Raw genomic sequence first — 72,089 nt, 5'->3', positions numbered from 1 at the left:
TCAGCATCTCCGCTATAAGGTGAGTAACAACTTTCCTTCTCGTAATATTTTTAATTCCATCCTGGATTTGCCATTGTTTGACATACAAACATCACTTTAAGATAACACAGAAATTTTTCTCAACAAAATAATCAAACATCTGCGTCACGACATCCTTACATAACCTAAAAAAAATCATAAAAATAGTCATCACCCATCACATTCATAAGATAAATCATTGTAACTCGCCACTTCTGAAAATCTGGCTAAAACAGATGGAAAAGTAGTTTTGAATATTGTAGTGCCTGTGTTGTCAGGAATATTGGTGCAATGTTCCTTCGGACAGGCATTCAATGTTCCTTCGGACTTGCAGTGGTACTTCTACGACTGCAGCCGTTATGAAATACATGAAAAGTACTCGCACTTGCGAATACGTACAACTGTCAGCAGCATAATGAAATGACGACAACGGAAATTTGTGCTGCACCGGGACTCGAAACCGGATTTCCCACTTTACGCTAGTGGTCCCCTTAACCGCTTTGGCTATCCATTCACCACTACAGTAGAACTATACTGCCCTATGCCGTCGTTCCTACGTCACAGCCTGTACTCGTACGAACATCATGGAATTCCCGTACAGTGGAGGAGATTTTAACTGAAAGTCGTTGCCCATTACAGACGAATAAATTAGATATTACAGCGCCTGCTTTGTTGAGGGACAATGATGCAGGTTCCTCTGGACACGCATCGTTTTTCATAATAACAGAGGCACTGCAATATCGCCTTTATCCTCCAATTCTAGGCAGCGACTCCTGTACAGGAATATACATAATGGACGTACATGTACAGGTCGTAAGCACATAGTTGACGAGATGTGGAAGTTTGGGTTTGGCGGTGACTCGTGCGCGGACAGCCAGTACGATTCACGCGGCCGCTCGCGTAACTTCGGAAATCCGTATTCGATTACCGGACCGGGACGAATTTTCGTTGTCTCATTCCATTACACAGCTGAGAATACATTTCATGTAAAGTTGTTTTCAATAAAATATCTCAAAAATACACGGACCCTGACGTGACATCTTTGTCGTGTATTTTCTTTTGGTCAGACTTTCGGGGAAAATAAAATGAAATCAAACAAACACAAGGGTTTTGATAATTGGTGGCAGCACTGTCAGAAAATAGTTTAATATTAATCACGATGATTCAGATTTAACACGACATTTCGACATACCTGATTACATATTTTTTTCTGACTTCTTTTTTAATGGTCAACTTATTATTGAAACTTCAAGTAGCCTACATTCTCGAATATAGGTATGAACTGTTTTGTGTTTATAAGGATTACCCAAATATAAAATATTCGTACATATATTTGAGTTGAATCAGTTTACTGGTAAAAGATATATTTCAGTCATGACCTGTTTTACCGCAACATGCGAGTATAACAACGGCTGCGCCCTCGTGTGCATCGCGCCGTTTGTGATATTAATTTGGAAACCACTGAAGCCAAATTTGCAAATATTTGAAACTGTGGTACCGAATTGGGGTAACGAGGACTGATTGCGAGAGAATCTCAGAAAGAACTGCGCTCGTCCCAATTGCATCGGTAATGGCGTTTAAACCGCAGCGGAACTCACAAAGGGTGTGCCGTAATTTTGGGAAATAAAGTTGGCCGCGTCTAGTAATGACGTGCCCGGCTGCGAATTATACCTGTCTGCCGCGGCTAGCTGATCCTAGACCACTAAAACATCACCGGAAAATGGTGTTACGCGCCCTAATTGGATGAGATTAGCGGCATAAATTGCCGGCTCGCCGCTCCGAATATTAACCACGTGGCAGCTATTACTGGCCGCGGACGCCAAGTCTGCCCGTTGCCGTGGAAACGCGTTGGAAACCGGGCGCGGTAATCCATTAGGCTGGCGGACAGCCCACACGGTAATTGGTAGCGTTCTGTGCGTTTATCGCGGTGGGAAAGGTGTTTGACGGCGCGGGTACGGCCGAAGCGCTGCAGCTCGGGGCACACACGGGGGAAGCTGTTTTCCTGGTACTGTCGGAGAGAGATTAAATCCGTAGAAGGAAAATTGCACCTCCCCGATTCATTCGATCTATTTTTCTGTGTGTGTTGGGTTAACCAGAGAGCGACAACTAAAGGTAGACCAGCTAGAATGTTGTGAACAAAAATGGAGGATATGAATCCTGAATTTTTCCATGGTTGGTTAATATACGGCGATGTGGGTCGTCGTTTACCTGCAAACACGACTTTGCAACTGGGCACCTGCCAGGCATCGATAGGCGGAGATTTACAAAGGTTTTTTCTTCCCTTTGTAGTTCATTTCTTTCCTCCCACATGGGGGGTGGGAGCTGCGTGGCAGGAGCCATATTGCTGCTACTCAATAGGGATGGTGGTTATCACACAAAATCCCGCTTTAGGTTATACTGTATTTCTTCCCCAACGCCAGTTTAACCGGAATTTTAAAACCGCTCAAAGTAACCGGGTCCTGAAATAACCGAGTTTCGGTGTTTTTATTCTTTTTATTTCTCGTAATACAAGCAGAAATCGAAAAAAGATACATCGACCCCAATATTAATTTAAACATTCATATAAAAAAATTTGCTCGTCCACCATTTACTAATGAGTGGTTTACCACTATAAAAACTCGCGATTATTCTTGTAGGCGTATTAGTTGTAATTTTTTGAAACTATGCTAAAAAATCATGATGTAATCGGGGATCTTATAACTATTTGGACATCACGAAAAGTCAGTGCTAAAGGGGAGAACTAGGGTTTATTTTTCGTATTAATTTGTCCCTTTTCAAGACAAAAACAGATGAGGCACGTTATGCTGACACAGGCAGCAGCTTTTTCTTTCTATTCTTTTTTTGTGAATAATTGAGTTTCGATTCCCCCCGAAGGGGGAAGGCTGGCAATAGCTTAGTAAGCAGCTCTTCAACCTACAGACTTTGTTTTAAAAAGATGAAGATAATAAATAATAAAAACAGGCGATAAAATCGGAGACTTGAATGGTAACATGGCGAAAAGAATCGTGGAACTTAAAACATAGAACTAAGGGGTGACGATGCTAATAAAAATACATATGAAGCAGACAGGTAAAATAATAGACAGACAATTAAAAAACACGGCGACAGTCTGGTTTCTGTTCGCAAAAGACATAAAATTCACACCCAGCGACAACATTGTTTCTGTTCGCAACACTTTGAAAACGAACAACACTGAACATTCACTCGAACACTGCACTAAAAGGTTGGGAAATATGACATACCACAACCGACAGCAGGTGGTGGGAAACTGGGCAGATGATGGGAAAATAAGAGGGGGCGAAGGAGAGGAAGGCAGCAGCAGTTCACCTGCTTTCTACTTTTGTTACAAACTGTGAATCAACTGTCAAGGCTTAAATTTGTTGTGGCTCCTCCCGTTTTTAATCTTTTAAAGCAAATGGAGCATTGTTCTTTATTTATACTACGCTTCGTAAAACACTTCCGGTCTAGGGATGGGGCAATTCTGTAATACAACTGATGTCTGACGACGGCAGTGAGAAACTACCATATAGTCCAGATGAGGCAAGTCTTGCACACTGCATGCACACGCGTATATTCTGAAAGGCCACGCCAGATGGCAACACGTAAATTATTGTCTCGGCAGTGCTGTGACAATTCCTAATTCCATGTGTATGTTGCTCGTTTCCGTCGGCATTGTCCTTAAAATAGCACTGACCGCTTGTCCCATTTTCTATAATAACGCAGTTTTTCAAAGAAATGCATATTTACAAATAAAAGTAACTCGCTCCTTAAAAAAGTTTATTTAAAACCGAAAAAAATTAGCTCTCTTGCTACGACTAACAGCTATTTCGGTTTCTTGCCCTCTTATTGGCAAAAAAATTAAAACTCTTGTTATAACAGGTACCAAACAAGTACCGAAAAATATCGATTATTCAGAATTAAGGTACCGGTATTGGTTTCAACCGGTGGGTTTTCCTATCCGTACTGCTCGGCCGAATGATGCAAAAATATATTCATACATCGTTTAATTACAATTAATGTTCTAAAAAATAATTGCCTTATATACCTTAAAATGATTACTTCAGACAAAGTAGATAATAAGTGTTGATCTGGTGACATTACCTCCGTGTCTCTCACTGAGATTTTTCAATCAAAAGTTTCTCAAAGGCGCGACAGAAATTCATTTCATAAGTGATCATTACCTACATTAACTGTCAGGACATGGAAGGAATCCACATTGCTGAGGGATAGTCAACTTTCTAAAAGCACTCTATGGTGCGATTCACAAAAACTTGTGTTACACTGACTTAAACATCACCTTCATGGGTCCATCATCATATCGTGGCTTTACAATACGGACTGGTTGTCTGGCGTTATTGTTCGAAGGCCGAGACCGACCGAACAGGCAAAATTGTCACGATAGAACGTTACGTACAACAAGAGAAATGATTGGATAAAACTACCTACAGAGAAGCAGTTAACGAAAGAACGCGAATAGTGTTCGTCCGTTGTCCCCCGAGTAATCCGCCTCCTACCTCTCCTACTTTTCAGCTGAAAAACACAAAAAATACGAGAAATTCAACAAAAACTCTCTCGAACGAAAGACAAGGTGGTAGGTCGACGACAAATGAGTTAGCTCCTATCATTTTTTCTCATCTACATTACTTTGGCCTATATTATTTTTTCTCATCTACATTCCTTTAATATGTTTCGCAACTTCTAAAAGCTTCGATGTATCTAATACAGTTACAAAAGTTCTTTTCGGTTCGTTCAGAAATAATAATTTTCATCATATAATTGTCTATGAATAATTTGTGCTATAATCATTGCCAAACATTAGTTAAATGAGCAGAAACTAGAGAAGAAGTAAAATGACACTCTTCAGCCGAAGCTGCCGGCTACTGCTTGAGAATAAAGTGACTTCTGAAAGCGAATAAAACATAAAATAAAATCCCCTACTATCGGGCTACTATCTGGCTCATCCTTACAGTTTGCTGTGTAGTTGGACAAAACTGGAGGTGCATCTGTTAACTTCCTGTCAGATTATCGTTTACATGAGGATAGAAGGGCTAAAAGGAATGTAAAAACAATTCTCGCTACAAAATTTTTGGAATTTCAGTGGAACAGATTGTTGTTATTATTTATATGAAATCATATATTTGATCCTTGGCCTACAAATCGGTAATCAGAACAACATATTTTCAAAGCATCCGTGGCCTGCAAATCGGTAATCAGAACAATATATTTTCAAAGCTATTGATGTGTTATAATGGATGTATTAATTAATAAATATTAATATAATTAAGCTTCTTATCTGGACCCATGTATCCCTAGCAACTGCTTCTACTGAGACAATTCAGTTGCTTCCAGAGGAAGGCTTTCAGAAGTGTAAAAGTGTAATTTGATTCGTGCTATTGGTGAGATTAACTTACAAACACGATCCTCCACGATACTCACTGTATCGGAGGGAATTTGGTGGCTATTTCGATAAATATTAGTACTTTTAGGCAATATTTTCTAAAAGTAAAAGTAAAAGTGAAAACATGAATTACGTTATCACAACTTTTAAAGTAAATAAGAGCAAAATGACTGGTATTAAAGCGGTGTATGATTTTAACTAAGTTTATATCGTACTAGCATTTTCCGCTCCCTCACACAAGTAACCTGACGCGTTAAAGTACGGTATGCAAACGGCTTTCCGTTCTAAGGAATGGATTAGATATCGACTGAGCCATACAACAGATCTTCCATTGATAAAAAGAGCGACTAATTCAATAGATTTAACAAAAATAAATTTTGCTTCATGAGGTTATTCGGTTTCATGCCACTCACCTCTGAAAAAGATGATAAACACAGACCGGAACGTTGTCAGAACATATCTTTAAATGTCTTAAATCTATGTTCAGTTTTGCCGGCCGCGGTGGCCGTGCGGTTCTAGGCGCTGCAGTCCGGAACCGCGGGACTGCTACGGTCGCAGGTTCGAATCCTGCCACGGGCATGGATGTGTGTGATGTCCTTAGGTTAGTTAGGTTTGAGTAGTTCTAAGTTCTAGGGGACTGATGACCTAAGATGTTAAGTCCCATAGTGCTCAGAGCCATTTTTTTTTATGTTCAGTTTGAACATGAATCTGTATTACTCTTATCTTTGTGACTGAAATAACGCAGTTTTATGTTTGCCTTTTTTAATATAAATGTCCAGTTTCCGAAACATGTACCTTTTGGTCGTGTTTGATTATCATTCATTTCTTCACTCTCTGACAAACTCGGCATTTGACGGGCAAAACAAAAACTGAACTGTGTTTGAAGTATTAAAAAGTTCCATTCCCATGTATTCATAAACTCCAATGAAATTACGAAAATTTTGAAAAGAAAAGTGCGTTGTGTAAAAACGTACAAGTACAATTTCCAAATTAAGACGCATAATCCCAGACAATTTTTGTACGCTGGGTGCAGCTGCTTCGCTTGTCTACAAAGCAGGTTTTGAAAACGACTCGGTCGCAAAGCCTCTTCACAGCTCTATAGACGGCTTTCATTTCTGCCCACAGCCGTTTGCACTTTTCAGTTGGAAGATGTCAAAAGCGCTGCCATGTCAGGGATTTCCGTAAGTTGACTCGACTATAGGAGTGCTGACCGTAACGAGTAAGTGTATTACAACTTCATGCATGATGCGGTAGTTTTTTACTCATCTCGGTGTTTAAGACGTCATATTTCCTGACTTGTGAGTCATATAATGATAAAATTTTGTAGGTACAATTACGAATACAGCTACTAGCAAAGAGGTAGTAGATTTAAACGCTGTGCACATTGCAACAGTTTTTCAAACTTCTCATTGTTTACGACGTCATATTCGCTGAATTATTTGTGATACCATATACAATTTTGTAGGTACATTTTACCGTCATCTGTGGGAACCGTGCCGGCCGCGGTGGTCTCGCGGTTAAGGCGCTCAGTCAGGAACCGCGCAACTGCTACGGTCGCAGGTTCGAATCCTGCCTCGGGCATGGATGTGTGTGATGTCCTTAGGTTAGTTAGGTTTAAGTAGTTCTAAGTTCTAGGGGACTGATGACCACAGAAGTTAAGTCCCATAGTGCTCAGAGCCATTTGTCGGAACCGTCTGCGAAATTTCACTGTGATAATCGCTGTAAAAACAGGTAATAGCGGATAGCGGGGGAACCTGCTTCAAAAGCATCAATGAGTGCTAGAGCTAAAGCGTGTTTTTTTTTTTTTTGTTATTCTACACTGATGTTTTCTTCCGTTTTCATAGCGACGGTGATGCGCAGAATTCAGTGTTCCTTTACACAGTAAACTGATGAGTTACGTTAGTACTTTCGGATCCGAAGTATTGTCTACTAAGGATAAATTACTTTAGCGTGAAGTATGTTATCAGTCAGTGAATTATGTCTCTCGACATAACGGTGCAACTAAAGACACAAATGATGTTTGGACGACTACTGGGAAGACGAGTTTGGTATTGTTGCAAAGGCAGTTGCAGTATCGAGTAAAAAATCGCGGTAGTCATTCTACTTACGTAAAACTTTTATTTGTGGGGTAATTACTTCAAAAAATGGTTCTGAGCACTATGCGACTTAACTTATGAGGTCATCAGTCGCCTAGAACTTACAACTAATTAAACCTAACTAACCTAAGGACATCACACACATCCATGCCCGAGGCAGGATTCGAACCTGTGACCGTAGAGATCGCTCGGCTCCAGACCGTGGAAACTACAGAACCTACACGAAGACGGTTGTTGGGGAAGTATGCGCACGAATGTGTGCCCAATGAGTCAAGTTTGCGAAAATGAAATTAGAGTGAATGTTACGATGAAGTAACAAAAATTAGTAAAGAAGAAGTAAAAAATAAAAAGTTTTGGATTTCTGTCGACGTGTCCACTGATCCTAAGAGTCAATTTACTGCTAATGTCATTGTTGGACTGTTACTTCCTTCACAAGCTCTATCAATAAAAGCATTTCCGCTTACAACAGAATGTCTCGATAAAGTTAACAATTCAAATATAGCACAGCTATTCATAGCAGGTATTGTGGCATGAAGAAATTGAGTATGACAACATATTACTGTTCATCTCATAGGCTACAACATACGTAGAAAAGACTGACACAGCTTCAGAAATGCTAGTTTCAAACGTGCTTCACGTGACCTGCGCAGCACGTGGTTTTCACAGGAGGCCAGAAGGGATATGAAGATTGTTTCCGAATGCCGACAAATTGATTTCCAGCATTGAGAAGATCTTTGTGAAAGCCCCGTCAAGGATTCAGACATTGAAGAACGTTCAACCAGATATACCTCTGCCCCCTCAACCTATCATAACCAGATGGGGGACGTAGATCTCAGCAGAAATTTACTACGCTTCAGAATTTCCGAGTGTAACTAAGAAAGTAAATGCTCTAGAGAAGCATCTTCAACCGTAACAATAAAGAAACCTCTCTAATCTTCAGAAGTGAGAAATGGCGTGTACCTTCATTGGGGCCACAACTGGCCTGCCATATTCAAGAAACTGGGCAGCCTGTGACGAATTAAGTGAAAATTGTGGATGATAGCGTGTAAAGACTGGAGAGTGTGCCAGAGAAACGGAGTTCATTACTTAGGGCAAAGTGTAAAGTGTTGGTTTCAAAAATCTGATCCTTACAGACTTAGAAACATTTCAAAAGTTCTAGAAGATGACAGTTGTATTGCAGTATTGATGGACCCAACAATAGTTAATTTTTGTAGAGTTGTTCCAGTTACGACTATAGATGTTGAGAAGTCATTGTCATATGAAAAATGTGATCTCTGTCAGAAGAACAGAACCCTAGAAAATTTAAAAAAGCATATTGTTGTCACGTACAAGCAATAATGCGATAATGCACTGTAATGTACAGGCTTTCAAGAAACATTTTCATTTTATATCAAGTAAAATCAGCATTTTGTTTGAAACTTCGAAGTTACTTCAAAAATATAATACAACATGATGGTCACATAAATATGCTGATTGTATGATAGCTTGAATAGTGCAGTCTAGTAAATAAATAGTCATAGTGCATAATAATTTATTGCCTACTTTAATTATTTCAGATGCTTTGTGGCCTTCATATTTTAATGACTAGTAACGTCTATACTTCCGACCTCTGTTGATCTACTGTAAGTCTTATGTACATATTTTGTGGCATATATTTATGGTCCTATATCCCAGTAACAAAACGAAAGTGTCTGTAACTATCAAATACCATCACCACTCTACTTGTTCTTCCTATAGTTGTATCTCATGTGATGATGCACATGTATGCTTAAGTGATGAAATATACATACGTTTTTGAGACAAAATACTCATACAATCTACAGTATTGCTTATTGATACTAGATATTGATCTTGAATCATCAGATGATGGCATAATGCTGCCAAAATCCATTGTACTAGTTAAATATTAGTAAAAAACTGACTGAAGCATCAGGAATTATATCATAATTTACATTATAGTCGCAGACCTAAAAACATTCCATAAAACATGGATTAAAAAAGGTTTGATGCAGCTCTTTTTTATCTTGAGGAAGTCTGGTCATTTCTGCATAACTACTAAAATTTACGTTCAGTTGACCCTCCATCTACATCTACATCTACATCTACATTTATACTCCGCAAGCCACCCAACGGTGTGTGGCGGAGGGCACTTTACGTGCCACTGTCATTACCTCCCTTTTCTGTTCCAGTCGCGTATGGTTCGCGGGAAGAACGACTGTCTGAAAGCCTCCGTGCGCGCTCGAATCTCTCTAATTTTACATTCGTGATCTCCTCGGGAGGTATAAGTAGGGGGAAGCAATATATTCGATAACTCATCCAGAAACGCACCCTCTCGAAACCTGGCGAGCAAGCTACACCGCGATGCAGAGCGCCTCTCTTGCAGAGTCTGCCACTTGAGTTTATTAAACATCTCCGTAACGCTATCACGGTTACCAAATAACCCTGTGATGAAACGCGCCGCTCTTCTTTGGATCTTCTCTATCTCCTCCGTCAACCCGATCTGGTACGGAGCCCACACTGATGAGCAATACTCAAGTATAGGTCGAACAAGTGTTTTGTAAGCCACCTCCTTTGTTGATGGACTACATTTTCTAAGCACTCTCCCAATGAATCTCAACCTGGTACCCGCCTTACCAACAATTAATTTTATATGATCATTCCACTTGAAATCGTTCCGCACGCATACTCCCAGATATTTTACAGAAGTAACTGCCACCAGTGTTTGTTCCGGAATCATATAATCATAAAATAAATGATCCTTCTTTCTATGTATTCGCAATACATTACATTTGTCTATGTTAAGGGACAGTTGCCACTCCCTGCACCAAGTGCCTATCCGCTGCAGATCTTCCTGCATTTCGCTACAATTTTCTAACGGTGCAACTTCTCTGTATACTACAGCATCATCCGCGAAAAGCCGCATGGAACTTCCGACACTATCTACATAGACAAATGTAATGTATTGCGAATACAAAGAAAGAAGGATCCTTTATTGTATGATTATATGATAGCGGAACAAACACTGGTAGCAGTTACTTCTGTAAAATATCTGTGAGTAAGCGTGCGGAACGATTTCAAGTGGAATGATCATATAAAATTTATTGTTGGTAAGGCGGGTACCAGGTTGAGATTCATTGGGAGAGTGCTTAGAAAATGTAGTCCAGCAACAAAGGAGGTGGCTTACAAAACACTCGTTCGACCTATACTTGAGTATTGCTCATCAGTGTGGGATCCGTACCAGATCGGGTTGACGGAGGAGATAGAGAAGATCCAAAGAAGAGCGGCGCGTTTCGTCACAGGGTTATTTGGTAACCGTGATAGCGTTACGGAGATGTTTAATAAACTCAAGTGGCAGACTCTGCAAGAGAGGCGCTCTGCATCGCGGTGTAGCTTGCTCGCCAGGTTTCGAGAGGGTGCGTTTCTGGATGAGTTATCGAATATATTGCTTCCCCCTACTTATACCTCCCGAGGAGATCACGAATGTAAAATTAGAGAGATTCGAGCGCGCACGGAGGCTTTCAGACAGTCGTTCTTCCCGCGAACCATACGCGACTGGAACAGGAAAGGGAGGTAATGACAGTGGCACGTAAGGTGCCCTCCGCCACACACCGTTGGGTGGCTTCCGGAGTATGGATGTAGATGTAGATGTAGATGTAGGTCATTTACATATATTGTGAAAAGCAATGGTCCCATAACACTCCCCTGTGGCACGCCAGAGGTTACTTTAACGTCTGTAGACGTCCCTCCATTGATAACAACATGCTGTGTTCTGTTTGCTAAAAACTCTTCAATCCAGCCACACAGCTGGTCTGATATTCCGTAGGGTCTTACTTTGTTTATCAGGCGACAGTGCGGAACTGTATCGAACGCCTTCCGGAAGTCAAGAAAAATAGCATCTACCTGGGAGCCTGTATATAATATTTTCTGGGTCTCATGAACAAATAACGCGAGTTGGGTCTCACACGATCGCTGTTTCCGGAATCCACGTTGATTCCTACATAGTAGATTCTGGGTTTCCAAAAACGACATGATACTCGAGCAAAAAACATGTTCTAAAATTCTACAACAGATCGACGTCAGAGATATAGGTCTATAGTTTTGCGCATCTGCTCGACGACCCTTCTAGAAGACTGGGACTACCTGTGCTCTTTTCCAATCATTTGGAACCCTCCGTTCCTCTAGAGACTCGCGGTACACGGCTGTTAGAAGGGGGGCAAGTTCTTTCGCGTACTCTGTGTAGAATCGAATTGGTATCCCGTCAGGTCCAGTGGACTTTCCTCTGTTGAGTGATTCCAGTTGCTTTTCTATTCCTTGGACACTTATTTCGATGTCAGCCATTTTTTCGTTTGTGCGAGGATTTAGAGAAGGAACTGCAGTGCGGTCTTCCTCTGTGAAACAGCTTTGGAAAAAGGTGTTTAGTATTTCAGCCTTACGCGTGTCATCCTCTGTTTCAATGCCATCATCATCCCGGAGTGTCTGGATATGCTGTTTCGAGCCACTTACTGATTTAACGTAAGACCAGAACTTCCTAGGATTTTCTGTCAAGTCGGTACATAGAATTTTACTTTCGAATTCACTGAACGCTTCTCGCATAGCCCTCCTTACGCCAACTTTGACATCGCTTAGCTTCTGTTTGTCTGAGAGTATTTGGCTGCGTTTAAACTTGCAGTGAAGCTCTCTTTGCTTTCGCAGTAGTTTCCTAACTTTGTTGTTGTACCACGGTGGGTTTTTCCCGTCCCTCACAGTTTTACTCGGCACGTGCCTGTCGAAAACGCATTTTACGATTGCCTTGAAATTTTTCCATAAACACTCAACATTATCAGTGTCGGAACAGAAATTTTCGTTTTGATCTGTTAGGTAGTCTGAAATCTGCCTTCTATTACTCTTGCTAAACAGATAAACCTTCCTCCCTTTTTTTTTATATTCCTATTAACTTCCATATTCAGGGATGCTGCAACGGCCTTATGATCACTGATTCCCTGTTCTGCACTTACAGAGTCGAAAAGTTCGGGTCTGTTTGTTATCAGTAGGTCCAAGATGTTATCTCCACGAGTCGGTTCTCTGTTTAATTGCTCGAGGTAATTTTCGGATAGTGCACTCAGTATAATGTCACTCGATGCTCTGTCCCTACCACCCGTCCTAAACATCTGAGTGTCCCAGTCTATATCTGGTAAATTGAAATCTCCACCTAAGACTATAACATGCTGAGGAAATTTATGTGAAATGTATTCCAAATTTTCTCTCAGTTGTTCTCCCACTAACGCTGCTGAGTCGGGAGGTCAGTAAAAGGAGCCAATTATTAACCTAGCTCGGTTGTTGAGTGTAACCTCCACCCATAATAATTCACAGGAACTATCCACTTCTACTTCACTACAGGATAAACTACTACTAACAGCGACGAACACTCCACCACCGGTTGCATGCAATCTATCCTTCCTAAACACCGTCTGTACCTTTGTAAAAATTTCGGCAGAATTTATCTCTGGCTTAAGCCAGCTTTCTGTACCTATAACGATTTCAGCTTCGGTGCTTTCTATCAGCGCTTGAAATTCCGGTACTTTACCAACGCAGCTTCGACAGTTGACAATTACAATACCGATTGCTGCTTGGTCCCCGCATGTCCTGACTTCGCCCCGCACCCGTTGAGGCTGATGCCCTTTCTGTATTTGCCCAAGGCCATCTAACCTAAAAAACCGCCCAGCCCACGCCACACAACCCCTGCTACCCGTGTAGACACTTGTTGCGTGTAGTGGACTCCTGACCTATCCAGCGGAACCCGAAACCCCACCACCCTATGGCGCAAGTCGAGGAATCTGCCGCCCACATGGTCGCAGAACCGTCTCAGTCTCTGATTCAGACCCTCCACTCGGCTCTGTACCAAAGGTCCGCAGTCAGTCCTGTCGACGATGCTGCAGATGGTGAGCTCTGCTTTCATCCCGCTAGCGAGACTCGCAGTCTTCACCAAATCAGATAGCCGCCGGAAGCCAGAGAGGATTTCCTCCGATCCATAGCGACACACATCATTGGTGCCGACATAAGCGACCACCTGCAGATGGGTGCACCCTGTACCCTTCATGGCATCCGGAAGAACCCTTTCCACATCTGGAATGACTCCCCCCGGTATGCACACGGAGTGCACATTGGTTTTCTTCCCCTCTCTTGCTATAGGTAGCGTAATCATACCTTTAAACGTCTTCTGAGTCACTGACGTTCTTTATCTTCGTTTGGAAAGAAAGACACGTAAGGAGTATCCAACGTTGCTGATGGTAGCAAAACATTAAAGGGACAGACAGGTTCCGAATTTTAAAGTCTATACTACCAATTTTTAAATTTATAGTACGCATCATCCACCTTTCCCAGCTTTCTACATACTAAAAACGCATTTTCTGCTTTACTGTAGTAAAGCCTAGTTCTTCGTCTCATATTTGTAACTTCCATGTTTTCTTCTATTGCCGTGTTGACTGTTGATTTTTGACTCAGGTTGTGTCCTGTCAACCGATCCATTATTTTCATAAAGTTGTGGCATATACTTCTTTCCTCGGCTAATCGGTTCAGTTCTTCCTCATTAGGTTTCCAATATAACCACGAAGTCTTCAGAATTCTCCTATAGAAACCTCAATTTAAAAAAAAAAGTTCTAATCGCTTCTTGTTTCAACTGTTTATCGCACATGTCTCACTTCCGTACAACTAGCAGAGAAATACCTTCAACAAATATTTTCTGATATTTGCACTCTACAGTTATTGTGTTCATTCTTATGATTATAATCAGTCAAAGGTCAAGTAAGGTGAAGCAACTCTTAATTCGAGTGTTCGTTATAGTTCCACAAACCCTTACGGGGCGTTGTCCTTTTGGTGGAATGACTGTGCCTCCCTGGAAGATCTGAACAGACTCACACAGCCAATATTGGTGGACCAACACTTGAATTCTGACGACATAGCACTGTTTATGTAAATGTAAATTCCCTTTAGAGGAAGAACAACGACATTTCGCCGAAAAAGTCTTACACCGATTGAGGAGCGTGCCGAAGACTTCGGAAAATGTAGGTTCTCACTCAAGCAGCCAGCAAACCACATTACCAATAACATTTTACAACCTTGTTTTGATTAACGATGAACAAACTCGTGTTTCAGTATAGAAAATTTATATGTTCTGTGGAACGGTTTAATACTAGATTATTTTTATATTTGCTCAACACATGCGTCTTACTATTCGAATGATTCACTCAGTTCGTTCACTATAGGTAGCATAATCATACCTTTAAACGTCTTCTGAGTCACTTACGTTCTTTATCTTTTTTTTAATATTTTTTTTAATCTTTTTTTCTTTATCTTCGTTTGGAAAGAAAGACACATAAGGAGTATCCAACGTTGCTGATGGTAGCAAAACATTAAAGGGACAGACAGGTTCCGAATTTTAAAGTCTATACTACCATTTTTTAAATTTATAGTACGCATCATCCACCTTTTCCAGCTTTCTACATACTAAAAACGCTTTTTCTACTTTAAATCTTTTATTTTTATGCTCAGCTGGACAGACAGGGTGGTTGTACAAATTTGTTTTGATCAGATCCCAGCAAGGCAGAAGTGTGTGAAAGGGGTTCCAAACTGCGAATATCTGAGATACGCTTATTAAATATTGTTTTATTCTGCATTGACAATGTTAAGAGAGTGGCTTAACACTTCTATCTCGGTTCCAACTTCACTGAATCAGAAATAGTGGACATGCACATACTGTATGTTGACAATGCAGTATGTTCTCTGAGTGAAAACGTCGTCTACAAAATGACCGGCTGATTGCAGACTACGATGGTTGCGATTTCTCTTATCCTCAACGAAATTTCCCAATTTGAACTTCTTGTAATAGAGATGATACCCTGGGAAAGTCAGAAGTGTTCCGTTAAAAGTCCATTCTAGTGGCGTTGATCATGTCGCATTGGTATGATTTCCGACGACATGTAATCAAATTTACTGTCGTATACCACATGCTACTTAATTTAGAGCATTCGCATCAGTTCATTAAATAATGTGGTATTTTAAACTCCACCTTATTCCTTAGCACACTGTCCCAGAAGGCGAGTGATTACACTTGGTGCTGAATGTAAATGTTAGAGAACTGTAGGAACGGACTTAGAAGTTTTGAAAATGCGTCATAGCGAAAACCACTGCCACCTGAGACAAGACGATAAACATAGAATCTAAATATAATGAAAAATCAAATACCCCATTCTTTTCTTCTCGCGAAATAGAAGGAAGGAAGACTAATGGTCAACGGCCGGTCGTGTGTTTGTTGGAGCAGAATCTCACATTAGGGAATGGCGGGGAACAAGAAGTGCGGTGCCTTTCCAAACGGATCATCCTAGCATCGCCTTAAGACATTTAGTTGAACCACGTTTAAACTCAATCAGGATGGTCGTGAGCGAATTCGAAAATGCTCCTTACGATACAAGTCCAGTGTCATACCACCCCGGAATCCCACTCAGTATTTCGGCAAACAATCAGTGTATAATCCATTACTGTAATTATTCGGCTCGTCCATCGTTTTCATTATCGGTCTATGTAAATTGGGAATATTAAATGAGCTAAATAGCTTAATTCCTAATTGCAATAAACGATGTTCATAATAATTACTCATTCCTCACTAAATCACCCTGAAGATTAACACTTTAACATGGATGATACGGAAACGACTGCTGTCAAGCGTCATTTCCCCTTGCAAGCTCCAGAAGAATTTTCCGTTATTTACTGCTGCAGTTCATTTATCGCCTAACTTACGACAGCTGCGACATTAAAATGCTAACGTTTTTACCCACCGACTCCTTACTGTACCCAGAAAGCACTTATGTTAGTATATTGCAATATTCCTCAGTGTGATTATTATTATGTTATAAAATGATTAAACAGCAAGCAGATTTTTAGGACGATGTTGTCGTTAACGAGAGACAGATAAAACATTCTGCATAACTTGGCACTTTATTTACTATACGCTAAATGCGAACGGTGAAAGTAGGAACAATTATATAGTACAGGCACGTTAATTACCTTATCTCTTGTAGTAGTATTAGGTAAATGCATTGTTTAATATTTATAGCCCCATTTCAGAGCATAGGAGGACCAAGTACTTGACCACCTGCATGGAAGCGCGAATCGCTCTCCTTCTAGAAACAGTCTTTTCTTGTCATCAGTCTTCAGACTGGTTTGATGCGGCCCGCCACGAATTCCTCTCCTTTCCCAACCTCTTCATCTCAGAGAAGCACTTCCAACATACGTCCTCAATTATCTGCTGGATGAATTCCAATCTCTGTCTTCCTCTACAGTTTTTGCTCTCTACAGATCCCTCTAGTACCATGGAAGTCATCTCTTAACAAATGTCTTTCCCTTATCAGTGTTTTCCACTTATTCCTTTCCTCTCCGATTCTGCGCAGAACCTCCTCATTACTTACCTTCTCAGTCCACATAACTTTCAACATTCGTCTGTAACACCACATCTCAAATCCTTCGATTCTCTTATGTTCCGGTTTCCCCACAGTCCATATATCGCTACCGTATAATGCTGTACTCCAGACGTACATTCTCAGAAATTTCTTCCTCAAACTGACGCTTCTCTTGGCCGGGAATGCAATTTTTGCCATTGCTAATATGCTTTTGATTTCCTCCTTGCTCCGTCCGTCATTGGTTATTTTACTGTCTAGGTAGCAGACTTCCTTAACTTCATCTACTTCGCGACCATCAATCCTGATGTTAAGTTTATCACTTTCCTCATTTCTACTACATCTCATAACCATCGTCTTTCTTCGAGTTACTCTCAATCCATACTGTGCAGTCATTGGACTGTTCATTCCGTTCAGCTGATCATGTAATAATTCTTCACTTTCACTCAGGATATCAAGGTCATCAGCGAATCGTATTATTGACATCCTTCCACATTAAACTTTAATTAAATTTCTGAACGTTTCTTTCATTTCCATCATTGCATCCTCGATGTACAGATTAAACAGTAGGGGTGAAGGGCTACATTCTTGTCTTACATCCATTTTCTTGGTCTTCCACACTTATTACACCCTCTTGGCTGTTGTACATATTATATATGACCCGTGTCTCCCTATAGCTTACCCCAACTTTTTTCAAAATTTCGAACATCTTGCACCATTTTACATTGTCGAACGCTTTTTTCAGGTCGACAAATCCAAAGAACGTGTCTTGCTTCCATTATTAACGTCAGAATTTCCCTCTCGGTCTTTACCTTTTCTAAAGCCAAACTGATCGTCATCTAGCGCATTCTCAATTTTCTTTTCTATTCTTCTGCATATTATTCTTGTAAGCTACTTGGCTGAATGAACTGTTAAGCTGATTGAGCGATAATTCTCGTACTTGTCAGCTCTTGCCGTGTTCGGAAAAGTGTGGATGATATTTTTTCCGAAAGTCAGATGGTATGTCGCTAGACTCATACATTCTACACACCAACGTGAATAGTCGTCTTGTTGCCACTTCCCACGATCATTTTAGAAATTCTGATGGAATGTTATCTATCCCTTCTGCCTTATTTGATTTCAAGTGCTCTAAATCTTTTCTAAATTCTGATTCCAATACCGAATCTAAATCGACTCCTCTTTCTTCTTCTATCACATCAGACAAATCTTCCCCCCTCATAGAGTTTTCAATGTATTTTTTCCACCTATACATTCTCTCCTCTGAATTTAACAGTAGAGTTACCATTGCACTCTTAATGTTACCACCATTTCTTTTAATGTCACCGGAGGTTGTTTTGACTTTCCTGTATGCTGAGTCTGTCCTTCTGACAATCAATTCTTTTTCGATGTCTTCACATTTTTCTTGCAGCCATGTCATCTTAGCTTCCCTGAACTTCATATTTATTTCATTCCTCAGCGACTTGTATTTCTCTATTCCTGAGTCTCTCGGAACATTTTTGTACTTTCTCCTTTCATCGATCAGTTGAAGTAGTTCTTGTGTTACGCATGGTTTCTTCGCAGTTACCCTCTTTGTACCTATGTTTTCTTTCCCAACGTCTGTGATGGCCCTTTTTAGAGATGTCCATTCCTCTTCAACAGCACTGCCTACTGAGATATTCCTTATTGCTGTGTGTAAAGCCTTAGAGAACTTCAAGCGTATCTCGTCATTCCTTAGTACTTCTGTATCCCAATTCTTTGCGTATTGATTCTTCCTAACAAATGTCTTAAACTTCAGCCTACTCTTCTTCAGTGCAATATTCTTATCTGAATCTATGTCTGCTCCTGGGTACAGTCCAGTAACTGTTTCGGAATCTCTGTGAGCCATGATTTATTCTAACTGAAACCTTCCCGTATCACCAGGCTTTTCCCAACTACACTTCCTCCTCTTGTGATTCTTGAACAGCGTATTCACTATTACTAGCTGAAACTAGTTACGGAACTCAGTTAGTATTTCTCATTCCTTGTCCCAAGCCCATATTCTCCTATAACCTGTTCTACTCCCTCCCCTACAACTGAATTCTAGTCTCCCGTGACTATTAGATTTTCATAACCCTTTACGTACTGTATTACCCTTTCAATATCCTTATACACTTTCATTATCCCTTCATGTTCAGCTTGCTACGTCGGCATATATACCTGAGCTGTCGTTGTCGGTGTTGGTTTGCTGTCGATTCTGATAAGAACAACCCTATCACTGAACTGTTCATTGTAACACACTCTTTGCCCTAGCTTTCTGTTCATAACCTTATACACATCTGACCAGAAATCCTGGTCTTGTTTCCATTTCACCTCACTGACCCTAATGTATCTACGAGGGTGAGTCAAATGAAAACCTTGAATTTGTAATAACAAATCGAAATTTCGCGCCGTTATACTGTAAGCTGGTGAGCGTGCTGCAAACAGAGTCCAGAATGACCTGTAGGGGGCAGCATAGTGCAGATGCACACATACCGCCGCAGTATCAGTAGAAAGATGGCTGCCCCACTTGCGACTTGCACTGGGGAAGAACAGCATTCTGTTATTCGGTTTTTGCGTAGTGAAGGTGTGAAACCTACTGAAATTCATCGCTGAACGAATGTTCAGTACGGTGATGCATGTTTGTCACAGCAGCAAGTCTACGAATGGAGTAGGAAGTTCGCAAATGGTGTGACTTCAGTGGAAGATGCTCCTCGTCCAGGTCAGGCACAACGAGTTGTGACCCCACAGATCACTGCAGCAGTTGAAGCCATAGTGAAGTAAAACCGGCGAGTGGCACTGAATGACATTGCAGCATGTTTAAAGATTAGTCATGAGTCAGCATACCACATTGTGCATGATGTGCTCCACTTTCACAAAGTGTTTGCAAGATGGGTGCCACGGCAGCTGACTCCTGAAATGAGAGAACGATGTGTTGATGCTTGTGAAGAACTTCTTTGGCGCTTTGAACGAGAAGGTGATGGCTTCCTTGCAAGAATCATTACTGGTGACGAAACCTGGGTTCACTTGCACCTACCGGAAACGAAGAGTGCGAGCAAGGAATGGCGGTATTCCTCGTCACTGAAACCAAAGAAGTTTCGAACAGAACCATCGGCAGGGAAGTTTATGCTGACTCTCTATTGGGACGAAGAAGGCGTCATTTTGGAGCGTTACATGCCTAGAGGGACCACTGTCACCAGTGCATCATACAAAAATCTCCTAAAAAATCATCTGCGGCCTGCAGTCAAATCAAAGCGACGTGGGTTGCTGTCAGCAGGTGTCCTTTTGCAACATGATAATGCAACACTGTCTGTACAACAGTTGCAACAATCACAGACCTGCCTTTTGACTGTCTTACTCATGCACCATGTCACCAGACCTTGCCCGAAGTGATTTCCATATGTTTGGACCACTCAAAGACGAAGAAGTTCCGTTCTGATAAAGAGGTACGCAACGCGGTGCACGAGTGGTTGTGTGGACTACCAAAAGAATATTTTTCTAAAGGAATTTATGCACTTTGTAAGCGCTGGAAGACTTGCATTGAGCGTGGGGGAGATTATGTTGAAAAGTGATACAGCTTTGTACCACTTCTGCACAATAAATAATAGTTAAAAGTATGTAAGATTTTCATTTGACTCACCCTCGTAGATTGAGCCATTGCATTTGCATTTTCGGATTTTCTAGTTTCCCTACAACTTTCAAGCTTCTGACACTCTACGCCCCGACTCCCACCCCTTCCGTTGATTATTCAATATTTTTCTCACGGTAACCTCCCCTTGGCAGTCCCCTACAGGAGATCCGAATGGGGGACTATTCCAGAATTTTCAGTCAATGGAGAGATCATCATGACACTTCTTCACGTACAGGCCACATGTTCTGTGGATACACGTTATGTGTCTTTAATGCTGTGGTTTCCTTTGCATTCTGCATCGTCATGCCGTTGATCATTGTTGATTCTTCTGCCTTTAGTGGCAATTTCCCACCCCCAGGACAACGGAGTGCCTTGAACCTTTATCCACCCCTCCACCCTGTTTGACAAGGCCGTTGGCACAGTGAGGGATGACTTCTTATGCTGTAAGTGTTCGGCCACCAATGCTGATTATTAATAAAAATTTAAGCAACATTCGAACCTGGGACCGAAAACGTTTTGATTATGAATCAAAGACGCTACCCCTACACGACAGGTATGTATTTTACAAACAACAAATATGTACTGTTGTACTGTAACTCTCTCCTCATAACATTACACCAGCATTGGCTCATGAGTAACTATACATGGCCGTATGTTTCAAAAAAATTTTGTTCATAGAAACTTGAACCAGACTGTTCACTGCTTTCGTATCAAAAGTTTGGCGAAATAAATTCACATTTGTTGCCCCCTTTAACCTACCAGATCAAGGTAAAGAAATGCGGTTTTGTCTGTTAATGTGTTTCATCTATCTTAGTCACAGTGTCATAAAAGGAAACATAATTCGAGAATTGCCTTCATATGCAGATATCTATAGGATTAAATATGTACAATATCGTTATTATTAAAGGTATCATGTAGTTAGAAGTAATATTACAGTAAAAAGTATTGTTAAGCTTCATGCAAACCAACTTGTATTTCGTGTTAATTTATAACTCGCAAGTGCTTTCAATGGCGAAAATTACAGTTCATCTGGTAACTAAATTTTGTACTGAGTAGTTTGTAATTACAAAGTATAATAACATAACTGTATATAAATACAGTACTTATATATATCTCAGTACCATACTTTCAGTTTGAAGACACTATCGTGCAAGTAAGTTTGCTTGATTTAGAACGTCTATTAATATATTTACAGAATGTGAACGAACCTCGACAATAAGCAACTGCAAATATTTTTAGACAATAGATAGCAAAGATTATTTTGTTAGGAAAACGTTGACAATGTATTTTAGTTAAGTAACATACACTGAGTGTGTGTCTAATAAATTCGATGCCATCAGAATATTCGTCATATGCCTCAGCGTGACACGCTTTCTACTGTAACATCAAATCGCTTTGAATTTCCTCTTTCTGTTAGTACCAAACATATACTTGTGCTTACTCAATTAACTGTTGTAAGATGGCAGCTTGAAGGAATGTCAATTTAACACCTTACATGAGAGATTTTATATGTCGTAACATGTAGATGAATATGTCACCTGGCTTACTTTGGCGATATTGAGCAGATTTACCTATCAAAATGTACTGTATGTAATGCAAAAGAATGACACTCAGTTCAACAGTATTAACATACCGAACCCAAATCCTGCATGTCAATGAGCAAAAGGTGAATAAAGCTGCTGGAGGAAACGTTTTAGTTTGGGGGGCAAACGCGAGATGTGCTGGCAGGGCCTGAGCACAACAGAACGCTTCTAAAAAGGGACTGGTGACCTGTAGCAAGAGTGACATTGAATGCGCTAGTCGATACACTGAGGGGAGTAGGTAGCGCCGCAGTGCTGCTTGCTATGGAGAAATGCTTCAGAAAACTGCGTTGGAGAATTTCCAGATGGATACAAACAGACCAGCGACACAGTTAATCATGTGAAATGCTTATGGTATGTTTCTATGGTGCACGTGTAACTTTTAAGCGTCAGGAGCCGGCACAACTTGTCCTATTGGCTGAAAGAAAACTCGGAAGGAGTATAAAGGGGCGACATTTCGACACAGTTTAAAGGTAGGTCCTTTGTGATTGGCAGAGGTAGTTTCCACAAGATGAAAGGAACACTTCCATTGTTTTGAATAAGCTGTGACGGAAAGAATGAAAGGACACATTTGGGGGACACTGCTATGAAAGACACAAAACCGAAAACTTCGAAGGCTCTTCTCTGAACCGGCATCAAGCGTAGAACAGGGCACATCATGCTCTGATGCCAAACGATTAATTTTGGGTGAACATTGGGTTCACTTTCGCTCACATTCGGCTAGAAATTAGCTGAAGGGACGCTGGGCTCTGATAGCGGAGAAACGAAACAGCCACACAGTTAAGTGTTCTTGTGAGAACTGTGAGCGCATTGAAGTATACACGCTGCAACATCTATGCGTGTGTATATCGGCATATTTTCCAGACTTGGGAAGAGTGCATGTTTTCTCGCCTAGCGAGAAACATAGGACAGTTTCAGCTGATAAAATCCGTAAAGATTTTGATTAGCTTTGAATAGAACTTTCAGAGGGTGAGAGCAGCCATGCAGCCACCAGAAAATCGCAGCTAAAAGGTAATTGCCGCTGGCAGAAGTGTAAACTTGTTGGTTCACCCACTTGTGTCCACTGTGAACTCGAGAAACCTTGAGTAATCTTTGGCTCATCTTGTTACAAAAGCTAACTATCCTCTGTAGACTAGATTGACATCCTAAATAGTATCAAACTTAAAACCGGAATCAGATGATTTGTTGTAATATTGGCCAACTTCACAGTGTAGTTGTAAGAATCTTGTAGAGAACCTTCTACTTAAATTTGATATTGTTGTGTTCAGTCTTATGTCTTCTAAACATGATGTAATGAGTTATCTTTACAACTGTCCTGACATTGTCTTGTCACAATCTATGTAAATTCCTGTACTTCTTTGACAATAATCCTGAAATTATACAAATTGTGTGCATCTAAACACCGAAGTGCTCTGTCATAGAATAAGGCTCCACTCCTAACCCCAGCAATTTATTCTATTGATGCTAACACACTCACAGGAGGTTTTTGGTGACTTCCGGTGAATGTGGAAAGCAGTGGAATGTCAGATAATGGCGACCCTGCCAGGATGGTATTTGGTCGTCCAGGATGAAATTAGTCAAATTTGAAAAAAGTGATTATTATTTGGTATTGAAATAAATAAAAAAAGCGACAAGGTTACTTAATGTATGTGTCTGCATTGTAGTCAGATTAATGTAAATGTGTGATTCACAGAGTAGAAAATGTTGTATTAACGAGTAAAGGAAAATATTTGTGTTTTGGGTAAAAATAGCTTGTTTATGATCTTACTGCAGCGCACGGAGCTATTCACGGCGTTTAGGAGTTGGTTTGAATACCCACTATCAGCGAACGGAGTTTCTAATGATGTGTTAATGGCATAAGAGACTTTCTATGATATTTGTGTCAGGTCATATAGGTTCATGTTGACCACAGCTCAGGCTCGCGCAAATCGTGAAGGACAGAGGTTAGTTAGACTGTCTGAGATAGCAGAGGGACGTAAATCATCGCATACAGGGCAAACTGAAGATCTTGATAGGATAGAAAGTGAAGTACAACAAAATTTATCGAATGCAAGTCACGAAACTTAAGGAAGTGACAATGCAAAGGGAATGGTGGCAGTTTCACCATCGGCATCTCAGGTTACGACCACACAAAACCGAACAGATGACGGATCTAGTGGTTCAGAAACAGAATCAGAGGACGTGCAACTTTGGTACGTTGAAACAAATGTTGTAATTCTGAAACTTTTCAATAAAAAGGGACAGTTTCCTACGGAAAGAATGTGTGTAAGTGCGTCAGTACTATGCACAGAGGTCGGTGAGACGTCACATGAAAGACACGAACGGCAAAATTTACACCAAATGGTGACAAATGACGAGGGCGAAGAGTCTGATAACATATTCGCTATGCTGAAGCAACTCAGTATAGCTGTCAAGCAAACTAATGCAGGGTTAGCAGACTTAAAATCAGAAACAAACGCAGGGTTATCGGCCATAAATGCAAAAGTTTCGATACACGAATTGTAAACATCGTCTCGAAAAATAAGCAGCAGTATGAACAGCTTCGTACAGAACTGAAGCAGCGTATTGAGAACCGTACAGAAAGCAGCAGTGAGGAGACGGAATCGGTAGTATCTGCTGACATAGTAGTGGAAAAAAGTCCGTTATGCAATCTTCCGTGTCAGTTACGGAAACACAAAAAGTCATGAGATTCCACTTGCATGTCCCCGACACGTTGCGTCAGTATTTTCCGATCCGTAACAGAAACACATGGTAGGAGTTATGCTGAGACAGGTGAGCGAAGTAGGTAATGTGCGTTCATGCAGGTAATGGTGCGTGAAGCGGTAACTGCGCCCATACCAACAGAGTGGCAGCCGACCCTACAAACGTACACGAATGACGCGGTAATAGAGCAGTTTACTGCACCACACGTACCAAATTCTCAGTTTACTAGTTACAGTATAGCAGGTCATATACCGCAGGGCAATATGAAGCAATTACATAGACAAAATACTGATCCAGTAACGAGAAATTTAAACGTATGTTCCAGTCCGATACATGAGGTAGATGCGATGCTAAATGGGACACAAATATGTCGTCTCAGGGTGCAAATGCGGTAAGACGCATAATGGAAAACACAACGCAATGGAAGAAAACGCAAAATGTTGCGAAAACACAAACGCCATATAGTGCAACAGAAAAAATTTACTGTGATCATTTTTTGACAGTCAGGAAATTCCAACATTACAAACGTTTATACATCAATTCCAAATCGGTTAACCAAAACATTGGCCACTTAGCCATAAACTTGAAATCATTTGTGGTCACATGCAAGGCGCATTCGCGAAAACGGTGCAAAGAGTCGCTGCAGCTGTCAGAGTTTTCGAAGAAATGGCGAAAAGAAATCCATTTTTAGACAGTCCATACAGTGATGGGGAACTGATATGTATTTGCACAATGAAGTTGCCCCTGCGTTATCAGCAATCGTTGGTTGTCAGAGCTGGAAATAATATACAGACATTTAAAGGGATGTTAAGAAAACTTGAATTCATCTTTTACTGAAGATGACGCAACGAAACAACTTGCAGTGAGAGAAATCAATGGTAGGGGGAATAATATAAACCTATTGGACTTTAATAATGTTTACAATGACAACAGTAATGTTCTGAAAGGTAATCGTTTTGGGAAGAATAATAATCGACCATGGGATAGTAAAAGCTACGGTTTAGGCAACTCACACAGTTCAAACAATAGTTATGGTTTTGGTGCAACGGGGAATTACAAAAATGGCTTTGGTTCCAGAAATGACGGTGGTAACAATAATTCGCGATATGATCACCCTGCAAACGAAGGAGGAAGGTTTAGAGGTTTCCCACCGCAAAACACAAATTATTCGGGTGGAACTGGAAAGCCTAGAACGCAGAAGGTTGGATGAATCAGACTTCAACAGGAAAACCTATGCGATATGAACCGGTACAGGAAGTCGAGTTGAGGCCACCAAACCCAGGTAAAAAACGGAATTGAGGAGATGAACGGTACGAAGACCAGTCATAAGAGATTCAATCGCCAAAGGAAGCGGATTTTATAATTACATTTATAAATAAGCTTAGCCTTGATCAAAAAGATTCTGTAGTATGTTTAGGGGGTGATCAGATACAAATACCAGCATGCTGGAAGACAATTGACTGGGAATCGTCCGACGATGAGTAACAAGAATTGTTAAAAGTTAATGTAGGCAGCTGTACAAAACTAATGATGAGCAAATTGGGGACGATATAGTTCATTTATACGAAACCGAGAGAGAAACGGTATGCTAAGAGGATAACATACCATTGGCAATACCAGTATTGATAGCCAAGTTAGATGGTGTAAATAGGAAGGGACTTACCCAGAAAATCATTAAATTTCCACCAGTACCCAGAGTACAACATCAAAATCTAGTAAGGTTAGCATTATGCAATATGAAGGCTGGGGCATTAAATAGAAAGAACCGGGTGGACAAACCGGCAACCAAACGAGTATCTTTACAAGGACAAAAGGTACTTCTGAAAACCCAACATCGCTCTAGCAAGAAAAAACACCAAAGCCCCAAGGTCTTTCCAGTATATAAAGGCCCTATTGAAGTAAGTAAAGTGGTTCATGATAATGCAGTCGAATTGTTTAACCCAAAAACAGGAAAATCATTGGGCTTGCACCATGTGAGTCACTTGAAATTGTATAAACGGCAAAACAGTAAATATTAACTCCACAAGAAAAATTAGATGTATCGAATATCCAGTTACCAATAAGAGCAAAGTCTAGAAGTCAAATAGTTGGAAAGCTAAGAAAATGCACACAATTTTTTTAAAATTTGTACCTATCTCAGTAAAGTAAAATAGGATAACTTTCTCAGTAGATCAAAAGGATAGTAGTAGAGGAAGAACAATAAAGTAAGAAATAAGGTAACTCTTCCGCAAACGAAATGCGTTATTGGGAAAGAGTATAAAGTAAGGAAAAAGACAAGAGATCAGCATGTGGATAGTTTGATGAAATAGTAGTAGATTCTCTCTTAAAATGTAGCGTAAAGTAGAAAGAAGTTGATTTTTGTGTACGAATGGAAGTCAAGAATTAGGAAGGAAGTAAAGAACTAGTTAAGAAAGATAGGGAACATTTAGCTGAAGAGATATTTTGTGAGAAAATGAGAAGAATTTATGATTTGTGGAAATTACCACAAGTTGATATTAAAATGAGATATGAGGGAAATGGATATAAAAGATTGTTAGGAGATAAGGATTAAGTGAGAGTACTCAAATATTTAGGAAAACGAGAAACATGTTATTTCATGGAAGGATGAAAACAGAGGGGTGTGAGTTTAACACAGGGATGATTTGAATAAGGAAATGATAGAGGGAGAAAGTAAAAGTTTACTGTTTAGGAGAAAGAGATAATTATAACTACAACTAAGAGAAGTACAAGCTCTACAATCATGGAATCCCAGAGTCGAAAAGTTTTAAGGGGTCACAAGAAATAGAGAGATTTTGTACCTTGAAGTTCTGTTCAGCTTATGCCGAAAAGAAGAGATTGCACAGAGAGAGACACTGGAGTCAGAGTCAAGGCACGAAATTTTCATGATAATATGAAGTACCTGTAGTCAGAAAAAAAGAAAAAGAACTTACTAACACCCTAACCTTCATCACCATCAATTTTCCTCTAACTATCCATAGTGATGAATATGAGGAAACCATTACCTTTATCCTAATAGAAAAATGGGGGAAAGAAAATATTCTTATAGAATGGAGATAAAATCTGTAAAGCTATGAAGGGTATGATATGGAGAATCTTATGTATAGTATAAAAATAGAATTTTTGTAAAGTCTTTTAGTAGTTTAGTGTTTGTAAAACTTGTAAAGTACTTTAAGGGAAAAGGGTTGTGATACGATAGGTTGTAATTCCATGCAAATTAGAGAAATTTAGGGACGGGCATCATACATGACGTCATCAAGAACGATGCCTCATTATTGTAGCCAGATTGACAGCAGAATTTAGTAGAGCGGTTAAGCCTGAGGGGAACGGATAGTGTGTGGGTGCCTGATATGTCAGCTTTAGAGATGACCAAAGGAAATACCTTGGTGGAAGTAACAGTCCAAGAGGATAAGACCTCTGAGGAAAAGTATGGGGATTTATGAAGAATCCTGGATACGGTCAACATGAAACCACGACATGATCTTTATTCATGTGAAAGTCACATGCGATCTTCACAATAAGAGTGCTAGATCCTTAGTACTTCTGTTGCAAACTGTTTACAGCAGCCCAAGGAGATATGATGGGCGTCCACCAAAACGTAATGGAGGCAGACACATTACATCAAGGACGAAACAATGTTTGAATTCACTGGAACTAGTTGAGGCGCATTTCTGTAACCCAAGATACAGCATGCCTGAAACTATCATTGTACCATATGGAATCTAGCAAATGCGAAACATTCCCTGAACACACATGGGAGTAAGAAAGATAACAATGGAAGGCTGTCCAATCTACTCTGAAGAACAACCTGATACAATAAAGGATAGACAACAATTTGAAAGAAAATACCATAACAACAGATTATACAATAACATGGTTAAGCAGGTCTTAATTCCAATTCCCTGGTCGGCCGTTGTGGCCGGGCGGTTCTAGGCGCTTCAGTCTGGAACCACGCGACTGCTACGGTCGCAGGTTCGAATCCTGCCTCGGGCATGGATGTGTGTGATGTCCTTAGGTTAGTTAGGTTTGAGTAGTTCTAAGTTCTATTGGACTGATGACCTCAAATGATAAGTCTCATAGTGCTCAGAGCCGTTTGAACCATTTGAACCAATTCCCTGTCCAGAGAAGAATCATGGAACAAGTGAGAAGACAGAAAATTTCAACAAGAAAAGAAGTTCAATGAAGAAGGTTAAGAAGGAAGAAGACCTGGACCAGAAATCCCTTCCCATACAAGACCATTATTGCATCTACCTACCAGTAAAGATTCTAATTTTAACTTTTCTAGGAATAAAAGTGTCCAATATTCCTTATGGCAAATTGCAACACTTTCAAATGTCACACTGAGAGATGAAAGATGACTATTCGTATAGAAAACGGGAGGCAGATTAACCAACGATGGATTGGCATAAAGATTTGAGGATTGACGGAGAATGTAAATTTTATGCTGCTAATAATAGATCTTGAATATGATTTCGCTATGGGAATCAAACAAAGGCAATCAAGCATTCACAATACACTCATATCTTCTGCAGTTTTTCTCTCTGCCAACCGCCATTCCATGCTTAGAGAACATACGTCAAGGTGCATGAAAATGAGGATGACAACTTCAATGAACCATGTTGAAGGTATATAAAACAAGAGTTTCTGTGACAGGCTGGTATCAGATGAAACTGAAAAAAAATGTTTTTTTCAACACCGAGGTTGTTACTGTTTCAAAATATTGAATATTTGAAGAGTTTTGTAAAAGAAACAGATTTTTGCTAACAATACTTTTGAGTTTTAACCTTGACAGATCAGTAATATTTTCTTGCAATGCATTATTTTTACAACACATCTAAGTTAAGAAAACCAAATGTTGACATTTTCTTTGGAAACTAAGATTATAATATGTAATGTGTTTGTTAAAAAAATATAGGTTGTGTAGAAAAAAGGGTTATGCCATTTTATGATGTTGATTTATTATTTACAAGGTACAAAGTTGGACTAGGAATTTATATTGTTGTAAAAGCCAATGAATAATTTAATTCTTCTGTAAAGTTATAATGCATATCTTTAAAATTTTTCAGGGATAAAAAATATATTTGTGAATTGGATTGTGCTTGTAAATTTATAGGGAGGGAGCTGTTAAGTGTAAGAGAAATTAAGAAATTACTGTAAGAGACAAAACTCTCTTTAATTATAGTCGCCATAGAAGCTAAGCTAAGGTTGAGACTAAAACATAAGTATTGAAAAAGGGGAGGTTAATTTTAAATAAAGGTTTCCTCAACTTCAGTACATCCCGAATATCATTTAACATAAGTCTTGATGTAAAAAAAATCAGTCTCAAATTTAAACATTATGAACTATACAAATTTATAGAGCTTTCCTAATTTGTTATAACTTAACATTAAATTATGGACAGACACAAAACAGAAATAAAAGGCTTCATTATATTTAAATAATTGTATTAAATTAGAAAATTAGTAAATCCATGTTAATTTTTGGATACACATTGCTTTAGTGCTTAAATCAGTATTTTATAGTAAATGAATTGTAGTGGAAAAATAACAAAACGGAGACTGAAAGAACAACTGTTTCATTATGCCATATTAAAATAGAGAGTTGGTTAATATAAATATACAACAATTGCTGCATTCAGGAGTTGGGAACAATATTGCACTGACTTCAATCAATTTCTCAACCGTTGATTGACCCAGAGCAAAACTGAACATGGAAGGAGGAGAATATATAATGCGGCAGCTTGAAGGACCATCAGTTTCACACCTTACACGAGAGATTTTATATGTCATAACAAGTAGATAAATATGTCACCTGACATACTTCAGCGATAATGAGCGGATTGGTCTATCAAAATGTACAGTATATAATGCAACGGTAGTAACGCACCAAACCCAAATTATGCATGTCAGTCAGTATGAAGTGAAAATAGCTGCTGAAAGAAATGTTTTAGTTTAGGAACAGACACGAGTTGTGCCATCATGGCCTGAGTACAACAGAATGCTTCTAAAAAGGAGTTGGTTACCCACGACGAGAGGGACAACGAATGGACCAGGCGATACATTGAGGGGAGCAGGTAACGGAGAAACACTGCTTGCTACGGAAAAATTCTTAGGAAAAATGCTGTGGGGAATTTCCAAATGTATAAAAGCAGACCAGCGACTCAGTTGATCATGTGAAATGCTCGTGGTACCCTCGTGATGTAAGTGTGTAACTTTTAAGCATCAGGAGCGGGTGCAAAATGTTCTATTGGCTGAAATAAACTCGAAAGGAGTAGAAAGGGGCGATATTTCGACACAGTTTAAAGTTAAGCCTTTTGCGATTGGCAGAGTTAGTTTCCACAAGATGAAAGGAAGGCTCCCATTGGTTTGAAAAAGCTGTGACAGGAAGCATGAAAGGACACATTTGGGGGACAGTTTGCTGTGAAAGACACAAAACCGAAAACTTCGATGACTCTCCTCTGAACCAGCATCAAGCGTAGAACGGGAACATCATGCTCTGTATGACGCCAAAAGATTAGTTTTGCGTGAACTCTGCGTTCACTTTCGCTGACATTCAGCTAGAAATTAGCTGAAGGGACGCTGGGCTCTGATAGCGGAGAAACGAAACAGCCACATAGTTAACAGTTCTTGTGAGAACTGTGAGGGCATTGAAGTATACACGCTGCACCATCTATGCATGTGTATATCGCCATATTTTCCAGACTAGGGATGAGTGCATGTTTTCTCGCCTAACGAGAAACATAGGACAGTTTGAGCTGATAAAATCAGTAAAGATTTTGATTAGCTTTGTGTAGGACTTTCAGAGAGCGAGAGCAGCCATGCAGCCACCAGCACATCGTAGCTAAAAGGTAATTGCCGCTGGCAGACGTGTAAACTTGTTGATTCACCAGCTTGTGTCCACTGTGAACTCGAGCAACCTTGAGTAACCATTTGCTCATCTTGTCACAAAAGCTAAGCATCCTCCGTAGAATTGATTGTCATCCTAAATAGTACCAAACTTAGAACCGGAATCGGATGATTTGTCATAATATTCGCCTACTTCACAGTGTGGTAGTAATAATAATCTTGTAGAGAATCTTCTACTGAAATTTGATATTGTTGTCTTCAAGGTTATTTCTGCTAAACAGGACGTAATGCGTTATCATGACAACTGTCCTGACATTGTCATGCGACAAACTTTGTAAATCCGTGCACTTCTTTGACAATAATTCTGAAATGATACAAATTGTGTGCAGCTATACACCGATGTTCTCTGTCATAAAATAAGGGTCCACTCCTAACCCCAGTCATTTATTCTACAGACGCTGACGCACTCACAGGGTGTATCTGCTGATGTCTGACGAATGTGAAAAGGAGTGGAGTGTCAGACTGTTATCATGTGAATTAAGTTCTCGTTTTACGTTTCCTTTACGGTAATAATGCATAGCTTTTTTAGCTTCTGTCGTTATTTATTTGCAGTGAGATAGTACATATTAGACTCTACTCATACTGAGATAATGAGTTTTCCGTGGGGAAGGGGTGAGTGTCAGCTTCCATGAGCTAATTCCTCCAAACTTCTGATATGATACCACCATACTGCTTGATATTAGATACTGCATGTGAAATAACTGTGCTATGTTAACTAAAGCCTGGGAACTAAACACTTACAGTGACGTCTAGTTTCCACACAAGATCATACCTGAGTTAACATGAATAAATGAAGACAGTGACACATAGTTTATTTTTTGTACACATTGCCCAGATAAAAATGTAAATTCAGATTAGTATTTCCTATAATACATTTCGTCTTTTGATATCAATGACGAAAATCTTCCGTTTTCATTTTGGTAATATTACGGTCAATTTATTGTTATTGTATCTTATCACTTTAATCATGCCGGCTCCATTCAGTCAGTACGCTGTAAATATTATTTGAATAATTACAGACCTAGAATTCTGTAGAGGACTGCCTTATGCTTATTATAAGTCAGGAACCCATGTAGTAAATTAAGAGCCAACGACGCATTACTAATTTCACAGTACTAGAACGACATCAGGAACCACGGATTAAAAGATCTTCGTCCAGAGAAGAAGAACAGTGAGTTAGAGTGATACACATACGATGTGCAACAGACATTTTAGTTTCACCTGTCAGAATGTATCTGTGATAATTTTTCTCATATTGGCGACACTGATTTTGGCCATCCAGAATTTTCAGCCAATATTGGTGTTAACATCTCTCTCTGATTTTAGCTGATAAAAAGCCATCAAATAACGCATTTCATTTCTCTCATGTGCCACCCTCATCGTCACAGAACAGCACCTGAATCCTAAGTCCTCAGTTATTTGCTGGATATATTTCAGTCTCTGTAATCCACTAAAGCCTTCACCCTTTACAGCTCCTGTTGGTCCCATGGAAATTATTCTGTCATGACCTACCATCCCGTCTTCTCGTCAGTGTTTACCGTAAGTTCCTTTCCTCACCGTTCTTGCGCAAAACCCTCTCATGCAGTATCTTTTAAGTGCACCTAATTATCATCACCTTTCTACAGTACCAAGGGTCAAACGGTTAGATTCTCTTCATTTCGAGCCGGCCAGGGTGGCCGAGCGGTTCTAGGCGCTTCAGTCTGGAATCGCGCGACTACTACGGTCGCAGGTTCGAATCCTGCCTCGGGCATGGATGTGTGTGATGTCCTTAGGTTAGTTAGGTTTAAATAGTTCTAAGTTCTAGGGGACTGATGACCTCAGACGATAAGTCCCATAGTGCTCAGAGCCATTTCTCTTCATTTCTGATATTCCTACAGTCCATGATTGCCTGCCATTGAATCCTGTGCTCCAGACATAAATTCTCAGGAATGTTTTCCTCAAATTGAAGCCCATATTTGATAAAAGTATTTTAGTTCTAAAAATAAATTTTCCTTTTGACAGTGCTAGTTTGCTTTTTATGATGAGAGTTGCCTGTTGGCTCTGTTATTGACGCAGCACGTATTTTGCTTTTTTAAGATCTGTATTATCTATTTTACAACTATCTCTGAGTTACTGACTATGTCAGTTTCGATATACATCGGCTCAGAAAGTTTCGTAAACCTTTTGAACACCCACTACATCGGAATTAAATCTTTCGTGAGCCGGTTGGCCCTCAACCAATATCGTGCCATGTGCTTCCTTGTTCGAAGGATGTCAGATATCACATCCGTTGTATAGTGCCTTGAAAGGTTAAGACATGTCTGGTTCTGGAGCTATATATGAGGGAGCATACTATTCCGATGAAATTACCTTTGTTAGACATATGGCCATGACTGCGAACAGTCGTACGAGATGGAATATGGCCGGTAAGAGCATTCCAACTTACGTTCAACGCTGATATATATTCTTCAGTTTGAGGCTAGCAAGATTGTGTACTAGTATCAGTCCGCACGCAGATGAATTGCCTCGTATTCAGGTGCAGTCGAGTAGGCTTCAAGAGGTCGTAAATTATTAAGTGTTTCGAAACTGATTACTGCTTCATTTCAACTTCATTTAATTTTATAATATCTTCAATTCTTCCATTTTAAAGGTGGAAGAAGTAGAAGATCTGTTTTCTAGAATAATACTTGATTTCTTTTATGGCGATGCGATCTTGGTTTTGTAAAGAGTAATTGGGATAGTATTCCAATCACGGAAGTCTAGTTTTTGTCCACATCTGTTAGTAATAATACGTTTGTTGTCAACTACACATGTTTCATAGCGATTTACCAGCGAGAACATACCTTCTATGCATAATTTACTTAAATGTGCCTCAAATCGGTTGCTGCCCTCGTATTTTCGTGACCTTCGGCAATGTGACGTCTGAGGTGAAAGTCGCCCTATTGGTTAATTTTACGTACAGTGAACCCTTTGATGCCAGCAAATTTTTCGCGAAATGAATTACGTAAGACGACATATGTTGCTGCGTCCCTGGTCACTAGTGTGTTACGCGTGGTAAAACTGTGTCACTGAATTCTTATCATGTTCAGATAGTTGACTATTGTATTCAATCTGAACTGATGAGGACACGATTGGGGCCATTGCCACCTGGCACAGAAGATCGCTATAAGCGGGAATCTAACACAGTATAGCTTGTTGCTCTCACGAAGCTTTCATTTATGTACTCCATGGTATTTTGAGATATGCAAGTCCTTTTTATGCCTCTGCGATAATTTATATCAAGGTGAGTTCTGTGTGATTGGCTTTTCGGTAGTTTATTCCAGTCAGATAGCATTACGAACTTTCTAATGGAAATCATATATTTCACATTGCTTCTCAGTAGAATACCGGGACTTGCTCATCACTGCCTATGAGAATGGATGAAGATTTTTCAAACATACACACCACACACACACACGAACACAAAGAGCTTTCAATCTGCTTCTAGCTTTGTCCAGTATGTGTTATTTGGCTTCCAAGGTAGCAGAATTCGTTTACGTCGTGGTCAATTTTTTATTGTTGATCTTATTTGCGCTATTCCTCATTACTTTCGTCTCTCTTCTTTTACCATTAATCGATATTCTGTGCTTAAGAGACTCTTCATTCAGAAGGTCCTGTAATTGTTTCTTTGCTTTAACTGTGGATAGTAATATCAGATCTTATCTTTGATTCGCGCACAATTTCAAACCGAATCTTAAATCTCTGTTATACTTACGTCATTGCTTCTTTGATGTATAGCTTGAACAGCAGGTGTGTAACACTGCATCCCTGTCTTGCACCATTTATTATACCAGCACTTGTTCTTGATATTCAGTTTTTATTGGCCCCTCTTCGAGAGTTATGTTGAGAAGGTGGAAGAGGGAGAGCCTGTCAATAGGCATGTGGAACTGGGTGGGAGTTTGGGGAGGCAGAGGAAGAAGGACAGTTTGTGAGGAGGCAGGAGGAAGAAGGGGGGAGTGTGATGAAGCAGTTGGAAGAGGGGAGAGGGAAACAGAAGGGAGAAGCGAGATTAGGGAAGAGATCAATGTTTTCCCTGATTGTTACGAAGAAACCGTGCCTAACATTTACCATCATGGAATTGGTTTGACAGGGAACTCTTAAAAGTATGAAGTGTAATTTGCCTCTTATTTGAGCTGAGCAATGAGTCAACAAGGTTGCGAGAATGAGCACTGAAACGAGGCAGCATTTCTGCCAAAGTTTTTTTTTTCTTTTTTTTTTTTTTTTTTTTTTTTTTGTAGTATTAACGTCGAAATAGGAAGAGTTGCGACGAGTATAAAGCTTCGACACAAAATCAAAAATACTAACACAGCAATTTTTTGTGTGGATTAGAACCTGGAAGCTAGTGCTTTTTAGTTACTTAGTGTATTAGTTGATTAGTTACGGGCTCCAAAGGTCATTTGAAAGATTCTTCTATCCAAATGATGCGCTGCGAGTCAGTTTAGGGATACCTACACATGAACACATGATTAGTGTTAAAATTAATGAACACATTATGTTTTAGTCATGCTGATGACACTAAAATCATAAACTAGGTTTTTTTTATTATTTTTCTACCACTTTTAAATAGAAATTCGTTCACGGAACAGGAGGAGTTGTCCAGGTTAGGTTTAAAACTTGCTTTGCTACCTACCAGGCATTTTATATTATTGGGCAAATTATCGAAGATTTTTGTTGCTGCTTATTGAACACCTTTGTTACCCAGTGACAGCATTAATAATGGCTAATGAAGGTAATTGTTTTCTCGGTGTTGTAGGTGTGAATATCTCTATCCTTCTGAAGTTGTCATGAATTATTTATAATGAATTTCATTGCTGAATATAAGTATTGTGATGATGCAGTTAAAATGTTCAACTCCTTGAATTGGTGCCTAAGTGACAACCGCAGGTGAACAACATATGTATTATTCTTGTTGCTCACTTTGTGCAATCAATACTTTTTTTCTAAGTGCTGAGTCACCCAAGAAAATTATTCCATAAAACATTGTGGAGTGGAAATATACAGACTACTTCTGTTGTTATTGCAACAGTCTACAGGTGCTCTCTAGGAAAACGTCAGCTGCTTATGAAAAATGTATATGCTTACAAGCTACCTGTCAGACAAGAAGAAACAGTTATTAGTCTGTGGAGATTCCAATGCAGTTTTTTTGAATATTCCATTAATAAAAATGAAAGGGAATCATTCTTTGTCTGTTATCAATGGTAACTTTTCCAATTCTTGTGAAGCAATTTAGTAGGACCTTGTTTCATAGCATTATTTTAGGCAGGGCTCAGACTGACACTAACAGTATGCACATGTTAATGCACTACATAACACGTTACAGCTCTCAGGCAGTTCATGCAAAGGTGGAAGGCCTGCTAATGAGGAGAGGGTGCAAATATTTTAACAGTAAATTACAACAGCTAGCATGGGATGACATAAATATAAAAAGAGTTGCTAATGTGAAATTCAATTTATTCACAGCAGTTTTGTGTCATAAATTGAAAAGATGCTAGCAAAAGTCATATTCCTACGTTATTTGCATTCTGCAAGAAAATACTACGGTATTTTAAGAAAAATAATTGCGTTGTGTAGAAATGTACATGACAGGTGACAGAACAACCAGTCAGTGTACATAATACTGCAATCATTGAATTAAATGACAATTTTTTAAATCACTTTTTAATGAAGTAGGATGGGAATATATTAAAAATACCATTTCACAAGACATTTAGCAACTAGATGTAGCATCAACTGAATTTAGTGGAATTATCGAAATTCTTAAAAACAAAAGCTCATTAGGTGTTGATAGAATTTTGAACGGAATTCTGATAGTTATTCCGACCTAATAACTAATATCCATAGTGATATATGTAATGCATCATTGGCACAGGAAATTTTCCCAGAGAGAAATATGTTAGGTGACAAGAAAGACTAATGATCTATCGTGATATTTGCATACTAACGTCTTTTTTCAATTTATTGTAAAAGTAACATACTCAACAACAATTTAATTAGTACACCACAGATGTGTTGTTCATATGACACTGGAGCGAGTCAGTTTACAGGGTATGCACACAAAAGACATCTTTAGTGTTAACATTAATGAACACGTTTTTACTTGCCAACTGGGCTGACCAAAACATTTAACAAACTATGAAACTAAGGCGCAACTGTCTCAATTTTAGATTTAAAAAAAATAACAAATACGAAATGTCAGGACTAGGCGCTGCCTCTATATCTCCACCGAGAAATAATTTCTGGCGCCGCAGCTAACATTGGAAGTCAAGCCTTAAACGATATAACGTCGAGCCACAGAATGATATTATGCGCAGACATTAAAAATTGTTGTACTTCGCCGTGACACCAGAGCCAGAGCGGAAGCCTAGGCGGGCTAGTACGCAATATCTATACTCGGAAGAACAGCCGATGTTGCACGTAGTGCGGGCGAAACACTAAGTAGTAGACCGAATTCAATATTTGACTCTGCGGTTTTTTCCTTTCCCCTTTAAAAAGAATTGTATCAAGAGACCGTATCCCTGCAATATTTGACACAGTTAACACGCGCCCAAACTTTTCGGTAGAGTTAAATCCTCTAAGCAGAAGGTTTAGGCCATGAAATGCAGATTATAAGCTTTTTCTGACAATTTGTTTGCATCTAGGGACCGCGACAACGAAGTACAGTCAACTGTGGTGAAACCAACCGCGAGGTGCCCCCCCCCCACCAAAGCCAGTGCCGTTACAGCCCCCGACATTAAAGGAAAGGGGGTGGGGGTTGGGGGGACTGCCACGTTAAACAAACCACTAAAGCAGTGAAATGTGCCCTGTATAACAGGAGCAACTTTCCACACTAATTAAAAATAAACATGGCCAAGTTTAAAAACAAGGGATACCAACCTGGCATAGAATAAGTGGTCACTTAGGTCAATAGAATGAGAAAAACAGCAACTACATAAAAGAGTTACTTGATTACAATTACGTACGTTAGCGAGCGGCAAGCTCCACTGACCGCTTAGGCCTTAGAATGAGGAAAACAGCAGTTACAGGAAACAGTTAGTTGATTATGATTACATGACTTAGCGAGCGGTGACCAGCTTGGCGACGATGGTGCAGGCCGGTGTGGCGTGTATAAGCACAGCTGCAAAGGCACTACGGTCCAAGAGTCCCGTAAGGCGCGGCATTTCACACAGTCCGTGACGCTGGAGCACACTAATGGCGCGTCTAGGCCCGGGCAACCGCTGTTCGCGTACCACTGGCACCGAGCGAGGTGGCGCAGTGGTTAGCACACTGGACTCGCATTCGGGAGGACGACGGTTCAATCCCACGTCCGGCCATCCTGATTTAGGTTTTCCGTGAATTCCCTACATCACTTCAGGCAAATGCGGGGACGGTTCCTTCGAAAGGGCACGGCCGATTTCCTTCCCCATCCTTCCCTAATCCGAGCTCGTGCTCCGTCTCTAATGACCTCGTTGTCGACGGGACGTTAAACACTAATTTCCTCCTCCCCTCCTCCTTAGCACTGGCCGAGTTACAAGGCTCAGCGTGATGGCTAAGGCTGAGTAAACGTGTTATAGTACACAATCACTGTAGGTATCAAAGGACGCGATGGTAGAATAGAAAAATAATTCCAGAACTACTGCCGAGCATAGACTGAGAAGCCAAAACAGCCAGAAATTTGCAACTCAACTCGGCTCCTCTCCGATTTACAAAGGTACCGGGAACGAGACTTGTGGGATAGTGAGACTCTTATACGACCGGAACAATCAAGCTCACTAACAATAGTTCTATCTACGCTTTCAGAGAAAAGATGCGTTCCTCGGAGCCAAAATTCACACTAGGCGAACAAGCGACAAGGGGGCATCATTCTGCGGCCACGAATCAGCTATAATGTGCAGCTGCATTACAACGCGGCAAATTAATCAGTTGGATTGCCACGCACGGGGCCTGGGTTCGATTCCCGGCTGGGTAAGGAGATTCCCCTCCCCCCCCCCCCCAGGGACTGGGTATTGTTCTGTCCTCGTCGTCAATTCATCCCGATTGTCGACGCGCAGGTCGCCCAATGTGGCGTCGCACTAAGACCTGCACTTGGCGGCCGACCTTCCCGTCTGGGAACTCCAGGCCACTGACGCCATACGCTCATTCCCATTTCCAATCAGTTAGGGAAGACTTTTGTGTGCTGTACTCTAAGAAAAGGCCTGACCCCAGAAACCCCTTGCATACGCACAAACTTACAAATGCCTTAACTCACACCGACCGGGGTGGCCGAGCCGTTCTAGGCGCTACACTCTCGAACCGCGCGACCGCTACGGTCGCAGGTTCGAATCCTGCCTCGGGCATGGATGTGTGTGATGTCCGTAGGTTAGTTAGGTTTAAGTAGTTCTAAGTTCTAGGGGACTGATGACCTCAGCAGATAAGTCCCATAGTGCTCAGAGCCATTTGAACCATTTTAACCTGAAGTCAGTATGTCTCGCCACAAATTAGAGCCACGTGACCCGCTTGAAACCGAGAGAGGCGGATGTCACCCTCCAAGCCCTACTAGTTCCAGCTCACTGCTCCCCACGGCAACCCCTCGCTTCCCCGACTGCGACACCACCACCTCGGCCCCTAGAGGAACAGTGCACTCTATACCGAGGCAGAGAACTCATGCAGACGACGTGGGCAGCTAATAAAAGGAAAGGGAGCCGACACAGCTCTCTAAATATAGTGTGTGCTCTCAAAATCAAGGGAGAATTCATTTTCTGAGAAACTCTTAACATCACTGACTATTTCCACTGACTCCAGCTATATGCCGTTCAACGTTTAGTTATTCAACACAATACATTTTACGTTCTGTTTAAGAATAATTCAAACCGGTTTTGTATAATGTTCCATAATATCTAAGGTTTTTTTTAAGGAGCAACATATTTTACGCCATACCACACATTGGAAAACTGCACATAATACCAACTGCAGATATTGTAATAGAGGGCTCGGGTGCTAGCCTCTAAAGTCCTCAAGATTGCATAGTGAAAAAATCGGAGGTGAGAATATATAGGGCACCTAATGGCGCTAAATAAACTTTGTTAAGAAAGTACGTATTTATTAATCACAATACACAGTCATCTTTCCCAGGTCGCCAGCAGCCAGGGAAACTGGTATAGTGCGTATTAGTCCGATGCATGCCTGCCTTGCACTCTCGGTGCAGCGGCAGCAGGGCTGTCCACAAAGGGGCAGCTATGTCATCGACTTAACGCCCTTCAGACGCTATCCGTGGCCAGCAATTCTGCTAGCAAGTTACGAGGGTGCTCTTGAGGATGTCATAGATGGTACGCAAGAAAGGCAGCCGACAGCCTTCAGGAGGTAGCTGCAGTATGAAGTATTATGTAATGGCTGTTCTGTAAGAGAATAGACCACAATACTGGTGTCTGTTCACAGATGGGGGTTGAGACAGCAGCTAATGCGTCTCCTTGTTAACCAGGTGCCATCAGCTACATCTCCAGCGGCCTGGTGATGGAAGGCACCCAAATATTTTCAGCTGCCTCGTCATTCAACTACTCCAGTGCAGGACAGCTGTTGCAATTTAGATCGATCTAGATGGACTGTGGATGGTGCATCACAGGTCCCACATCAGAAATAGTTAGTTGCAAATCTGAGAGCGGAATGCAGAGTATTTATACCTGTCACTCTATGCCAATGGCATTATTCTGTGGCAAGAGTGACCTATTGCACCGTATTTTTCTGTCTCCATCAGTGCACACTGTGTCACAAGTTATCTTTTCATGCTTTCATTTCAGGTACTGCTGTAGTCTTAGTATAGTTGTAAGTAGGCTGTTTAGGTTCTTATATTGGTAACGCCACCGACACGTACCGCTCTGTATGAAAATCACTGGCTGTGCTGTGTGCACTCTGTGGCTGGGTGGCATTGTTGGAATAGTCGCTATTGTAGTGTTGGGCAGTTGGCTGTTAACAGCGCGTAGCGTTGCGCAGTTGAAGGCGAGCCGCCAGCATTGGTGGATGTGGGGAGAGAAATGGCGGAGTTTGGAGAGCGGATGATCTGGACGTGTGTCCATCAGAGACAGTAAATTTGTAAGACTGGATGCCATGAACTGCTATATATATTATGACTTTTGAACACTATTAAGGTAAATACATTGCTTGTTCTCTATCAAAATCTTTCATTTGCTAACTATGCCTATCAGTAGTTAGTGCCTTCAGTAGTTTGAATCTTTTATTTAGCTGGCAGTAGTGGCGCACGATGTATTGCAGTAAATCGAGTAACGAAGATTTTTGTGATGTAAGTGATTTGTGAAAGGTATAGATTGTTGTAAGTCAGGGCCATTATTTTGTAGGGATTTTTGAAAGTCAGATTGCGTTGCGCTAAATATATTGTGTGTCAGTTTATTGTTGATCAGAATAAGTAAAGAGCGAAATGTCTGAGTACATTCAGTTCTGCTCAGCTGTTTGAAAATCAAATAATGTAAGAGGTTTATCCACACGGTAATTCATTCATTTTTCTAAGGGGACGTTTCATAGTGTAAAGCCATTCTTGTATATGACTTAGGCGTTCTTAATTCAGCGCGCAAGATCAACAGAATATTACGTTTCCTTCATCATGGGGTCATACTATCGCATTGGCAACTTGATCATCCACCTCTGATGGTGTGTGGAAACCCAGTGAGTGGCGCGCCCACACTACGTGCAATACCGGCTGCTCTTCCGAATATATACAAGGAGGTCCTTTGATCGTGAGCGGGACAAATATCTCACGAAATAAGCGTCAAATGAAAAAAAACTAAAAAGAACGTAACTCGTCTAGTTTGAAGGATGAAACCAGATGGCGCTATGGTTGGACCGCTAGATGGCACAATCGTAGGTCAAACGGATATCAACTGCGTTTTTTTAAAAATAGGAACCCCCATTTTTATTACATATTCATGTAGTACGTAAAGAAATGTGAATGTTTTAGTTGGACCACTTTTTTCGCTTTATGATAGGTGCCGCTGTAATAGTCACAAACATATGGCTCACAATTTTAGACGAACAGCTGGTAACAGGTAGGTTTTTTAAATTAAAATACAGAACGTAGGTACATTTGAACATTTTATTTCGGTTGTTCCAATGTGATATACACTCCTGGAAATTGAAATAAGAACACCGTGAATTCATTGTCCTAGGAAGGGGAAACTTTATTAACACATTCCTGGGGTCAGATACATCACATGATCACACTGACAGAACCACAGGCACATAGACACAGGCAACAGAGCATGCACAATGTCGGCACTAGTACAGTGTATATCCACCTTTCGCAGCAATGCAGGCTGCTATTCTCCCATGGAGACGATCGTAGAGATGCTGGATGTAGTCCTGTGGAACGGCTTGCCATGCCATTTCCACCTGGCGCCTCAATTGGACCAGCGTTCGTGCTGGACGTGCAGACCGCGTGAGACGACGCTTCATCCAGTCCCAAACATGCTCAATGGGGGACAGATCCGGAGATCTTGCTGGCCAGGGTAGTTGACTTACACCTTCTAGAGCACGTTGGGTGGCACGGGATACATGCGGACGTGCATTGTCCTGTTGGAACAACAAGTTCCCTTGCCGGTCTAGGAATGGTAGAACGATGGATTCGATGACGGTTTGGATGTACCGTGCACTATTCAGTGTCCCCTCGACGATCACCAGTGGTGTACGGCCTGTGTAGGAGATCGCTCCCCGCACCATGATGCCGGGTGTTGGCCCTGTGTGCCTCGGTCGCATGCAGTCCTGATTGTGGCGCTCACCTGCACGGCGCCAAACACTCATACGACCATCATTGGCACCAAGGCAGAAGCGACTCTCATCGCTGAAGACGACACGTCTCCATTCGTCCCTCCATTCACGCCTGTCGCGACACACTGGAGGCGGGCTGCACGATGTTGGGGCGTGAGCGGAAGACGGCCTAACGATGTGCGGGACCGTAGCCCAGCTTCATGGAGACGGTTACGAATGGTCCTCGCCGATACCCCAGGAGCAACAGTGTCCCTAATTTGCTGGGAAGTGGCGGTGCGGTCCCCTACGGCACTGCGTAGGATCCTACGGTGTTGGCGTGCATCCGTGCGTCGCTGCGGTCCGGTCCCAGGTCGACGGGCACGTGCACCTTCCGCCGACCACTGGCGACAACATCGATGTACTGTGGAGACCTCACGCCCCACGTGTTGAGCAATTCGGCGGTACGTCCACCCGGCCTCCCGCATGCCCACTATACGCCCTCGCTCAAAGTCCGTCAACTGCACATACGGTTCACGTCCACGCTGTCGCGGCATGCTACCAGTGTTAAAGACTGCGATGGAGCTCCGTATGCCACGGCAAACTGGCTGACACTGACGGCGGCGGTGCACAAATGCTGCGCAGCTAGCGCCATTCGACGGCCAACACCGCGGTTCCTGGTGTGTCCGCTGTGCCGTGCGTGTGATCATTGCTTGTACAGCCCTCTCGCAGTGTCCGGAGCAAGTATGGTGGGTCTGACACACCGGTGTCAATGTGTTCTTTTTTCCATTTCCAGGAGTGTATATACCTTTGTGAACTTATCATTTCTGAGAACGAATGCTGTTGCAGCGTGACTACCTGTAAATACCACATTAATGCAATATGTGCTCAAAACGATGTCCGTCAACCTCAATGCATTTGGCAATACATTTAACGACATTCCTCTCAAAGCGAGTAGTTCGCCTTCCGCAATGTTCGCACATGCATTGACAATGCGCTGACGCATGTTGTCAGGCGTTGTCGGTGGATCACGATAGCAAATATCCTTTAATTTTCCCCACACAAAGAAATCCGGGGACGTCACATCCGGTGAACGTGCGGGCCATGGTATGGTGCTTCGACGACCAATCCACCTGTCATGAAATATGCTACTCAATACCGCTTCAATCACACCCGAGTTATGTGCCGGACATCCATCTTGTTGGAAGCACATCGCCATTCCATTCATGCTGTGAAATATCTTGTAGTAACATCGGTAGTACATTACGTAGGAATTCGGCATACACTGCGCCATTTAGATTGCCATCGATAAAATGGGGCCAATTATCGATAATGCCGCACCATACATTAACCCGCCAAGGTCGCTGATGTTCAACTTATCGCAGCCATCGTGGATTTTCTGTTGCTCAATAGTGCATATTATACCGGTTTATGTTACCGCTGTTGGTGAATGACGCTTCGTCGCTAAATAGAATGCGTGCAAAAAATCTGTCATCATTTCGTAATTTCTCTTGTGCCCAGTGGAAGAACTGTACACGACGTTCAAAGTCGTCGCCATGCAATTCCTGGTGCATAGAAATATGGTACGGGTGCAATCGATGTTGTTGTAGTATTATCAACACCAACGTTTTTGAGATTCCCGTTTCTCGCGCAATATGTCTGCTACTGATGTGCGGATTAGCCGAGACAGCAGCAAAAACACCTACTTGGGTATCATCATTTGTTGCAGGGCGTGGTTGATGTTTCACATGTGGCTGAACACTTCCTGTTTCCTTAAATAACGTAACTATCCGGCAAACGGTCCGGACACTTGGATGATGTCGTCCAGGATACCGAGCAGCATACATAGCACACGCCCTTTGGGTATTTTGATCACAATAGCTATACATCAACACGATGTCGAGCTTTTCCGCCATTGGTAAACGGTCAATTTTAACACGGGTAATGTATCACGAAGCAAATACCGTCCGCACTGACGGAATGTTGCGTTCCTATTTTAAAAAACGCATTTGATATCCGTTTGACCTATGGCAGCACCATCTAGCGGGCCAACCATAGCGCCATCTGGTTTCCCCCTTCAAGCAAGACGAGTTTCGTTCTTTGTAGTTTTTTCGTTTGATGCTTATTTCGTGAGATACTTGGCCTGGTCACTATCGATGGACCACCTTGTATATTGCTTACTAGCTAACCTTGACTTCCGATCGGGCTCTGGTGCCACGGCTAATTATTAACGTCTGCCCATAATATCATTCTGTGGCTCAACGTTATATTATTTAAGGCTTGATTTTTAATGCTAGCTGCGGCGCCAAAATATGTTTCTCGATGGTGATATAGAGGCAGCACCTAGTGCTGACATTTCATATTTGTTATTTTTTTAATTCTAAAATTCAGGCCGTTGCGCCTTAGTTTCATAATTTGTTAAATATTGAGTCAGCCCAGATGGGCAAGTTTGTAACACTCTTGTCAAAGGTTATGGAAAAGTGTATTTGACATATCTGCTCCTGTTACTGTTCTCACAAGTTGTGCCCTCTCTTAAAACATATGCAACCTGTGGCATAAATGATAATAATACTTGGTTGTAATTTTACCTTAAATGTTTCCAGTTTTATGGACTTATCTATAAAGTGTTATAATTTAATAAACAGCCCTGATTCATTTTATAACAGTTGCGGAAAGTATTTTTATTTGTTGCTTAATGTAGGTTTTGTTGTTCTCAGAAATTGTTTCTTCAAGTATATTTGGTGGTTTCTCTAATTGTAATAAAGTTTGTCAGATGGTGAATGGTATGTACTTAAAACCCTAGCTCAGTCCTTTCACGTGCTTCATTTTGTTTAAGCCGCATTCTGAGAGGTGAGATTTCATTCAGTTCTGTACAACAAATAGAGTCATACCAACAGCTGATGCAGCACACTATAAGAATCAGTAATCAGGATAGACTGCATCTACTCGTATAGATGTTGATGAAAATCAGAACTGGAAAAAACATCTTACTGAGCTATAAAAACGACTGAGTTGTCTTACATTTGCTCTTCATATAATTGCTAGACTTGGAAACAAACGTATCAACTTCCCAAATATTTTGCATATTTCCTCTCAGTAACACCTTATAGAATAATTTTCTGGGCTAACGTATCACTGACAAGTATAATTCTAATGGCACAAAAGCGAGCAGTAAGAATAATGTGTGTTGGTCTCTCGAACGCAACATGTATTCGCCTCTTCAAGGAGCTACACATTCTAGTTGCGCCATCACAAATACATACACTAGAGTGAAAAATTAAAGCAACAAACGGATGTTATGCAAGGTTATGTTTATTGTTCCACAAAACAGTATAAATGGGCTATAGTAAAGTAGAAACATTGTAGAGAGTACAGAGAGTAAGCAACTGCAACATGCATGACGGTAGACAAAAATGCTCTTCGCTTTTTCCAGCTTAACGGAATCACACACACATTCCGTCAACTGGTTAATATGCTCAGTACAGAGTGCGTCCACCTCTGACAGCAGTACAGGCCTGAGAACGACGGAACATGTTGTGAATGATGTCATCAATCTCATGTCGAGGCAATAACGCCCATTCTTCCTGCCGAGCGGCTCTAAAGTCTTGGAGAATCGTTAGTGTACGCTAACGTGATGAAGGCCGTCTCCCTAGACCATCGCAGACATGCTCTATGGGATTCAAATAATGAGAGCGAGCAATCCACGCCATGCTTGCGGTATCTTCTGTTTCCAAGAAAACATCAACCACCCGTGCTTGATGAGGTGTAGTATTATCGTTCAGCAGGACGATGTCTGGGTCCACAGCACCTCGCAACAACAGCACATGAGTTAACAAGATCTCATCACGATACCTGACAGGAGTGATACTTTCTAATTTACTCGTACAATTTCGTGAAAAGGTGTTCGAGTGGTCAACATAATCCCTGCTCACACCTTACGGAATCAAACATTTTGGAAAGAGACCAGTATCGAGGACGCTCGACACCAGTCTCTTTCCACAATGTTTGGTTCCAGAAATCATGTTCCACATTCCCTCCAGAAGCGAATCCGTCGCGAATCACTCTCCAGACCAAATCAAGACTCTTCTATGAAAAGAACATTGCCTCAATGTTCGTCCGCCCCGATGGCATGTTGACGAGTTCACTCTAGACGTTCCATTCTGTGAAGACACGTCAGAGGCACCCATACAGTAGGTCTCCGACAGCAAAGCCCACTATGGCGAAGCCTTCTTTAAACCGTTTCCCTCGTTGTCACACGTCCAGTGGATGTTGTTAGGTCAGATGCCAGCTGCCGTGCAGTACTAATACGGAACTGTCATGCCCTTACAGACAAATAGCGGCTCTCCCTTTCTGATGTCAGAATTGGTAGGCCGTGTCCTGGTCTTCTGGACACAGTTTCGATCTGCATAAACTGTCACCACGTCGGAGAAACAACAGAATGATTCACATTAAGCCATCGAGCCACATCAGTTTGCAACTGTCCTACTGTCGACGTATAATGGCCAGCAATTTTCTCTATGGTCCCGGCAGCGAAGATGCTGTCTTCGTTCGTTGCGCTGCCCTCTCCGTACATGAAACATAAAAAATAAATACAAAACTTTAGACAATTCACAACCATTGCAAATATTACAAAAATACATAAAAAAACTAAATTAAACTTATATTCACCTGCAAACTGGGCTGACACTGGTGGATGGGTGACGCTTCAATTTCGCGTTCCACTACATACCCCACCCACAAGCTCAGTTTGTCAGGTTTTAACCGAAAATAAAACTTCTTCTTTATACAATATTTAACTGTTAATATTACACAATTTTTCTCACATTTTCAGTAATCTAAATTCCTTGCTCTTAGATAGATTTAGTCCTTTTATGACAATATTGTTGTGACTATTTGTCATTTACTTTTAATTGTGCTATTATGGTAATTCACAGCCGAATATATGGAGATTACTCCTTTTCATTTAATAGTTGCTAGTGAATAATAATTTAGTACGTTCTTTAACGTTGTTACATTAGGACAGAGCGTTCAAATTGTGATAGGTTAGTTTCAGTTTTATTCATTTACTAGAGTTATTCTTTCCAAAAATGTATGTTACTAATAAGTTTCTCACAATAACTAATAGTACTATTTACTTTACGTCGTTCTTTTCCCTAATGCTTTATTTATGCCTGAGGTCGAGAAGAAATCAAGCAAAACTTTCTTTAGAATCTCGGCACGGCTTTCTTTACCTTCGGACACTTTGTTGGGTAATGGCAATCTATTTAGGAGAAACAAGCGAGAGAGCCCCTTTTCGTGTGTTCTATATTAACACTACTACAAATCTCTATTAAAGGCAGTCTGCTATGTTCTCGTGAGCCATATAGCTCTGGACGCCCATGGTCCCTACAATTATTAACCATCCCCTTTTTTTCCTACTATCCGAGTAAATATAAAATATACAAAATTCCTTCTGACCTAATAACAATTTTTTTTCCATATAAATCCCCTTTTAGTTATCTTTCTCCTTTTGAAGTACCGGTAGATTATTGTAGAACACTTGTTTAAACTTTCTGTTATTTCTTTAAAATAACACGTAACTATCACTACAAACTTCACACGAATAAACTATGAACGCTCTTCCGTATGTAACATATACTAAATGTTAACTTATTTAGGAATGAAGGGTTTCATTTGATCGACACTATATATTCCTTTAATTACACCTGATGAAGGTTCCATAAGAAGTAATGCTTTGGGATGTACAATCTTATGTACAACATATGGACCTTCAAAGATAAAGAAGAATTTTCTACTTTCCTTATTGATCTTCGAACTTTTAGGATGAGATCGTACTAATACAAGATCTCCTACCTGAAATGAGGGTTCTATAGCATGTTGATTATAACTTTTAATTCTCCGTTCAGCATTTTTAACAATCTGTTCGCAAACTTTTTCGTCTGGGATGCATTGTTGGATCTCATTTACTGGTAGCCAAGGTAGAGCAGCTAGTAAAGGCTCACCTATAATTCGTTTGCCTAAAATTTCTGTAGGTGATAATCCCGTCGTTAAATGAGGCAATTCATTTAATATCTTTTCGAATTCAGGCATTAGTTTGGCCCACCGAGTACGTTTATGTGCACAATAAGCTCTACATAATCGTCCTAATTCTTTCATGACTCTTTCTTCTAAATTACTTTGAGGGTGATACTTCGAAATTAAGATATGTTTGATTCCATATTGCTTTATCATATCTTGAAACTTTTGACTAATAAAAGCACTACCTTTGTCAGATATTAGTCGTTTAGGAATGCCCCAGTTAACAATGTAATTTCGAGTAAGACAGCGTATAACGCTTGCTGTATTCGCTCGTTTCAAAGTATATAGCTTCACATGTTTGGACCAACATTCCATTACAACAAACACATAAGTAAATCCTCCTGAACTACGAGGCAGAGGGCCGAAAAAATCTAATGACGTTAGATCCAGACCTCGAGGAATTACAGCATATAATTTATAACGCTTAGATTTGTTATTAACTTTAACCTTTTGACAGGTTTCACAAGCCCTAATAATACTTCTCACAATACGGGACATATTTTTGAAGTAAAAATACTTCATTAGATGTTTAATACATTTATGAATTGCAAAATGCCCGTAACCTTCATGAACATAAGTAATTAATTCGTACACAACAGTTATCGGAATGCAGATTTTCCATCTCTGGTGTTCCCTCAGTGCTTTCCAATACAACAAGTCGTTGAAATATAACCACACACCCCGGGTGTTAACTGTTTCGTCCCCATTATTAAGGTTTTGTATAAGCTCCCTATATTGATCGTCATTTCTTTGATTGCATCTAATAGCAGTTACTATCCGTTTAACCTTACATTCGTTCTCCTGAGTTAAAAGGAAATAAACATGGTAATTTGTTCCTGGTTCTTCTGCCATGTTAATATTCTCCATTCCTACGGGAAGTCTCCACGAAGCATCCGAAACTACATTTTGAGATCCTTTTATGTACCTAATTTCCTACTGAAATTCTTGCAAGCATAATACCTAACGTAATAATCTACGGTGAAGTAACCGACAATTGTTCAAAAAGGTTAAAACTTGATGAGCAGTATATACAATTGTTTTTCTTCCCATTAATAATCCTCTAAATCTTTGAAAACCCCATACCACTGCGATAGCTTCCTTCTCGGTTACAAAATAATTTCTTTCATGTTTATTTATAGTTCTACTAGCGAATCCAATAGGCTGATATAATCCCTTTTCATTGGTCAGATCACCTTGGAATATTACGCAAGACACACCATAATCAGAGGCATCCGTACATATACAAAAGTCCTGATTGAAATCTGGATGGTATAACATTTTGGCTTCTGTTAACGCTCCTTTTATCTTATTAAAAACTTCCTCTTCCTCTTTTCCCCAGAGCCATACTGATTTCTCTTTTAATAAATCCAGTAATTTAGGATTAACAATATCCTGCCCTGGAAGAAATCTTCTCAGAAATCCTACCATTCCTAAGAATCATTTCAGTTGTTTCCGATTTCTAGGACTCGGGCATCGTTCAATAGCTTCAATACGTGCTGGGTCTGGCCTAATGCCTTTACTGTCCACTATATGCCCCAAAAATCTCACTTCCTCCTTTCCGAAGTAAGACTTAGATAATTTAAAAGTAATTCCTCTGTCAATTAAACGGCTAACCAATTTCCGTAATATCGTTACGTGTTCTTCCCACGTTTTAGTGGCTACCAATATATCATCTACATATAAAATAATCTTTTGTAATAATTGTTGACCCAAAGCAGAATCTAATGCCCTAATTAAAGTTGACACTGATATATTAAGTCCAAAAGGTAAAACTTGGAACTGATATGATCTGCCTTCAAAAAGAAAAGCCTTATAATGCCGTGAATCCGGGTGTAATATTACTTGATGGTAGCCAGCAGTTAAATCCATTGTACTCATATAACGAGAACCAGCAATCTTAAGAAGTACGTCCTCCATAGGAATAGGTCTGTCTCTTTCCATCTCTATAATTTTGTTTAATTCACGAGCTTCAGTACCAGTCGTACCCCACCAGTAGCTTTCTTAACTACCCACAAAGGACTGTTAAAAGCACTACATGATCGTCGATAATATTTTGTTCTAGCATCTTACTTATTTCTCTACTAGCCGGTTCTTTGAATTGTACTGGAATAGGATAAGGTTTCTTAAAGAATGGTTTTTTGTCTTTAATCTTAAGTTTACAAACGTAATCTTTGATTCTCCCCGGTTCATCTGAGAAGACGGCTCTAAATTCTAACAACAAAGATTCCAACTCTTCCTTTTCTTGTTCGGATAGACAATTCGTAGACTAACATTTTCCTTTCACTTCGGTTTCGATACTATTACTAGCCTCACATTGGTATACTTCATATTCAAGATCACTAAAATCTGTTAATAGGTACATGGTCTGTGTGTACCTAATCTGTAAGGATTCGTAGCAATTTTCAGGTGCTTGATTATTAGAAAACCTCACTTTAAAAGCACATGCCTCCTTGTGGATGGTTAAGGAAGAGTCTTTAAAATCTAATATAGCTTTGTATTTACACAGCCAATCTATACTTAAAATTATGGCCACATTTAAGTTGGCTACGACAAGTCAGAGTGAGCAATTAATTGTTTAGAAATTTCAAAAGTTAAATAAACTTCCTCAGTAATATTTTGACTTCTTTTACCGGTAACTCCTATAATTTTCACCCCAGTTCATCTACATCTACATCTACATTCATACTCCGCAAGCCACCCAACGGTGTGTGGCGGAGGGCACTTTACGTGCCACTGTCATTACCTCCCTTTCCTGTTCCAGTCGCGTATGGTTCGCGGGAAGAACGACTGTCTGAAAGCCTCCGTGCGCACTCTAATCTCTCTTATTTTACATTCGTGATCTCCTCGGGAGGTATAAGTAGGGGGAAGCAATATACTCGATACCTCATCCAGAAACGCATCCTCTCGAAACCTGGCGAGCAAGCTACACCGCGATGCAGAGCGCCTCTCTTGCAGAGTCTGCCACTTGAATTTATTAAACATCTCCGTAACGCTATCACGGTTACCAAATAACCCTGTGACGAAACGCGCCGCTCTTCTTTGGATCTTCTCTATCTCCTCCGTCAACCCGATGTGGTACGGATCCCACACTGATGAGCAATACTCAAGTATAGGTCGAACGAGTGTTTTCTAAGCCACCTCCTTTGTTGCTGGACTACATTTTCTAAGCACTCTCCCAATGAATCTCAACCTGGTACCCGCCTTACCAACAATTAATTTTATATGATCATTCCACTTCAAATCGTTCCGCACGCATACTCCCAGATATTTTACAGAAGTAACTGCTACCAGTGTTTGTTCCGCTATCATATAATCATACAATAACGGATCCTTCTTTCTATGTATTCGCAATACATTAAATTTGTCTATGTTAAGGGACAGTTGCCACTCCCTGCACCAAGTGCCTATCCGCTGCAGATCTTCCTGCATTTCGCTACAATTTTCTAACGGTGCAACTTCTCTGTATACTACAGCATCATCCGCGAAAAGCCGCATGGAACTTCCGACACTATCTACTAGGTCATTTATATATATTGTGAAAAGCAATGGTCCCATAACACTGCCCTGTGGCACGCCAGAGGTTACCTTAACGTCTGTAGACGTCTTTCCATTGATAACAACATGCTGTGTTCTGTTTGCTAAAAAATCTTCAATCCAGCCACACAGCTGGTCTGATATTCCGTAGGCTCTTACTTTGTTTATCAGGCGACAGTGCGGAACTGTATCGAACGCCTTCCGGAAGTCAAGAAAAATAGCATCTACTTGGGAGCCTGTATCTAATATTTTCTGGGTCTCATGAACAAATAACGCGAGTTGGGTCTCACACGATCGCTGTTTCCGGAATCCATGTTGATTCCTACATAGTAGATTCTGGGTTTCCAAAACGGGAAGAACGGGAAGAACCTTACAGGTAAGGTTGGGAAATTCCAATACTTTCTTTTAAGTCGAAATAATTCTTTAGATAAAATACTTACTTCGCTACCCGAATCGATTATAATATTTACTTCGGTATCTTTAATATAATCTTTAATAACGGGTTTGTAAGTTATATTCTCCCTTATCTGATTGTCTTCCTGAAGTAAATCTTGTCGCCAATCACCTTCCTGTTGGCAGCTTAATGATAAATTGCAATTGGGTCTTGTGTAATTTTGACTAACAGTTCCCTTTAGTTGACCCGTACTAAAGGACTTTACTAGTTTTCGGAACTTTCTATAATAACGTCACCTACAACTTGACCTTCATTAATTACTTGAGGATGATTTATCTCGTTATCGTTATTGTGTAATTTCCGCATTTTAGAGTTATAACCACGATTTTGTTGGCTCTCTTTATCTTTAGACTGCCGTTTTATATAACAAAATCGGCTATGATTGTTGTTGTTAAATTTTCGTGGTTCTAAATTATTATTATTTCGAGGATTTTCATTTCTACCAAATCTAAATTTCTCGTCTTCCCGTTCTCTATTAAGTATATCTAACTGTTCTAAATATCCTAATAATTTACAAGGTTCTGACCATTCCCTCTCTATCATTCTTTCCTTTGCATAATGCGGTAACCTACTAATTAGGACTCGTATTAGATGACTTTCAATAATTGGTTCTTCAATTAATTTAGCACGGTTTAAATGCCATTCGAAATAATTCCTATAACCTCCCCACCGTTTAGAATATGGAGGAGGGTCTACCAACTCTAAAGTTAAGTGTTGTTGTTTTACTCTTGACCAATAATTTTGTTTAAACTGCTTAACGAAATCAACGCAGTCCCTAAATTCAGTTCTATGCAGTACTGCCCATTCCGCAGCTTCTGCTTCTAAATGCCCTATTATAAATTGAATCCGTTTTTCATTAGTCCATTTAGGAGATAATGAAGTTTCAAAAGCTTTTATAAAGATTATAGGGTGAAGTTCGCCTCCTGGTTTGAATACAGGAAATCGACTTGCTACATTTGAATTTGTCGTTATATCATCCAAACATTCTGCGAGATACATAGTTGCATTTTGTTTAGATTGCAGAGACGGAGTTGCGTCGGATTTGCTTGCCATGGTTTCTTTATTTGTATTGTTGTCCTCCGAGCTAGCAAACACGATGCGACTGTTGTCTCTGATTACGTTATTGCTTCTACTACTTGAAATGTTTTCATTATTATCTAATTCCTATAACCGTTTAGTAATTTCCTGTATTCGCATTTCCGTATTGGATACGCGGTTAGCTAATATTGATTCTTCACTGTGTTCACGATGTGAACGCTCTATACCTTCGTCAATGTTATTATCTTTGGAAGTCTCAAGGTTACTGCATATTTCGGTAATTAAAAATTTCATGTTTTCTATTTCAGTATGATCTTTTTCTACTTGATGAGTTAATGTCTCTAATTCTACATTATCTATTGAAGAAATCTCTACAGGTTTGGTAGAGACCTCTTTAACAGATTCTAATAATTCTCTACGAACAGTTTCTGTTTGCATAGAAAATTCATCTCCGTTATTTTTCTCTATTTCATTTACAACTAAGATATTGGCATTATCTAGTCTCTCGGTTAAGTCAGTAATATCATTTCGCATGCGAGCTTTTTCCTCACGCGATTCCTGGATATGTTCTTCTAACCTCTTACAATTATGAGCAATCTTATTACTAAGTCCTACTAGTTTTTCCTGCATTTCAACTTTAGAAGCCTCTATTTTATCACTTAATTCTTGACTGGTTTCATTAAGATGTTCCTGTAACCTGTCTGTCGATTTTGTTAGCTCCCCTTTAAGTTCTTCTTTTAAGCTAGGCGTAGATTCTTCGTTAGACTGTTTTAATCTAGCAGTAGATTCTTCGTTAGACTGTCTTAATTCCTGTTTTAGTTCCTCTTTTAATCTAGCAGTAGATTCTTCGTTAGACTGTTTTAATTCCTCTTTTAGTTCCTCTTTTAATCTAGCAGTAGATTCTTCGTTAGACTGTTTTAATTCCTCTTTTAATCTAGCAGTAGATTCTTCGTTAGATTGTTTCAATTTAGCGATCGCCCTAAAAAGGGATCTCATGCTCCTATCGGACATGGATTGCTCTTCGTCTGACATTTCACTTCCCGATATTATTGTAAGATATTAACTAGCTACACACGCAGACTTGTAATCAACAATCCTATTAAAAGCACACTCCCTATGTACAACACTTCCAACTTAAAACAGACTCACCGGACACTAATACTGTAGTTTGTAGTTCTCGGTGATCAGTGTGCTGCTATGGGCTGCAGAAGTAATAGCCGTCGATGCAGCCGCTGAGATGCTGCGACCCCGCTTCCGCAACCGGCAGGACGCTGAGTCGAACACCGGAGACGTCACTGGCTTCAACCATGCCCGGCCGCACTGTAGACAGGCGAAGCCCTCAGCAACACCTCTAATACCAGCCGGAGGAACGCCCCCCAGCTGACGTACTGGGCCTGTTAGTTTAGGGAGAAAAAGGTTGTCGGGGTTTGCAGCGTTCAGCTCCTGCCCAACAGATGCGCCTTCTCGTGGAATAACTGCGTGACCGTACTGCTTGGCTGCGCTCCGTCAGTTGCCCACACCCGCGAAGTCGCCACTGCCTGGTGAAGGCTCCACGAAAACTCGCGTTGACTTCCGAAGGACTCTTGATGTTTTAATTGTTTCGTACCTGTGTGCCTTAGTTACATACAAGTCCTGTTTATAAGTTCGCAACGGTATAGTGTAATGACGTAAAATTTGTATAAATAATTTTCTTTGGACATATGACCATGTGCAGACTTCGTCACCTACGTCAGTTACAACACACTTCAAAATTATTTAAACTCCTTTCAAATTGTCTCTGAATGGTTCTTGAACGAAACTGTAAAGCATCATTTGAGTCGTATGCGTAGAATTACGTCACTCAGGCCAACTGGTTTGCGCAAACTTTTTCATTTTAGATGTCGTTTGTTTCTTCTCAGAAATTATATTAACGCAAGTTATCTGATTTAATAAATATTAGAACCACATTGCATAAACTTTCAAGACTCAAACTCGCGATGAACGTTGTCAAAATTAATAATCTTGTCAAATATATTATTAATTCATTCACATAATTCTTCATAAATAAATTCTCGGAACACGTATTTAAACTTTAGTAGCATCCACTAGTTTACTATGTTCCTACATATAGACGTGAACCTGAGCCTTGACAAGACAGAACTGAACGTTTACAACATGATTAAACTTTCTATGACGTTATTGTTGTAGAAACATTAAAAAATCTCAATTTTTCAATTTTTAGAAGCACGACGCAACAACTCGGTTTCAGGATCTTCTGTTGCTCTTTGGCTGTCGACCCGCGACGTATAGTGGCCAGCAATTTTCTCTATGGTCCAGGCAGCGAAGGTGCTGTCTCCGTTCGTTGTGCCGCCCTCTCCGTACATGAAACATAAAAAATAAATACAAAACTTTAGACAATTCACAACCATTGCAAATATTACAAAAATACATAAACAAAAACTAAATTAAACTTATATTCATCTGCAAACTGGGCTGACACTGGTTGATTGGTGACGCTTCAATTTCGCGTCCCACTACAAACGGCAGGGTCCACCTCCTTCCCTAATCCGATGAGGCCGATGACACAGCAGTTTGGTCTTCTTATCTAAATCAACCCTCCCCCTTCCCCCTCGGAAGATACGTGGAGGCAATGTGATGGGACCATCATTATCCATGCAACTGTCAGGAATATGCGTCGTTGAGCACTTCCAGAAGGTTCAGTTGACGACCTGACTTCCGTGGGGCTGCTCTGAAATTTCTCTTGCACTCTGTCAACGCGTGCTTGAGACACAGGGGGTGTTCACTTCGAGGAAGGTCTGCGATAGTGCCAGTCGCTTTAAAGAATTTGAACCACCTCATTATGCTTGTGTTTGCCGGTAGTTCCCTCCTATATTGGCGTAAATAGTTCCGCAGTTCGTTGTAACATATTTCGCTTCAGTCCGGAACCGCGCTGCTGCTACGGCCACAGGTTAGAATCCTGCCTCGGACATGGATGTGTGTGATGTCCGCAGTTTAGTTAGGTTTAACTAGTTCTAAGTCTAGGGGACTGATGAGCTCAGATGTTAAGTCCGATAGTGCTTAGAGCCATGTGAACCATTTTTGTAACAGATTTCGATTCAGTACATCAGGTAGTATTGCGACTACCCCCGGTCTGTTTGTGCATTCCAAGTGAAATTTGCAACAAACGACAAAGGCACTTGTGCACTGTCCTAAGAAGAAAAAGAAGAATAAGAAGAAGAAGAAGAAGAAAACATTGCAGGCGCTAGTGGCCGTCAGAACAGTGCAGTGTTCCGTGTAGGTGTGAATGCATAACGCATTGTGTCGGAGCTAAGTGAACTCGAACTTGGTAGAATTGTTGGTGCTTGTATGTGAGTGGTTCTGTAACCAAGGTAGTCGAAGTGTTATGTGTTACGAGAGCTACACTACCGAATATTTATAGCGCGCAGGGAAAAGCGAAAACCCGTCAAACATCATCTGCTAAATCACAACTGGGATGTAAGTGCCTGTTGAGTGATCGTGACACATGATCGTTGAAGATGATTGTGACAAAGAGGGCGACAGCTGCAAGTCACTGCAGAACTGAAGGTCACAAGCTGTCAAAATAAACAAATAAATAAATAAAATAAAAAATAAAAAAGTTACACAGGGAGCTCCAAAGCTGGAATTAGCAGGTCGAACCCGGATTAGAAAACCACACATCAGTGACTCAAATGTCCATAACTGGAAAACATGGTGGTGAATCCATAAAATCTGGACATCGAAGCAATAAGACATTTTCTCATGCTGGTCTTGTTTCACTTTTGTTTCCAGCTTCTGGACGAGTCTACGTCCCAAGAGAAACGTGGTGTGGATTCAGTGATGATTTTGACAGCCACATCCGTGGTATACCGTGATCCCCATGGTTACTCCGCTAAGTCGCTTTACTGGCGAGGGTTTTGTGACCATTTTGGCTCATCATGTCAGTCCCAAGGCAGAATGTTTGTTCCCCAATGGTAATACTGCGTTCCAATACGACACGGCATCTTTATGGCATAAAATTCCCTTAACAACCATACAGGAGCTGTATATTCCCATTCCGTGACGAATGGAAGTTATTCCCAAACAGTGTTAAGGCACGATAATGTGGTGTGTTTTTGGTCTTAAAATATTTTTGTCCAGGCTGTGTGGATGCAGACGTTGTTTATTCGCGAAGTGTGTGTCATTTATAAGTAGATTTTCTCGGCGAAATGGTTCAAATGGCTCTAAGCACTATGGGACTCAACATCTAAGGTCATCAGTCCCCTAGAACTTAGAACTACTTAAACCTTACTAACAGCACACACATCCATGCCCGAGGCTCGATTCTAACCTGCGAACGTAGCAGCAGTACGGTACCGGACTGAAGCGCGTAGAAATGCTCGGCCAAAGCGGCCGGCTTGTGTTGACACAAGTTGGTTAATTTGCAATAATGAAATGCTGATAACAGTACGAAATAAAGAAAACATTGCGTTAGATAGGTAAGTGTGCTCTGGATGTAACGCAACAAACATCGTTCCTGTAAAGGTGCTGCATCAGCTAAAAGTCTGGCGGTAAACGCGTCCAACTACCCTGCAGTTTCGCAGAAAGTTGTTCCGCGCCTGAGAGAGCGCCGGCACTCCATCTCCGCGCGGCCGACAGCAGCCGCACGCATTTCACTTCTCACGGGCGCGATATTGACAGCTGTGTCAATACCGACGCCTGTACGCCCCGGCCGCATTGCTGCAGCTTACGTCTGGCGGAGTAACTGGTTTTCGGAAGCGCCTCGCGCTGCCGCGCCAGTATGATTGACACCTGGGCACATCAGGCGAGCAAGCAGTCGAGACGCAACCTCTTTTTTAAACTAGTTTATTCATCGTCCAGGCCAAGGTCTCAGCCAGCTGGGAATGAGGTGGCACAATTCGGTAAAATTTACAGTGTCTGCATCTGAAATATGAAGTCATCGCATTACCCACTCGTGGAAAATTTGAAGGTAGTGCTTTAACTCCCATATACGAGGGCTATTCGGAAAGTAAGGTCCGATATGACGCGAAATGATAATCGCAACGAAAATCAGCTGACACTTTACAGAGCTATGATATCCAGTGTCTCTAGTAACAGCATCTAATCACGTCGCTCTTTTCAGTTCTGAGCGCACAGCTAGCACGTAAAGGTGCCTAGATAAATAATGTCTCCTCCCAAGTATGAGGGCAAGGTGAGGGATTTCACCTGATTTTATGCAGTCCAAATAACACAGCTGCCATACATTTCCTCCTTCGTGACAAATCTCGGCCGCACACTGCAGGGGCAGTGAATATCCTCTTCCAGTGTTTTCACTGGGACATGTTCGATCACCAACTATACAGCCTGTATCTGACTCGCTTTGCGTTTTATCTCTGCTCACACGAACTGTTCGATATGGAGATAACATTTTGGCGCAGACAGCGAGCTGCAGACTAGCATAGAGAATTGGCGGAAAGAACAGGCTACCTTCTACGACGAGGGTATTGAAAAGTTGGTACAACGCTATGACAGATGTGTAAATGGAGCGGTGACTACGAAGAGAACTGGTTGGAAGGTGCAGCTAACTGTTGATTTTCACACCTGTTTCCATTTCGCGACTCATCGGACCTTACTTTCCGAATTACCCTCTCCTATATAAACAAAAATATAAATGTTCGGCCGTCCAAAACCGTATAGATCACAAAGTCCTTAACCAACTGGTTCGAAATTTTGACACAACGTTGCATATCGCAGCTATATATATATATATATATATATATATATATGCAACGTTGTGTCAATATACATATAGCTACGATATGCAATGTTGTGTCAAAATTTATATATCAAAAAAAGTTTTGCATCACCTGGGTTTCAAGAATTCCTGATCCTGTACATAAAATCGCAATAGAACTACAATAACATCATTTCTGCAGTTTTTATTGCTCATGAAACCACACATTGAAGGTTGTACAACCATACAGCGAGACATTCGGAGATGGTGGTCCAGATTGCCGTGCGCACCGGTACCTATAATATCCAGTAGCACGTCCTCTTGCATTGATGCATGCCTCTATTCGTTGTGGCAGGCTATCCACAAATTCATCAAGCCACTGTTGGTCCTGATTGTCCCAGTCCTCAACGACGATTCGGCGCAGATCCCTTTTCAATCCATCCCAGGCACGTTCGATAGGGTTCATGTCTGGAGAACATGCTGGCCACTCTAGTCAAGCGATGCCGTTATCCTGAACGACGTCATTCACAAGATGTGCACGATGGGGGCACGAATTGTCGTGGACGAAGACGAATGCCTCGCCAATATGGTGCCGATATCGTTGCACTATCAGTCGGAGGATGGCGTTTATGTATCGTACCAGCCGTTACACCGCCTTCCATGATTACTGCCTCCGTACCTCGGCCTCACATAATACCACCCCAAAACAGCAGGGAACATCCACCTCGATGCACTCGGTGGACAGAGTGTCTAAGGCGTTCAGTCTGACAAAGTTGCCTCAAAACAAGTCTCCGACGATTGTCTGGTTGAAGGCAAATGCGACACTCGTCGGTGAAGAGAACGTGATGCCAGTCTTGAGCGGTGCATTCGGCATGTTGTTGGGCCCATCTGTAACGCGCTGCATGGTGTCGTGGTTGCAAAGATGGACTTCGCCATGGACGTCATGGGTGAAGTTGCGCATCATGCAGCCTATTGCCCACAGTTTGAGTCGTAACATGACGTCCTGTGGCTGTACGAAAGGCATTATTCGACATGGTGGCGTTGCTTGCAGGGTCCCTTCAATCCATAATCTTTAGGTAGCGGTCATCCACTGCAGTAATAAATAGCCCTTGGGCGTCCTGAGCTGGGCATGTCATCGACAGTTCCTGTCCCTCTGTATCTCCTCCATGTCCGAACAACATCACTTTGGTTCACTCCGAGACGCCTGGACACTTCACTTGTTGAGAGCCCTTCCTGGCACAAAGTCACAATGCGGACGGGATCAAACAACGGTACTGACAGTCTAGGCACGTACAAACGAACCTCTACAGATCTGTGACCGCCTTCTTCATGCATTTTCCTCCTGGTTCCGTTCTATTAACCTCGCGTGGCCCTCTGTTTGTAAAATGGTTCCAATGGCTCTGAGCACTATGCAACTTAACTTCTGAGGTCCTCAGTCGCCTAGAACTTAGAACTAATTAAACCTAACTAACCTAAGGACATCACACACATCCATGTCCGAGGCAGGATTCGAACCTTCGACCGTAGTGGTCACGCGTTTCCAGACCAAAGCGCACGGCCACCTCTGTTTGTAATTCGCGTCAGGTCTTGTAGTCAAAGACATAACAACTGCAATGTTCCATTGAAGGCTATACCGATATGCTACTGATCTATGGGGAGACGTATCACAGTACAAATGAGACCGGAAATCTGTATTCACTATGTTTTCCAACGCGACGTCTACCTTCTGCGCATGCTTTTATAAATACAGAGATAGGTTTAAGAACAAAGGGAGCTTCCCAGGAACAATGTGTGATGGAAAGAACAATCGGCGACGTGCCCTATGTTCCTGGAACATTACTGAGTAGTTTGAAGCATATACCGCACAAGTTAAGCATAGCTTAAATGAAAGTAGCGGTACAAAGTAGTATAAACGGAAGTGCTATCGCGGAATTGCAACTAGGTTGCAGTATTGTTTGTAGCTATAGTAATATCAATAATAATAATAGTAATAATACTATGGTCATTATTATTAATATGATGAAAGTCATTAGACCCCGCCCAGAAATACCTACTTATCATCGTAATTAGGACAAAGAAGAGCTGCAGAGGACCTGGGGATATGGAGGTCTTCGTTAGGAAGGATTCTGGAGGAAGCACCTACCTGCACCTACACCAACAGATGTATGGAAGTGATCTGCAAAAAAAGTTACGTTCGGCAGATGTCTCGTAAATAAAGTAGCCGTAAATCTGGATTTCATCAGGTATATTTTACAGGGAGATGAATGCTATTTCTGCAATAACGTCACTGTCAGTAGACACAAACTGTATTACTGGGTTCCTGCAAATCCTCACTGGTTACGACCACATCAGATGCAAGCGCACTGGGGTGTTAGCGTATGGTGCAGCATTCTAGGAGACCACATCACTGGACCAGTTTTAAGACTCTCAGACGGATTAGTAGGGTGTACTTGAAATTCGTAAATAATGAGCTCAATTAGGGGCATCTCCTACAAGACGTCGCACCACCCCATTGTTGTAAAGTGGTTAGGGAATATCTCAACAATGTGTACCCCGAACGGTGGACAGGTGGTGGTGGTTGCATTCGATGGCCAGCGAGATCGCATGATTTAACGCAGTTGGGTTTTACCTTATGGGGTTACATCAAAGCTAAAGTTAACGAAACGGAACCGGAAAATACAGATGTGTTGAAAAAACGAATACGTCATGTATGCACTTCAGTATCTGCAGAAATATTAGATGGTGTCCATGCTACTACCAAGAAGCGCTTGCATCGACGCATCCAACAAAGGTGCCTGCATTTGAACATTTATATTATGAATAACGGAGTTAGAACGATCTGTCAGTCTGTTACATAAGTTTAAAGGAATATCATTATAACACTCATTATATTCATTGTTCTTTATTGCGATCAAAGATATCGTAGCACTTATTTAATACTGCCAATTGTGAATCACGAATTGGTGTATTACGTGTTGTTAATAGATTAGCTGTCATGTGTTAGGCCTTGAAACAGATAATTAATACGCTTTGACCCTTTGTGAGTTAACGAGCATTGCGCTCTCATTTAAATATATGGCCGAAAGAGTCACCCCACAGGAATTGTGAAACCAACCCTGTCGTCCAGGACCCCGTGCCACAAAGGTCGCAGATTCACCACGAGATCGGGAAACTCATAGGCGTCTATTGTCTATTGAGGTCTAAGCACTGTAGTGTGCGAGTGAGACAGACGAGAACCTTCGTCATAGGGAAACCCAGCAGAAGGCGTAGCAGTGTTAAATATGGCGGAGATAAGATCGGCCCTAAACGGAAACATTTATGAAAACTATTTAATTCTGTAGTAGTGCAGGGACTGAAGCCACAGTAATTTTAAACTGTCATCATCCATAAAATTTCATAGTGGTCCCAATAAAACTAGAATATTGGTCATATCTATAATAGTTTAGGATTTACTGTTACAGTGAAATTAAACAGTTTTGTAACAAAGACCTGAATGCTAAAATCTGAACGCTTTGGTCGATCTTAACAATCGACATTTCATATAGAAGCGCATCATTAAAATGACAAATGTTGTAAATGTCAACTCTGTAACTTTATTTGTTTAAAAGATATAGTAAATTTCAATTGTCAATGTTTTCAGTAAGCATCAGATCATCATTTCCTCCACACAAATCACATTGAACGATGGCAGCATGACACCTTATTGAATCATTAGGTAACAATTATTTGTTGTGAAGTTTAGTATATAATGTGTTCTTTTGTTCTTTATTTATTTATCAAAGCACATTGGTGCAAGGCTACTGGCCGTGACATTCAAAGTTAAGAAAGAAATTGTATTGGTTTTTCGTAAAAGAAATTAACGTTTATTATGTAATGGATATTATTGTTACTTTATTTAGATCGTGAAAGTGATCAAGCTTTGATAATTTTAATATGTTAAAATGTAAAATAGTGTAGAATAAATCAGGTGGACGGCTTCAGGAAAGGGAACTGCCCTAGTCAATTGAGCGAAGATATTCTGCGCTCGGGAAAAGCGGCCGGAGACGGGCAGAGAGAGTGCTGGTGCAGACGCGAAAGCGGACAGTTCGGCTGAAGAAATCAAAGGGTACACTTCGAATTGAGACGCGAAAGCGGACAGTCGGTCTTTAGGCAGCTATGAAGTAAAACGACGTAGAAAATTTCGCATTGTGTGCTATCGTGGGACTTAGTCTCTGAGCGTAGATAACTTGTATTTTGCGATGAGATTTTAAATGATCGAATTGTGTCAAATGGATATGCACTCGAGTGTAATAATAACTCTAAATACGACCACTTTCGCCATTAGTTTTCTTTCTGAATAAACATTATTCTAATCAAACCGCGACTGTGTGGCAAACATCATTTGTGGGTCGTTAATTTAGTTCCCGATATTATTGTTACTGTTATTATAGATTATATTAACTTTGTATTTGATAAACTTGCCATCAGCCAGACAATTTAAGCAAAGGGTCACATGTATCTAATTTAGGCCGTGAAATGCGACACGTGAGTTTCAACCCCTAGACTTGTTTTTGCCAAGAGATTTCGACGAACAGGAACCGCATGTGAGCCAGAACATCTTTGGGATGTTAGCTCGCAATTAGGGGCTCGTCCAGGATAGGAATTTGGGAAGTGTTAGTCGAGGGATAAGAATCTTGCAAAATGCTGGAACAGGATTGGATTTAGGAAGATGTTAGTGGCAGAATATGAACACTGGAAAGTATAGAATTGGTTTTGAAATATGCAAAGTGTATCCAAAAGTATTATCTGAATTTCGATAGGCAGGACCTCTCGCAAAAGTGAAATGTGAGTTCGATTCAGGACTGAATATTACGTTTCTTTAATAGTTGTGAAACTACAACTGTAATTCACACAGTTAACGTCATTATGTAACCTAGGTCCCTAGTCTGCGGCAGTGTAAGTAGTTTGCGGGGTACCTCTGATCTACGAATTTTGCAACGGTTGTGTGCACCGAGCTTTAGCAGGGGTTAGGAGTGATAAAAAAAGTAACGCGGAAGAAGTGGCGACATCGAAAGCACGTGGTTCCAGCCAGCTGAGGCATCCTCAAAGGCAATTCATCGCGCAGCGTCGGTTGCAGTACCACAGCAGAGGCTACGATATGTTCAGCGTCGGATTCGACTGCAGCATCGGCTGCAATGCCATGGCAGAAGGATCCAGCACGACAAAGCTAAGTACCTGCGCGGATAGCGAGATTATGTATGGTTCTGTAGTTCAGTCGCCAATAATGTTGTTGTTGTTGTCTTCAGTCCTGAGACTGGTTTGATGCAGCTCTCCATGCTACCCTATCCTGTCCAAGCTTCTTTATCTCCCAGTACTTACTGCAACCTACATGCTTCTGAATCTGCTTAGTGTATTCATCTCTTGGTCTCCCTCTACGATTTTTACCCTCCACGCTGCCCTCCAATGCTAAATTTCTGATCCCTTGATGCCTCACAACATGTCCTACCAACCGGTCCCTTCTTTTTGTCAAGTTGTGCCACAAACTCATCTTCTCCCCAATTCTATTCAATACCTCCTCATTAGTTATGTGATCTACCAATCTAATCTTCAGCATTCTTCTGTAGCATCACATTTCGAAAACTTCTATTCTCTTCTTGTCCAAACTATTTATCGTCCATGTTTCACTTCCATATATGGCTACACTCCATACAAATACTTTCAGAAACGACTTCCTGACACTTAAATCTACACCCGATGTTAACAAATTTCTCTTCTTCAGAAACGCTTTCCTTGCCATTGCCAGTCTACATTTTATATCCTCTCTACGTCGACCATCATCAGTTATTTTGCTCCCCAAAAAGGAAAACTCCTTTAATACTTTAAGTGTCTCACTTCCTAATCTAATTCCCTCAGCTTCACCCGACTTAATTCGACCACATTCCATTATCCTCGTTTTGCTTTTGTTAATGTTCATCTTATATCCTCCTTTCAAGACACTGTCTATTCCGTTCAACTGCTCTTCCAAGTCCTTTGTTGTCCCTCACAGAATTGCAATGTCATCGGCGAACCTCAAAGTGTTTATTTCTTCTCCATGGATTTTAATACCTAATCCGAATTTTTGTTTTGTTTCCTTTACTGCTTGCTCAATATACAGATTGAATAACATCGGGGAGAGGCTACAACCCTGAATCCCTCCCTTCCCAGCCACTGCTTCCCTTTCATGCCCCTCGACTCTTACAACTGCCATCTGGTTTCTGTACAAATTGTAAGTAGCCTTTCGCTACCTGTATTTTACCCCTGCCACCTTCAGAATTTGAAAGAGAGTATTCCAGTCAACATTGTCAAAAGCTTTCTATAAGTCTACAAATGCTAGAAACGTAGGTTTGCCTTTCCTTAATCATCCTTCTAAGATAAGGCGTAAGGTCAGTATTGCCTCACGTGTTCCAATATTTCTATGGAATCCAAACTGATCTTCCCCGAGGTCGGCTTCTACCAGTTTTTCCATTCGTCAGTAAGGAATTCGTTTAGTATTTTGCAGCTGTGACTTATTAAATTGATAGTTCGGTAATTTTCGCATCTGTCAACACCTGCTTTCTTTGGGATTGGAATTATTATATTCTTCTTGAAGTCTGAGGGTAATTCGCCTGTCTCATACGTCATGCTCACCAGATGGTAGATTTTTGTCAGGACTGGCTCTCCCAAGGCCGTCAGTAGGTCTAATGGAATGTTGTCTACTCCCGGGGCCTTGTTTCGACTCATGTCTTTCAGTGCTCGGTCAAACTCTTCACGCAATATCGTATCTCCCATTTCACCTTCATCTACATCCTCTTCCATTTCCATAATACTGTCCTCATGTACATCGCCCTTGTATAGACCTTCTATATACTCCTTCCACCTTTCTGCTTTCCCTTCCCAATAATAGACGACGCTAATATTAAACAGTCGGCCAGTTTGTGTGGGTCCGAAAATACTAGCGAGCCGCTTAGCCGGAAATCGGAGCGGGAGAGCGTTATCGGCGGTGAATTTAGTAGGGAAAATAGTCCGAAATCATGCAGGGGAAACGAATTTGGGGGAGACGTGTTGTCACAATTAATGCAAATGGTAAGATGATTTGGATCCAAAATTGATTCTGTTAAAACCGAAATGGGATCCAAAATTGATTCTGTCAGAACCGATGTCGGTGACGTAAATTTAAAAATTGACTCTGTTAAAACCGATATGGCTGACGGAAATTTAAAAATTGATTAGGTTCAATCCGATATAGCGTTGGTTGTGAAAGACCAAGTAGGTAAAATGTCTAGTGGAATCGAGGAATTGATATACGAAAAATTAAAATCGATTCGGGGTCAAATGGGCTAAATTTCTGATGAAGTTGAGATACTGGACTCTAAGGTAGATCAAACGCAGAAAAATTTCAGTGATAAGGTGGAAAAGTTGCAGGCAGACCTGGCAGGCAACGTAAGAAATTGTTTGAGTAGGCAAGATGCTCTAATGGATGAGACAACAGAGGCTATTAGCAACTTATCCGTTCGAATAGGGAGAGGCAAGAAATAAGGAGATGAAATAAAGGAACAAGTAGAATCTGGTATTAAAATTGAAAATGATGAAGATAAAAAGCTAATCCATGAAATAAAAAGGGAGTTGAATTCCTTGGCTGCTGATCAAACTTCTACAGTGATCAGTGTTCCGTGGATGAACTCAGGAACGGTGAAATGTTTTGGAGACAACGGGAAATATCACCCAATAAATTTTCTAGCAGCATGCAGGGATGGTTTTGTAAGGGGAATGTCCGACGAGGCAAAGACAAAATTCGTGGTAAGACATTTGGAAGGTAAGCCGCAATCTTGGGCAAATATACACATTGATACGTTCAGTACCTGTTGATATATTTGAAAGTCGTTTCCTGAACAAATTCTGGAGTGAAGCGAAGCAAACGCGACTTCAAAATGAGTTTCTGAACGGGCCAACATTTAAATACGGGAACGGATCGATGCGAGAATTTTGTGAACATGAACTTGCGAAATTAAAGCGTGTGAAACGTCCATTGGGAGTGCTTACTGAAATTACGATGTTGAAAAGGCGGTTACCGAAAAATTTGCAGTTTGATCTAGTCCACAGTCCTAGAAACTCAATACACGACTTTTTGGACTTTGCAGAAAAATTAGAACGGTTGCTGAAATTTAAACCGCAAAGTAAGCAGAAAAATAGTTTTCAGAGTGGAAATCATAACTACAGTCCGAGTAACTAATATGAAAGGCATCTGGGAAGTTATCAACAGAACGCAAACAACCGTTTTGATAAAGGAAACGATAACAGGAACACATCCAATGATAAATTCCAAAGGGGTAACGGGAACGAATACTTCCGTGACAGGGACAGACATGAAGAACTTGGATTTGAGGGACCGGCACCTGGCGAAATGAACTAGCATAATGGGAGACTGGGAAACTAGGTTTCGCCACATCTCAGATCCGGAGATGGCAAAATAAACCGGCGATAAATAGGACGCGAGTTAACGCAAATGTGATAGGTGTTAATAAATCGGCAGAAAGGCGTCATAATTTTGAAGTGAATTAGTAAGAAATGAAAATCAAATAGGTAAATTTTCAAATCAGATCGTACATAAAAGGCGTAATCCTAAGATAATGAAAGGTAATGGTAAAGGCGATGAAGACGATTTAGGGTTAAATGATTTGTTTTATGAATGTGAGACGAAAGAGTGTGTTAATGTTAATACAATGAAAGATTCGAATTGCCAAAAGGAGGCTCAGGTGGAGCTGAATTTGGGGGAGTTAGGTAGTATTGAAAATTCTAAAGAGGTACTAACCAGCGGTGACGATTATAGTGATGAAGGTGATTATGTTTCAGGTGATATTGTGACGGTAAATGTTGTTAAAGAGGTTAATAAGGGCGGCGTAGCACTATTCTCGTCAGCTGTTGATGAATTCGTGTGTGTATCGGCGTATACTGGTGAATTAATGTTGAAGGAAAGGTAGTAATGATGTTTTATGTGCTGAAGTTACGAAAGTTGAAGCTTCTGTTATTGATATTTCAGAGGAAGAAATCTGTGCGTATCTTTCTACTAATGGAGGTTAAACCCAAAAATCTGAATGGATTTGTGGATCTTGAATGTTTGTTTGAGAATGAAAATGGATCTGAATTTGATGTGCGATCTGAAATTAATGTGGCGCACGAGCGTGTAGGAGAGAAAAAGGTATTATGCTCAGGTTTAAATCAAAACGCAGCGGAATTTAATGGTACTGTTGATTCTGAAATTGCACGAATCTGTAGCTATAATTTGTGTGATGTAACGGCCAAGGATGGTGAAACTCTGAACGGTTCTTATATTGGTGATTTGTAGACGGAGGTAAATGAGGTTTCAAGTAGCGAGTTGTATGATGTATCAGCGACTGTTGAAAGTGCTGTTTGTGAAGGTACTTGTGATGACGTGGAAGTAAACGTTAATGCTTCATATCATGATAATGATGTCGTAGCTACTAATGTCGATAATTTGACTTGAGAATACAGTGAGTTTGATTCTAACATAGAGATTGATGTATTTGGACAGAATGGTATCTTAAGGAGGAATGTGACTATACCGCAAATGATTGGCGATGGTGTAGTACAATATTACGATCATTATTAGATCATTTGTGGACTCGAGAGAAGTTTAAGATAGCGAGAGTTCTAGAAGGGAGAAAAAATGAAAGTGGGGCGAAAGAAGCATTTAATGAATAACCTTGGTACGAATACGAAATTGAGGGGTGGATCGAATAGGATATGTGCACCCTAGAGAAATAGAGAACGATTTATTGACGGAACAGTGTTTGGAACGAAATGAAATGATTAATGTACAGCCTGTCATTGAAATTAAAGTAAATGACGAGAAAGTAGACGCGTTGCTCGATTCTGGAAGTAATGTGTCGGCAGTGTCGGACGGTTTTGTACATAGGACAAAGAATAACAAATTAGTATTATTACCTGTAAACAGTGTGACAATTCAGACGGCAGTTGGCCATTTAAGTAAGCCGATAAGGCAAGAAGTTCTCTTGGAATTCAAGTGCGAGGAGAATCATTTTAGTATACGATGCTTTTTAGTGAATGGACTTGTAAAAGATGTGGTACTGCGAATAGATTCCTTATGTGAATGTAAAACTTAGTAAAATTTAAGAATCTTTTGATGCGGGACAATCAGACTGCTCGCACCATAATAACGCATCTTGGGATGAAGAGAACAATATGTGTGACAAGTTTGGAGGGGTAATTTTCAATGTTATATTTAAGGTTTATTGTAGCTTTGTTTGTTGTTTAGTCGCATGAGGATTTTTTTGGGGGGCAAAAGGACCGTGCAATTATAAAGAGATAGTTTACATAGTGCAAGGGGGTTGGCGAACTCAATTATTTGGTGCACGGTATCAAGTCAAGTATCATTGCACAGTATACATATACTCGAACAGTCCACGGGTCTACTGCCGGTCCATAGTGTCCAACGTGCACAATATGTCGGCGATCAGACATGTCGCCATCGTCATGTGCGCTGACGAACTGAGCTCCTGAAGCTGACGCTGAAGAGAAGAGCCTATCCTTGACTCGAGATGGTGCAGTTTAGACAAAATTTGTAATTCCTGCGATTCCTATGGGAGAGAGAAAATATCTTACCTCTCTTGTTTTTTTGTCCTTGCTGGTGTAGCCTGAAAAAGAGAGAGACACACTCTGATGGGGGATTGGTAAACTTAATCCCTCAGCAGGTCAGGCCAACGCGTGGTTGGCCTGTGATGAGGTTGTTGACCCAGCCCACGGATGAGCCGGTTGCGGGAGTGTCCCTCTTTCTCGTAGAATTGGCGATGGCGCGAAACCTGTCTCGGAGAGGCAGGATTCCGGTGTCCTCCTGGAGTTGGCGCATCTAGAAGCGCCTCGGAAGATGCATAGCAGTCTTCAGGGCGCGGTTCTGTATCCGCTGCAGAGTCACAATGTGAGCATCTGCGGCTTTCCCCCAGACCACGGCCGCATACTCTAACAGTGGGCGGACCAATGTTAAGTATAGCGTGATGCCGTGTTGCTGTGGCAATGACGACTGCGGATTTAGCAGCGGGTACAGGGTGCGAAGGCGTCCTATTGCTCTCCCTTTCACATCACGGATGTGATGCTTCCAGGTGATCCTGCGGTCTAGGGTAACCCCTACGTATTTCGCCGTCCCACTCCATGGGATAGGTTTTCCCAGGATTTCGATTGGCGGAAGCCCTGGCTGCAGAAGTCTTCGGGTGAAGACAACTGCCTGGCGTTGAATTTCAGCCGCCATTTTGTTGCCCATAAGCCCAAGGCGTCGCACCCGCATTGGAGGCGGTTTCTCAGCACTTGGGCGTTCATGCTGCGAGTGAAAAGGGCCGTATCATCCGCGTACAGCGCCAGTTCAATTCCTGCCACTTTCGGGGCGTCGGCAGTGTACAGGAAGTAGAGCGAGGGGCCGAGGACCTACCCCTGCGGCACTCCTGCAGGTATCTTCCGGTCTGTGGACGTACCGTCGTCAGCCTTCCCGTGGAAGGTTCTTTCAGACAGGTACGACAGCAGTAGCGTCATGTGGGACGTCGGTAACCCTTGTTCAAAAAGTTTGAACTCCAGACCGTCGTGCCACACTGAGTAAAACGCTCGGGAGACGTCGAGGAACACTGCCCCAAGGTATTCCCTTGTTTCCAGTGCCCTCATAGCCGGTTCTACCACCCGCAAGAGCTGGTGGGAAGTGGCATGTTCTTCTCGGAACCCGAACTGCTCGTCCGGGATGATGCCCTCCTGGGTGACGTGTCGCATCAGTCTTCTTGCGTACAGCC

This window comes from Schistocerca nitens, chromosome 7 (assembly GCF_023898315.1).
Source record: "Schistocerca nitens isolate TAMUIC-IGC-003100 chromosome 7, iqSchNite1.1, whole genome shotgun sequence".
Taxonomy (NCBI): Eukaryota; Metazoa; Arthropoda; class Insecta; order Orthoptera; family Acrididae; genus Schistocerca; species Schistocerca nitens.
The sequence above is the reverse complement of the archived record's forward strand: the minus strand, read 5'-3'. Positions refer to the sequence as shown.